Source organism: Triturus cristatus, chromosome 12 (assembly GCF_964204655.1).
Source record: "Triturus cristatus chromosome 12, aTriCri1.1, whole genome shotgun sequence".
Classification (NCBI taxonomy): domain Eukaryota; kingdom Metazoa; phylum Chordata; class Amphibia; order Caudata; family Salamandridae; genus Triturus; species Triturus cristatus.
The window spans coordinates 816,582,933-816,655,021 of NC_140595.1; the positions used below are offsets into that span (position 1 = coordinate 816,582,933).

At 47.5% G+C, this 72,089-nt stretch overlaps 1 protein-coding gene across 3 annotated transcripts; it reads right to left on the reverse strand.

Annotated features, from left to right (window-relative positions):
* Nucleotides 1-3,944: 3,944 nt before the first annotated feature.
* LOC146782967 (cornifelin homolog) lies at nucleotides 3,945-52,800 on the reverse strand. 3 transcript variants are annotated; one of them, XM_085639590.1, is made up of 4 exons: nucleotides 52,517-52,800; nucleotides 23,426-23,544; nucleotides 11,878-12,056; nucleotides 3,945-10,241 (listed from the first exon to the last, which is right to left on the reverse strand). In XM_085639590.1, the coding sequence occupies exons 2-4, from the start codon at nucleotides 23,535-23,537 to the stop codon at nucleotides 10,080-10,082; spliced, it is 453 nt and encodes a 150-aa protein (XP_085495716.1). In that variant the 5' UTR covers nucleotides 23,538-23,544; nucleotides 52,517-52,800; the 3' UTR covers nucleotides 3,945-10,079. The 3 variants fall into 3 exon arrangements, with proteins under 3 accessions (XP_085495716.1, XP_085495717.1, XP_085495718.1); XM_085639591.1 differs by lacking the exon at nucleotides 52,517-52,800 and adding an exon at nucleotides 50,963-51,090; XM_085639592.1 differs by lacking the exon at nucleotides 52,517-52,800 and adding an exon at nucleotides 30,618-30,637.
* Nucleotides 52,801-72,089: the final 19,289 nt, after the last annotated feature.

The window sequence follows — 72,089 nt, forward strand, 5'->3', positions numbered from 1 at the left end:
TCTCGGCGTTCCACCTGTGCCCAGGGTGAGCTCTCTAGGTCATTCCCCAGGAGGCAGTCCACCGGGGCGTCGTCGCGGACAGTTACTTTTAGGGTGCCGGACACTCCTCCCCACTCGAAGGGGATCCTGGCCATCCGGCACATGCTCTCGGTGTTGTCCGCGGTCCGGACAGGGCATAGGACATGCGGCAGGATTTGTTCGGGGGTCACCAGGTGGCAGCGGACAGCGGTCACACTGGCCCCAGTGTCCCAGAGGGCCTCGGCCCGTCGCCCATTGATGGTGACCCACTGTTGGTACTTCTGGGTGTTGCTTGGGATGGCGGCTCGGGGCACCATTTCTCGGGAGCCCTGGCATACAAGCGACATGGCAGCTGGTTCCCACTCGGGGGACCCGTCGTCGTGGTTTTCCTCCTCGTCTTCTCCCTCCCCCAGGGCTGCGGCGGCTATTTGTCGGGGAGGGGGCCCAGCGGTCCCGTTCCGTCGGTTCACGGGGCAGGCCGGGTCACTCGCATAGTGGCCGGTCTGCTGACAGCCGAAGCAGGTCACTGTCGGTCGTGGTCCAGGCCGTGCGATAGGGATCCCCCTTCGGCCCTGGGTCGGGGAAGTGTGGTTGGTGGCTTGACCCCGTGGCGGGCTTCTGGGCGGCCCGGCCGGGAATTCTCGACTGCGGTGGGACCCCCCTCCGCCGCCTCGCTGGCGGGGAGGTCCCGTGGTACTCCGTGTGTAGTCCCCCACGGGGTTCCGGGGGACCCAGGTGTTGACCCATCGGTCCGCTTCGGCGGCGAGCTTCCGGGGCTCGGTCAGTTTACTGTCCAGGAGGTGTTGCCTTAGTTCAACAAAGCAGTTGTTGGCGAGGTGCTCCCGGACAATGAGGTCAAACAGTTCATTATAGGAGGTGACCTTGCTTCCTTTTATCCATCCTTCCAACGCTCGGCTGAAGAAGTCCACGTATTCTACCCAGGTGGTACGGGGGAGCTTCTTGCAGTCCCGGAAGCGTTGCCGGTACATCTCGGCTGATAGTCCGTAGCGTGTGAGTAGGGCTTCTTTCATGTGGTCGTATGAGGTCATCACCGCGTCGGGGAGTTGCAGCAGGGTATCCCGGCCCTCGCTGAGGAACCTCCCCCATAGGCCGGCACCCCAATCATTCCGGGGTACCCGATGGGAGGTCATTGCTACTTCGTACGCTCGGAACCATTGCTGGATGTCGTCATTTTTATAGTACTCCTTGACGACATCCTTGGGGATGTGAACCTTTGGCTCGGTCAGGGGCAGAGCGTCCCGGGCTCCGGGGTTGCCGGTCTCCCCTGTTTTAGCTTTTAGTTCAAGTTCCTTAAGGCTCCTCTCGTGCTCGAGGGTTAGCCGTCTCTCCTCTAGTTCCCGATGCCGTTTCTTTTCCTCGATTTCCTCTTGCAGCCGTAGTTGCTCCAAGGCTATCTTCTTCTCCGCCAGTAGGAGCTCACCGTCCAGCCAGAGTCGGGCGAGGTCCATTTCGTGTGTCCGGACCCTTTCCCGTTCTCGTATTTCTTCGTGGGAAAGGCTGGTTTCTGAGACGGTTCGCTCCCCATCTGTCGGGGTTGGAGTCGGCAGGTTTCCGTCCCGGGCCGAGGTCCCTTCGGCTCGGGGTGGAGTGGTCTCGGGTTCTGCCCAGGCTTTCAGGGCTTTCTGCATTTCCTCCTTGGTGCCCAATCCTGTGGTTGGGATCCCTTTGTCCTTGCAGAATTGTTTGAGTTCTTTGTGGGTGTATTCTTCCAGTTTTTCTCACTGGAAGGTTGCGGCCACGGTTGCTTCTTGGCCGTCCATGGTTCCCTTTTTCTTTTTCCGTCTAGTCAGGTAGTGGGTGCGTTACTTGCCTGTACGATTGCGTCTGGCTCGGATCCCGTCGCTGGCCACCAAATGTTGGAGGGAGGACCACCGGGTAGTCGGAAGGACTAGTCCGGGGCACCGTCCTACCGCCAAGTTATAGCCGAGCGCCGCTGAGAAGCCCCCTCGGGGAGGTCCTTCTCCTAGGATCGTACTAGGCCCAGTAACACCACCACACAGGACTCAATATCAGTTGCGTGACTTGGTTCTTTATCAGCAGTAGTACGTTCAATATTTACAGTGGGATCGAGGGATCCTATAAGAGTCTCAATGTCTGTTAGAGGGATAGGGTAGCGGGACAGTCTGAGTACCAACCAGGTACGGGAGGGCTCTGCGCCAGACCTTGAGTGCTGGTCTCAGAGCGGCTCGGACGTGGGGAGCCGCGACGGCGTCTGCAGGGCTCGGGTGGTAGTTCCGCTTAGGTTGAGCCGCGACACAGTCAGCAGGGCTCCGGTGGTAGGTCCGCTTCGGTCGAGCCGCGACGAGGTCAGCTGGGCTCTGATGGTAATGTTCAACAAGGTCGGGCCGCGACAGCGTCAGCAGGGCCCCAAAGGTTCGTGAAGGTCTTTAAGCACGGTGGAGCCGCGACGTCGTCAGCAGGGCTCAGAGGGTGGGTTCGAGGTGAGTCTTCTTCCGTAGGGTCAGCCGCGATCCGATCAGCAGGGCTCTTGACTCCAGGATACAACTACTGTCCTGTTGTCGGGTCGCCCCAGATATAGGAATGGAGCCCTTTGATGTCCGGACCCTTGCGCCCGGAGGGGGCGGAGAGGCCGAGTAGGGAGCGGCCAGACGCCCAGCAGGAGAGGCGCCAGGCCCCAGAGAGCTGTGGGGCGATCGCACCTAGGTGTGGAAGGACGGTTGGGGGTCCCATCGATACTGCCCTCCGCCGGGAGTGGGAAGGGCTCACGTGGTATCCCCCGGGCCAGGGGTTGGCGTCTTGATGTCGGGCCTCGCTGGGACAGAGGCCGGGTGAAGCGGGGTCACGCAGGTGGTCACGTGGAGTGACGTATAATCCAAAATGGAGGAGCCCCGAGGTGCATGGGACCTCGTGCGGCTTAGCGCGGGGAAACAGGACCACGCCACGAGGCCGGCTCCCACAGTATCTTTCTTGCAGACCGCTCTCACTTGCTCTAATATCCTTTTACGAAGGGCACATGTTGTGCTGCGAACATATTTCAGGCAACGTGTACATTCCAGGATACAGACTACAAATGATGTACTGCGTGTAAGACTCTTCACAATCACAAATGTGTGTCCCTTCCCATCTATACATTACTTGGTATTGGACCTTATCTTACATGCTTTACATTTACCTTAAATCCCTGAGATGTCTTCAATATCCACCTTCCAATGGGACATTTGTCCTCAAACTGACTTTTGATCCGCATATCTTTTAGGGCTGGTGCCTTTCTAAAAGTAACCCGTGGTGATCCCAAAGAACATCTCCAGTATCTGGATCCCCTCCCAGGAGGTGCTCGTTTTTTGAAGTATTTTTTATATTTTATTCTGTTCTTTTTGATGTCATAATTAAATTTATTTTCCTGGCTTTGTTTTGGTGTTTCCTTAAGATTAAGTAAGTCCATTCTCTTTTCAGTTTTTGCTCTTTCCCAGCAGCTTTTGATGATGTTCTCCTTATATCGTTTCGGTCAGAAACGTTGTTTCATGTCTTCGCTCTCTTTTTCCAGTTCTTTTTCGTTGGAACAATTTCTCGTGGAAATGGCTCCAGTGAATGGAAATTGCTCCAACGGATATGAGGTTGTATAAGTTACTTATTTATCATGTAGATCACTCGCGAGTGGGACACTCTTATGTGTGGTAAGTGCGCTTTCATCCGCACACACCCTTTCCACCTTACTACAGGTGTAAGAGTAAATCAGATGACCACAATGCAACGGGAGGAATACTTGGATTTCACCCACTGGAATTCTCTGGCCACATTCCAATCCATTGTTCTTTTGCTCACTGTGCTATCACAGGACAAGACTCACCTGTCAGCTGGGCTCACTCACCCTGGGAGGCTTACAGGCCCGCATCTCACACTGCATTCTCAACATAATAAAGGCTAAACACAGACACCAATGTATGTAAAGTCAATGCGTAATTAAGCACGTTTAATGATGTGTCTACAGCGCAAGCGTCATGTTACATAAGGTTTTAGACAGGCAAACAGGAAGGAATAGTTATTTTACAATATTTTTGCTGCTTGTAAGATAAAATTAAAAAAAAATCAATGTGGTGCTGTCTAAAACCGAATCCCAACTTCATCTTGTGAACAGTGACAAAGCTCACCTGGGCTGGGGGTGGGCGCCGGTGGGGTGGGGACTTGCTTTACCTGCTGCAGAGGAGGCCGGGGTCCATTGTGTGAACAGGGGGGGGGGGGGGCGTATAGCGCAGCTGCCCCCAGAGGGGCACATACTGTGAGTCTCTCAGTCCTGAGAGGCCCCGGGTGCAAACACAGGGCAGTGTCAACACCTAGAGGCCATGTGAGACAAGAGAGTAGCCAGAAAATGTAAATACTCCCCACTTTGATCCATACCTCGAGTGCCCTCGGGTGGGTGAAGCGAGTAAGCCCCACCCACCGTAGATGATGTCACTTCATCCTGCCTTCTGTCCATCTATCTTTCTATCTTGTAAGACTTTCATGCATGCATCCATTCATCCATCTATCAATAATTCCATTCTTTAATCCTCTTTCCATCCATCCATCCTTCCTCCACCAGTCTGTCTATCCACCCTTTCATCATTACCCTTTTCCATCGTTCCACGCACACTCCTAACCATACATTCATTCTTTTTAATCCATCCATCATTTCACCCTTTACTAATCAATTCACCCATCCATCCTTTCACTCTACCATCCAGACTCCCATTCCCTTCATCCATTCACTCATTCATCCATCCTTTCATCATTCCAGTTATTCCTTCTTTCACCCACCCATGCCAAAGTTGTTTTACCTTCCACCCACCCTTCAAACCTTTCACCCACCCTTTCATGATTTTTAAACCTTCTTCTTGTCACAGTTTCTTCCTTCTTTTCATACGTCCTTCCTTTGTCTCTTACTTCCAGCCCTCTCTTTCCTTCCCTCTCCTTTTCTCACCATTTCACCTTCTGGGCCTGCGTTACTATAATGTGTTTCACGTCCCTGGACTCTGTTATGGTTTTCCTTTAATTTATTTTTAAGAGCTGTGGTCTGCAGAGCTGCAGACAGACCAGACCCATAAATAACTATAGGTGTCAACGTTATCCCCACGTCAGCTGCAGAACCTGGGGGTTCCATGACGCCACTGATGTCAGAGGCCAGAATGTGTATGGGTCAGCGCTGAGAGGCCATGGGGATGGACCCCTCTCGATGCAGAGCTGTGCCGAGGATGCGCGTGCCTTCATGTGAGTGGGGCCAGGGCTGCAGGCAGGGGAAGTCTCCCGGTCTGGGCTTTCTGGTCAAAGTCTGCGATGATGCGTACATTGCATACCTATCCCGAATGACATAAAGGGAACAGAGACACCCGTTTTGACCAAAGAGAGCACCAGCATAGCGCCTAAAAGCGTTGCTTGCATCAGGGGTTGAACAGGGTGATTGTCTGGAACCTGTGCACAGGGTTAATTAAGATATGTGATTTATGGCAGTGAAGCCACGAGAGCATTTTGCCATTTGATCTCGCTCGGTTCCCACTAAAAAGCAACTTAATGGTCTCTGCCTTTAATTTAGTGCCCCCTAGTGGTAGCTCTCTAGGGTGGCTAGTGTTACCCTACCTGGCTTCATAGAAGAGCTGGTCCTGAAAGTGGTCTCCCATGCAATGGCTGCATTGATGTACGTAGATGTGCAGGCCATGAGGCAGGGCCAGAGCAGGGATATGGACGATCCTCTGCTGCCACCCTCAGGTAAGATTGATGCTCTGCACGTTGTGAGGTCACTAGATACAGGTCTGTTCTTTCCCACGGCTCCCTCTGAGTCTGTGCAAAGGAGCTTCCGGGAAGTAGTACACTGGAAAGGAGAAAGAGGTCTGCACATGCGCGGGCTGAGGCACTGCTGCACTGTATGCAACCCTTCCTGCCTGAGCTCTATAAGAGAGAAGGGCCATAGAAGGTGATTTAGATTGGGCCAGTAAATTCAAATCCACCAATTGGTGGAGAAAGCGTTGAGGGGCATATTATCAACCACGGCGTTAAAATTATCACCGCTTTAGCGGCAGTAAACCGCCGCTAAAGCGGCGATAATGGGCTTGATAATATGCCGCAGAGAATTCCCATAGAAACCCATGTTCTGGTGTGAACATGGGCTTCTATTGGAATTCTCCACGGCATATTATCAAGCCCATTATCGCCGCTTTAGCGGCAGTTTTCTGCCGCTAAACCGGCGATAATTTTAACGCAGTCCTTGATAATATGCCCCTATAGTGCCCAGTAACCGCCTCTTGCCTCCAGATCTGGTCCAGCAGGTTTGCTTAGCATTGGTCCTCCGATACTTGACATCTAATCTCGGCCTTACCACTTCACCTAAGTAAGGTGGACATTAACACTGTATTCTAAAGATGGGTGGGCTCACAATACAGTGACATTTTCCTAGGAAGGGCAGCCCCCTGGCCTCACCATTAGAATCACTGCCAAACCATTTGTGGTCGATTGGACTAGTTCGAAACGTAGAACCAGGAGAAATGGTTTTTAATCCTGGCCTCTCAATTGTCTAAATTGCAAACTCTTGGGCAATCCCTTTTGGAACGTTTTCTTCTGCTCCCATTGTGGCGAGACTGGCAGTGTTCAGAATCAATGTGAATGTGAAAGCTGCTGGTAAGTCTGCTGTTTAAAAAGAATTGACTAAATAGTACCCGGGTGAGGGGAGAATGGCCCAGTCTCCTGGTATATTTACAATAATGCAATTTGGTGCAAATGTATAGCCTTTGCAGCAAGTAGCAGCTTGCTGCAGTCTTGGCTCCGTTACTTTAACTAACTGTTTGATTCTAGGCAGATCATATTCTGCCGGACTCTGTCCACTCATCTGGAAATATGTCAGCCCTCTCACCCAGGCTGAATGGAAGAGATAAACACCAGGGTGCATGCTCCCGGGGCAAGGCCACAGCGTGGGCATTCATGAACATATTCAGGACTATTTAAAGAAAATGTATTATTATTTCGGATGGGCGACTAATTACTTCAAGGAATAAACACAACCCTCAGGGTGAACCCTCCGAGTCACTAAATTAACCAGAGCCCACCCCCTGTTAGCTGTGGCACAGAGCGGACCGGCTTAATTTAGGACAATGTGTAAAGCATTTATTGAGTACCAACACAAAGGATAACATCAAAATGCAAAACCATAAAAAACCCAAAGTGAATTAGAAAAAATACTGTAAAAGTTAATAAGCAAAATGACACCATAATGAAAAAAAATCAAATAAGAGGAACCGGAGATAAGATGTTTTAAAGTTTAAGTAGAAATAGTGCCTAAAAGCAGCAATGCTAGTCAGTGGTTCTATAGATGGGACCGAGGTGCAATTTGATGCTCTCCGCGAGGAAGCGCGGGTCGGGTACATCAACCATGTTTATCCTAGTTGAAGGTTTTTCCATCTGACTAAGCCATTTAAGTCCTAGTCCACCAAGGCATACACTTCTATAGCCCCCATGCACCCTCCCTCGTGGACCACAAGGCATACATAGGGGTGACATACTAATATTTAAAAGGGAGTCTTTTACTTGTCAAAAAGGATCATTGTAACCCGTCGCACTGCAGCAGCCGTGCTACACAGGATAGGCCCGAGGCCTTGTTTCCTTTGCCCCTGTACTGGATGGCACAATAGGTGCTACAGCCCACTAGAGGCACGCACTTTCCAGGCTCTGGGTGTACCTTGTACACCATGTGCTAGGGAGTTATTGGCCAGTTAAGTCTACCAATTAGGAATAGGCCAATTCAACTTTGTTTAGAGGGGGAGAACAGACACAGAATTACTGGTTAACAGGGGTAAAGTGCACAAAGTTCTATAGCCAGCAAACAAAAATAGGCTACAGCAAAGGCAATAAAATTGGGGTGACCACGCAGAAAATGTGGATTTCCAACAGCAGTTTAGCAGAAATTGGCGAGATCCGCATCTCAAGAAAGTGTTCCAAGCGACATTATGCCGGACCCTGCCTGTGCTGCCCCTTCTTCCTCTTACCCACAAATAGGCCGGAGGAGTGAGAGTGGTTTGTCCTTAGAGAGGGTCAAAAGTGGCAGGAACCAAAGTGGCTTCCCATAGTGCCTCTCTGCAGGCAGCGAGACAGAAGCCACGATTGCAGGCCAAAATTCCGAAATGCGGGACTGTTGGCCACACTACTTCCCCCTGCCTAGCATCCCTATGGGAGAGGGAATCTCGCTGGTGAGAGGCGCTTCTTCCGGGCACTGCCCAAAGGGTTCCATTTGTGCTGCTGCCCCCTGTGCAAAGAAGCCTGCTGAACGCTCTTAGCAGTGCAAATAATTGTTAGAGGAAATTGTTCAAGTTTTCACACTTCAGGGACTGCCATTCATCTGGTTGCTACATCAAGGCATTTTTGGCATCACATGTAGAGCCATGCAGAATTGTATGTAAGCTTGCAAAATCATCAAATGTACGACTTTTGCTTATGTGAAGTTGGCAAAATTCAGAAAATTTTGCACAGTTTTCCTTTGTCAGGGTCTGGCACAAGAAGAAAATATATTGCAAGAGACTGAGTTGAACAAAAAACCTTTGGCTGGAGACATGTTAGAACAGAAAATGTCTTGTAGGAGACTTTTTTCAGTAGAAAATGTTTCGCAGGAGACTACTTTGAGCAAAAAATGTCTCGCCGGTGATTGCTTTGAGCCGAAAATGTCTCGAAGGAGATTGCTTTGAGCAGGAAATGTCTGGCCGGTATTTACTTTATGCCAAAAATGTCTTGCAGGAGACTGCTTTAAGCCGAAAATGTCTCGCAGGAAACGTGTTTGAGCAGAACATATCTTGCAGGAGAGATTTTCTACTAAAATCAACCTCTTGCCGATATCTCTTGTACATTTTGAATGAAAGGTCTGTCCTCACTTTTTATATATTCATATGAAATACTACAAGGTAAATTCCGTGAAATTTGATCTGATTTCGTATAAATTTTGTCTAATTCTCACAAAATTTCATGAAACGATGTGAAAATAAATTTCGCACAGACCTATTAAATGACTTTAGCTCCCTAGGGATTCTCTCTTTGGTGGCTGTGGTGTGTGATTTGTGTTTGGTATTTGTTAAAATGGACTAAGGTAGTAATGGTGCATTCACTTCCACACACGGAGCGGCACACGCAAGCACAGATGTCCACAAAGACCAATTCACAAGAAAGATCGACATGTAGGCAGTCAAATGCACACCCATGTACAAAAGCCCACACACCAAAAGATACACAGATAAGGAGGCACACATGGGCACATCTGAACACGCAAACACTGCAGCACACACACACACTGGTTGCTGGTTGGTACAGCACTTCACGCAACACACGGGGCAGCTCGGTGGTGTTAAATGTCCTCCAAGAGATTGGGTCAGAAAAGGAGAAAGGAAGCGCTGGAGTCAGGAACCGCACAGCATTCGTTGAGGGTAGTCTAGCATAGTGGTTCTTAACCTGTAGTCCGGGGACCTCCGGGGGTCCGCCAAGCCTATTTAGGGGGTCCGCGACTGCTTAGAAAAATAACTATAAGGAACAGATTAATAAAGTGTATATAATCAAAGAACCAAAATGTACCAGTGAAAATGTTAAAACGTTTTGTGAATGTGAAGGAATTTGCAATTGGAGGCTAAAAATTAAATTAGGAACCTAAGATTGATTTGTGGGAGCAGGTCAGGTGCACGAAACAGAATATAGGAAGGATGAGGAGGGGCCGCACTTGAATTTAGAAAAGCGCCAACCTTCATATTAAAATGATATAAAATGTTTCATCATTTACGAACCTGTGTGCTTGAGGAATTCTTGTTTCTGTATTTTTTGTGTATTGTTTTTCAGTTCAAATCAAGGAAAATGCTAAGGCTGGGGTCCCCGGCCTCCAGTAATGACCCAGAGGGGGTCACTGGAATCGGATAATGATTCACTGGTGGTCTCCAGGTTCCAGTAATGATTAAGTCGGGGTCCCCAGAAATCAAAAGGTTAAGAACCACTGTACTAGTATATTGCGACTTGCTTTACAGTAACTGTAGACTGGACATAGGAGTGCGGCGTGGGATGCTGTGCCCTCCAAGTGATCCCGATGACGGCTACATGGGCCCCTGTGACGTCAGCAGTGGTACGGTGGCCATGGTGGTCTGGGCGGTGACCACGTTGTAGGAGCACTTTCTCTTCTTGACCTCGCGGGCCATCTGGCACCAGGCGCAGGAGTAAGAGCAGCAGAACACAGCGCAGTCACTGCAGATGGAGCCCTGTAGGGGGCGATAAAGGAGGAAGAAGTGAGAGACCACCTTCTAAAGCCCCCCTTCCCCAGATGTTTTTTCACCACATTGAGATGAGTGAACCCTCCATACAGCCTGTGTAGAGACAAACGTGGGTGGAACTTTCATGAGAGAGTCTTCAGAACACAAAAACGACAAAACTAAAGAAATGTTTTAATTCATAATTAAAAGTGTTCTAGGCTAGGCCTCAAAATATTTGTAGAAATTTTTCCTAACAACCAAAGCGTTATATTCGCTTTTAAAATAATCTTCTAACATTTTAGTTTGGCAATTCAAGCTTTTTAAATCTGTTTCATCAACTATGATATAATATTTGGATCAATTAGCCCAGTTTCTGCTGAATATAATCTTGCCTCCTTTCGCAAACAATCCCAACCCTTTAAACCCCAATAATTAAGTTGTATGACTTTTATTTAGCCTACAACATTTATTCCACTTTTCAGTTAAGAATGAAACCTTATTTTACATTCCTGAATACATTGTTTCACCATCTCAGAAACAATTCGTTTTGTTTCATTTTTCCAAATAACTACTACGACCTTTTACCTAACAGTTCCGAAGTGCTGTTTACTAGTCAGAATAATATTGGTTTAAACACAATTTCATTCCTTTCCTTTCATTTACTCTAACACTCAAGGGTATGAAACAGAGATACTGTTTTTAATTTGAAGTACTCTTTATCCAATTTTCCTCAGAGAAAAACACATTCAGCATTCTACCTTTTCGATGGCCGGTCCAACTAGAGGAAAATTGCTGATCTGAAAACAGGCGAACTATTTTGACCCCCAAAAATGGAGCTAACCCCCTGCCAAGGTTGAACTCTGCCTGCTCTGGGCCCTTCTAAGGCCCCATGAGTGATTAATTACCGAATTACTTTCAGGTCAATACCCGGGGAAAACAATTGACCTCTGAATTCCTTCAAAGCATGTGTATGGCCAGAGAGCCCTGAATGCTCATTGGACGGACAGCTGATGACGCCACAAGTCCCCGCTTCTTGGTCACTGTCATAAACAAAGCCATAGGCAGTACAGTGAACATGTATGTGTATTCTGTGGGGCGCTGCGGGCATTTTATGACCTGGTGGTGCAGGAAACATAAATAGACATACTAGTACGCAAGACTTTGGTGGAGTTACAGGGACAATTCAGGGCATGGGGTAACGGGGGGCCTATTGCGTGTTGAACTCCAGGGACTTTGATGGGTCCTTGGCACATTCTATACTCATGTTGAAGGAGCTTCCTGACCGGTGCCACGTGGGCATTCAGTGGTCAGTGGCACTACCACAACATTCTCTGAGACGACTGAGCCCCTTGACTGAGTGATGTCATAGGAGATGTCATGATTTAGATGATGCATTGTGACGAGGTCATGACATGAAGTCTTGGTTGCACTTCCAGGTGAACCCGAGGAGACATTGCAAAGGATGGACAGGGCTCTTGTGGGGACCTGTTGTCTGAGTATTTCGTGGAATGATCATGCGCTGGAAGGTCATAAGCATCAGTGCATTGTGTGAGTCCTAGACATAAGGGTGTGTTTTCATACCCCTCCCTGGGTAGAGCAAAGGGACCCCTTGATGTTAGTGGAGTCCAGGGTGCTCTCATCGTACCTTTATTCCGTGTCTCTCCCGCAGGGTCGCACGGATGGCCAAGGACGCCGGCGGGCAGAGCGCCCCGCATCCGATGTACCCCACGCAGCTTGGGTCCAAAAGAGGCAGGCAGGCACACTCCCCCATGTCCATCGCAGTCTGGCACATCAAACAAGGGAAGCACCAAACGGCACAGCAGCCTAAGAGAGATGGAGAAGAGAATGTGACAGTAGGGAAGGAAGGGTGCGCTAGGTTACCCGCTGCTTCATGGAGTGGACAAGGTCGTCCAAGGCCACTGGATCTCTGCCAAGGAAGCCTGGCAGTGCCATACGATGAAGGAAGATCAGATGCACAGAATCATGACTTTATCATCAGTATTATAAATTACAATAGGACAATAAATGCATTCTTCAAAAATAGAACACTTTTTGCTAAGAATGATCTGCATCTGGCATTCTTTATTTTTTTTTTAAATGTAAAGCTAATTGCACCTGCCCTGTCGTGGTGGTGGAACCAACAGGGCTGGGGCAGGGGAGCGCCTGAGACTCTTTCCCCTCACTCTCCATTGCGTTCTTTTGAGCGCCATCATGGGTGGAGGGGCGTGAGGGTGAGCTCAGTGGTCCCTTTGGTCCTGGGTGAGTTGGGGGGCCAGGAAAGGGGACGCATTAATGTGAAACAGCATCCCCCCTCAGGCTGGACCTCTGTGTACCTCCTCTCCGCCTCATCAGTAGCTGCACCTACCTGGCGCTTTGCGATTATAGGGACCTATTCATGTACAGAGATGTATGTAAGTAATAAAAGTTCTGATTGTTCAGTGTTTTGTCAGCGTGCTGTGGTGAAGTTTGTGGGACTGATGTGTACCTTGTACTTGCGTTAGGGTTGTGAGTGCCGGCTGCTTCTGGGCCCTGTGGCCTTCGCCTCTAGATTCTGCCGGCGGCTATCTCTTGGGGTTTGAATCGTTGGGGAGCATGTCTAAGAGGTTGGCAGTCTCCAGGACTAATCACCCACACCTGCACGGTGGTGTTATGCTTATGTTGTGACCAGTATTGCGTTTCCTGCTATTAACTTAGGGGCATATTATCAAGACACGGCGTTAAAATTATCGCCGCTTTAGCGGTTGAAAACTACCGCTAAAGCGGCGATAATGGGCTTGATAATATGCCCTTGAGAATTCCCATAGAAGCCCATGTTCTGGTGTCAACATGGGCTTCTATTGGAATTCTCTGCAGCATATTATCAAGCCCATTATCGCCGCTTTAGCGGCGCTTTTCTGCCGCTAAAGCGGCGATAATTTTATCGCCTGGATTGATAATATGCCCCTTGGAATGTATAATTCCAAAAGTCAATATAGGATTTAGCATTTTGTGTTTTCATCAATCAGTGGAGCAAGCAATTCACAATTTTCATTGATTCTTGATGTTTATAAATACATGCCGCTGCACATTAGACATACCCTTGGTGCTTTTATTTAAGGCCTGCATGGCCCAATGCCTCGTCTGTGAAACCCTCAGGCTTTTTTTAACAAGTAACTAGCATGTTCTTTGTGTTTTCACAACTAGCACTGGTGCAGTGAATCACAACTAAACCCATTTCAAGATGGCTGCCGTGTTATTTGCAATGTGGGCCCCATAATCATTTTCACATCTCGAAAGAGGCAAAGGTTAGTCCGAGCTTGTGAAAAGGAGACAAAGCAAAAAGTCCCAGAATATTTTAAAGAGGACCCATCTAGCATTCCCTCTTAGAGGAGCCTCACCAAACCAGCCTGACCAAACCCTAAATTCCTCATTCCATAGCAGTGCCACTGGCTAGATACTAACTTTATTTATTGTATATAAGGGAAAAGATTCAAGAGTCCTTGCTGCAGTGACGTTTCACCTTTTATTCCTTTGATCCCTTTTAATTAATAGCGCCTTGAAATCAGCAGCTTGGCTCTTTATATTGTTGCATTTATTGCATTGATGCCACGCTGCAAGGCTCAGTTGGTTTACAAACATAGTGCGTTGTTATTACATTTTAACCGTCCCTTGTTATGAAGTGCTTGAATTATGGAATGCCCATGTTAAGAGCTTAGGGCCATATGTATCAAAATCCTCTTTTGCGATTCTCAAATAGTGATTTTTTGCCAATCGCTATTTGAGAATCGCAAAATGCTATGTATGTAGGATTTGCAATAAATGTTGTGAATCTTACATATTCCTTAATTGCGAATCTCAAATTGCGATTCGCAATTAAGGAATACCTCCCCATTCATTCCTATGGGCCTAGCAGCCCATAGGAATGAATGGGAAGACATTCTCAATTTGCGATTAGCAATTAGAGAATCGCAAAATGAGAATGCAATTTCAAGGGTGCAAGGGTGCCAAAAGGACACCCTGTTGCAGCCCTGAAATAAAGCATGGGTGCACATGTGGCGCACATACATGCCCTAAGGGCATGTATGTGCTTCACATTGCACTTTGAAAAATGCTTCTTACATTGCATTTAAGGAATCGTAAAATTTGCGATTCCTTAAATGCAATTGCAAAATAGGGAGTCGCAAATTTAGCGATTCCTTATTTTGCACGCAGATTTGCCTTCATACATACCACTTAGCAAAATTGAGATCGCAAATTTGCTTGATACATATGGCCCTAAATCTATATTTTTTGTTTTCACTTTGTTGCTTGCTGCATGTTCTAAAAGTACCAGATATTGTCATCATAGTCTGTATTTGCACACGGTCCTGCTCAGCGCTCGATATGGACGTACGGTAGTCGCTCTCCCAGAGTGCCTGGTGGTAATGGGATGTGCAGTACTGAACCCCTGCTGAGAAGTGCTGTCGTTCCCCCTTTTAAGTTAAAGAAGTGCAGGTTCTCACTGCCTGCCCATTTTCAATACTGGCCTTGCTGCCTTTTCCACTCACCGTTTTTTGATTCTATCTTTTTGTGTCACTTGAGTCTTGAGCAGGCGCCCCCCGCAACTAGAGGAGGAGGGCCCTTAGTCACGCCACAGGCTGGAAGCTCAGCTGGCACAGGAAGTGGAGACGAGGGGTCGCCGGGTTACCTCGTCAAGAGGCTCTGGACTATTCAAGCCAGCACGCCAGTTAGACCTTCCTCGTTGTCCCATTCATCTCGCCTGCTGCGGACCAGGATCAGCCGTCGCTGTCAATCACCCACCCACCCCAGAGCTGGCGGTATCCCTGGCAGATAATAAAGGGGGATACACAAGAGTTATGATTCTGGGACTGGACTGTCTCCTTGGCGGGGTATGAGTTGTGTGGGCACCGGGCAGGCGGGTGGGGGTTGACCTGCTGGTGGTCTCTGGAAGTTCCTGCCCTACTCCATGATGCCGGGTTTTGGGACTTTTGGGGGATTACATCTGTGTTCAGGTACCTCAGTGGGCTGATGCGCTAAGTGGTGCCCTGTTTTTAAGTTTGTGGTTCTCTTCCGAGGCTGGAGTAGATGGAGATGGGTGGGGCCTTCTGGCACACTGCGCACGGTGGATCTCACGACTGTGTGCTGGACATTCTTGGAATGTGGAATATGATATTTGACTTGTGTATTCATCTTCCATCTTGCTTTTGATATCTACGGAATACATGTTTTATTGATGCACACCTGTTCTTTGACGGACTTCGCTTATAAGCAATTTTAAATGTTGATGTGAATAAAAAGGCTACGCCTTGGAAAACCACAAACTGGTTCTAATCTCTGTTCTTGAGCACCGCAGCGAGAGAATGTGGGGCGAGTTCCACGGCTGTGCGTACTATATTTCATTTTGTTATTGTTTTTGGCCTGTGTTTATCAGTTTCACCGGATCACACATGTAGTGTGACTGGCACTGGTTTTTAAGGGTCATGTCTTCTGTTTCAGTGAGTCACTGCCTTTACTTTGAATCCACAGTTCTAAAAGTGTGATAATCACATGTAGGTGTTCACACTTTAGTTTGTTAGACTGACCTATATTCGTGTTAATGTGAAAGAAGAATGGGGGAGCCTCAGTGTGTGCACAGGGCACGGTTTTGCCACAGAATGACGACTGAAGCCACACATGTGGTTACTTCCTGTGCACCTTACAGAACCATTGTATGTAACACAACCAATGCACCAGAAAAACAAAACAAAAAAAGATCTAGATTAACTACTAATATTCGGTTCCGGACTAGAGTGTGTGCAACGAAAAGTGCTTTATTGCCTGGTCAGAAGCCATAGCAGAAGAGGTGTGGCGCAGCGGCCAGGGTACCTGACTCCGGACTACAGGGTTCACAGTTCGAGCACCGGTGCCGGTGGCAGGTTAGCCCTGCACCATGTGACTCTGGGCAATAGCTCGCTTAATCTTCCCGGGGGCCCTCAGCGCCGGGACACCACTTCGGAGGTAGCTGTGCGCTTTACAAATACTGGTATTTCATTTCATAGCGCTATTTAAATAAACTTATGATTACAATTATAATACATCTCTAAGGGTTTATACAATATTAGCTAGTTTGGTCATTTTATTAATCTATTACTAGGTCACTCTTATTTTAATGATCAGTATTGTTTTTATGTCATTTCATTTATATAGTTGTTCTGGGAAATAGCAGTCAAACGTTCAGAAACTGTACATGTCTGTTAATGCTCAGAGCTTACCAGTGGCCCACATCACTGATGCTGTGAGCTGATGCTGTTGTGCATGTTTATGTGTGCTGACTAGCCCTCAGCAGAAATACTGAGTGCATCCTCGTTCATTCCCACAGCCCTGCTCCCCCAGGGCCACCGAAGGAGGGTGAGGGTCTGCACGGGATCTACCGGGGGCCAGATGGCTCCACCACACTGGCACCCAATGCGGTTCCAGAGTGGCGTTGTGTCATAGGTGGTGACCCAAAGGGGTCACAATATATTTAAATCTGTAGTGAAAGTGGAGGCGTTCACCGGGTACCTATAAAGGGGCATATCTACAACGCGGCGCTAGAAAATTATCGCCGTTTACGGCGATAATTTTATCGCCTAATTAGCAAGGTCACGCTATCGTGTGAAACCTTGCATTAGCGCACAAATTCCTAATGCCCAGCTTTGAATCTCTAATGAGATGCAAAGTGGGCGTTCCAGACCTAACATGACAGGAGAAATGTCGCTAAGCGACATTTCTCCTATCATCAAGCCCCACGCTATGAAGCATAGTGGCAAGAAAAGTAGCGATAACCCCTGTTATCGCTACTTTCCTGCTACAGGACTGACTTAGCCATGATATCCTATGGAAGGTGGATATCATGGCTATGTTTGTGAGTCCCTATCAACAAGCTAACGCCACATTTCGTAAGATTATCGCTGGGTTCCCAGCGATAATCTCACGTTAGGCAGTTAGCACTAGGATTTTTATCGCTTTTGATATAAGCGATGCTAATAGCACGCTATCTCAGCGATAAAAATCCACGCTAGCCGGTGATAATTATCCTAGCGCTAAGTGCGCTTAGCGATAATTATCGCCGGTTGTTGCTGATATGCCCCAAAATTCCCTCCTTCATGTACAGAAGGTACATCGGCTGGATACCTTCTCCAGTTTGGTTGATTGACAGGTGCCTCCAGCATTTCCAAGGTGTTGTTGAGCTCAACGACTTAAAAAAATGTCCCGGTTTAATAGGAAAGTTGCAGAGTCCTACCAGGGCTGCCATACCAACAGAGGTAAAGGTGCTCCCAGCCTTCTCTGCCTACCTTATAGCACATGAGGTGCACGCAGCGAGCGGCGATGTCACGCTGCAGTAGAAGGAATTAATAACCTACTCCAGGAGTACTTAATTCATGGGTAACTATTGGTGTGGCTAATATATGACATTTGGAAATATGCCTTGGATTTAAGTGTATAAACAGTGTTCTGCTGGTGGTGTTCCCCGTGTCACGTTGCTAATAGGAAAGAGTACCCCACACTGGAGTGAGAGGGTTGACTTGTAGCACCCGGATATACACCACATAGTACAATAGTAACCCGCAGATGGCAAGGGACATGCGAAGGGATCAAGTGGAGACATAGAGACCACTGCAACAATATGTGTCATAAGCGATGAGGGCTGGACCAGCACCCCCATACTAGCACCCTCACACTGTGCTCATCGTCCTGGGTGATTGTCCTCAAAAGCAGGAAGAAATTCATTTTTGAGTAGCAGACAAAATTCTGCACATAGATGCTTTGCATCCTCACACAAATCCTCAGGGAAAACAAAGACCCCTGGTAATGCTGCGTACGATAGACATTACAACAAACAAATGAGTGTACGACCAGAAGCAGGCTTGGTGTTGTCGATGTGCCTCCGGATCTTCTGTATTTTTTCACTAAAGAAGACATCTGTGGAAGGTGGGTTGGGGATCAGGTTGATGCAATGCTTGATTGTCTAGAAGAGCTTTCTTCTCATAAAGTTCTAGTGCACCCTTAACATAGTCGGCTTCTTGTCTTACAACAGTCCCATTTAAAAACTGTGGGGTATATTCACAAGAACGCGTGATAACTACCGCATGAGTAGTGTAACGCAACTTTCAATACCCCAGCCCATCGCGGGAAAAGAAACCCGTGACAACGTGGAATTCACAACACGGCGGTACCATGCGATAGTCTGCCATAAACGCGGACAAAGTCCGCGATACAACCACCACGATGGAAATAAAAACACAAACCACAATACCAAAAAACAGGCGATGGGCCAAAGCGCGATGAGGAAATCAGCGATAAGCAGCGCCAGGCCTGCAACACACACCTGGCAGGTGGGAAAAATCACCATAAAAGTAGAAAAAAAAACACAAACACAAACTGACCAACACCGAAGCACCATGGAGGCAGCCGGAGCAGGTGCAGAGGACGAGCCCAACCCCACAAGCACCCCAGACAACCAGCCCGGGACCTCGGGGACAGGGAAGGGCAAGGACAAGAAGACGAGGAAGACGAAGTTCAGTCCGCATGCGAACAGGATCATAGTCACGGAGGTGATGGAACACCATCAACAACTCTTCGTCACCTCCAACGTGTCATTGGGCACCTAAACTGGAATATGGCGGCACATCATCGACAAGGTGAATGCCGTCGGAGAGCACAAGCGGACAAAGGACAAGGTCAAGAGGCGATGGAATAACATCAAGCGGAAGACCAAGGAGAAACTCTCCGCCAACCAGAAGGCAGCAACGCTGACTGGAGGTCGGGGCCCAGTGCCACAGCTGGAGCTGGATGACATGGAGGAGCTGGTGTCCACAGTCATCAGTGTGGAGACTGTGGCCGGAGTCTGTTGACCGGACACTGCTCGACAGGACACAACACAACCGCAACAGGGTGAGTGACCAACAGGTACTGGGAGGACAGGTGGAGATGGCCACGATGGCACACATGAACAATGAAGCACAGCACAGTGCACACCCTCAATGACTCTGGGTCATCGCCCAGACCTACAGACTGTCACAATGTACCATTCCATGCTGTCTTAATGTCAACATGTACCATGCGGCTACATACATGTGGACACATAGTAATACACCATCTCCTCTTCAAATTGCAGAGGCACCATCAAAACCTCCTGCAGAGCAGTCCCAGCCACTCTTCACTGATGACGAGGAGGACAGCACCAGCACCGACATTCCAACCATCCAAGACATCAGCTACATCGCTCCACTCTTCTCATCCATAATGGGCCGATGAGTTGTTGCGCACAGGGTTGGTGGCATCCGAGGCCTGGCGAACGGCAGGAGCCTAACGCCATGTGACGCTGACTGGGGTTGAACAGGGTTAGTGGGACCCGAGGCCTTGCGGCCGTAATGGGCCTGCCACCACGTGGCGCTGACTGGGGTTGCACAGGGTTAGTGGCATTGGAGGCCCTGCGGATGGCACAGGCACCCCGCCATGAGTCAGTGGCACCTTAAGCTGCTGAGCGGGTGTGAAGCCTGCGATGATGCCCCGTCCCGGCGGTCCAGCCAGGTCAGGTAATGTGTGCCCTGCTGGACCTCAGTGTGGGCCAGAGCCAGCGGGCTGCGCGGGCGATGCGGGCAGCGCAGGTCTACCGCCACGTGGCGTCGCCTCCTGAATCACAGAGTTAGTGGCACCCATAGGGCTGAGTGGGTGTGCAGCCTGTGATGGTGTCGGGTGCACTGGTATGTCACATGCCATGGAGTAATCAGGACCCAACACCACACGTGAGGCCTGGTGGCTTGCGGAGCGTGGCTGCATGGTTTGGAGGGTGTCATGTCCGTGGGCCCCAAGCTTGTGGCTTGCAGTGGCATGTGGTGGGACCTCCCGTCTACGCGCCAGTGGTGGAAGGTGAGCATTGAGGCCTGGGTGTGCATGGGCGGCCAAGCTCCGATGGGCGGTGGGAGGGACTGGTGTGCCTCTGCATGGGTGTGCATGGGCGGGCAGGCGAAGTTGTCTTGTGCAATTGTGTGTACTGTGCCAATCGTGTATCTGGACTCTGTTTCAGATGACGGCTCTGTCTCAGATGTGTGACTTGGGGTACTGCTATGCATGTGGCAAGTGGTTGGAGACACACCGGTGGCAGCAGGTGAGCAGTGTGCCCTGGGTGCGCAGGGGCAGCGCTCCCTCTCTTCTTCTCTCTCTCACCTTCTCTCTTTCTCACTCTCTCTCCCTCTCTTCTCCTCTCTCTCTCCTTCTCTCTCCCTCACTCTCTCTCCCTCTCTCTCTCTTCCTCTCTCTCTCCTTCGCTCTGTCTGTCCTTTGATGTGCACAGGACACACCTTCTCATCACGTTTTTTGTCTTGCAGGCTGGGACCTGCGGACTGTACAGAGGGGAGCGGCCCTTCATCATCATTTCATTTCTGTGTTATTTTTAATAAAGTTAAATTTGTTGCTTTGGAAGTGAATGTGTGCTGCTCATTTCTGTGTCGACACATGCATGTCACCAGTTGTGATTGTGCGACTGCAGGCTGATTATTTTGTACATATTTGGGTGTAGCTGATGTGGCATGTCTTTGGTTGGGGGGGTGCAAGGGAGGGGTGGTCCTGGGGATGGTGTCGGTGGGTGTTGTGGCCCTCTTGGGTGTCTGGGCCGCATGATGTGTGACTTCATGGCATCTGTTGCCCTTCCGGTGTGGCCCTGGGCTGGTCTCCCATTTGTGGTGCAGGCTGTGGTCCGGCTTAACACCAGGTCAGAGCAGGTGTAGATTTCCTGGTGCTAACGCGCCTTATCACCTGTTTTGTGTTCTTGTCGCCGATCTGGCTGTTCGTTGTGAATGTTGAGGAGTGGTGTTGTCTCGGCTTGTGGTACGGGAACGTCTACTCCGCATCTCATCAGCGATAGTTGTGGTGATCCTCTGTGGCAATGTTTTTTGCGGCTGCAATTGCAGGGAAACTGGTGATATTGGCTGTTAGAACCAGTTTGTGAATGGGGTGGTAAATTCATCACAACTTTGGCTGCGATAAAGTGCCGTTAATTCGGCGATAGCTCCTTGTGAATATGGCCCTGTATTTCTTGTTGTTGCAATATATACTGAGCAGATAATTTGATGTACATATTTATATGTTGTGCATGTGTTACCTGTACCTGAAAAAGAATGGGCACTTTCATTTGGTGATTGATTTCATACTATAAAGACGCAACCATTTTTTCCCTAATGTATCAAAGCTAAATTAAAATTATACTTTAGCAAACAGAGTGTATGAGGACATTCAATAAGGAAAACTATATTTCTGAAAAAATTAAAAATATTATTTGACTGGATATGGAATTATCAGTTAAATGTGCTATGATTGACATGGGGCCTTCTTTACATCCTGTTAGGTGATCCTCTGGTCAACCAGAGGGTGGAACTCATGAGCAAGGCCACCCTGGCAGGGGACAATCCCCGTATTTAGAGGCCCCGCCTCGCTGGTTGGGATTTCTATTCTGTGAAAGGGGTTACAGCCACAGTGTCCGTTTTTCACTTAAGGCAAACTCGCAAAGCGGGAGTTTGCTTTCTCTGAACAAAAAGTGAATGTCCTCAACACGCATTGAATGTTTTTTCCTGCATTTGGGACCCATTTAAAATTTTCCTTGCACGTTCTGTCGTGTATCGCCTGGCAGCCATGGACAGGGAAAATGATTGACCATAGTCCCGCCCTCATTTGGGTGGGACAACCGCCACCATGATCCCAAGGTCCTGTGGGGGATCGACCACTGGGTTGCGGATTTCCATTGGTGGAGCAACGGAGGCTCCATCGACAGCGACCCAGCTGCCCACTGACTCTAAATAGAGCAGCTACCTCTCTAATCACTTCTGATTGTATCCTTGCCAGTGACCCTGTACAGCGCTCTGCAGCCTTTTGGCTAGGCTTGCCCTATACGTTTGCCGCATACAAACATACATAAGTACATGCAGCAGAATTGTGGGTTTGGCGGGTAGGATGACTACCGGTTTACAGGTATGCACCCCATATAGGGACACCAGAATGTTGATAAGACACAATATTGAGGATAACATTTCATTTCAACAGGTAAGCAAGTCTAGATTTTCTATACCTAACTCCACATATATGTGCCGACACAGTATATATATCTTGAAGGTGGGTAGATGCACAGTTACCAATAGTAAATCTATATTTCCATATACACACTTACCTTTCGATATTTTGTCCCTCTATATTCTTGTACCACAGTATTCAGGGGTTGGGGGGTTGCGGGGCGATGATCAGTGGTACACTCCGGTTCACAGCATTGCTACTGTTGCACCTGCACCAAGTCCTAAGTGAGGCCCTCGATAATACATGGCATTAAAATACTTGCTTTATTACCTGTATGAGTGATAACATTATAGATGCAGGGATGTATTTATAACAACTGCAACATACAAACGAAGAATTAATAAATAAAGCTCTTCTAAACATATAATAGAAGTATTTGTTTCGACCTTTTTGGTATTAGTTTAGTTTTAGTTCAGGCTTTGAATATCTTTAGTGTAAATGGAGAGCGTGAACATTGCTTATAGCACATTATAGCCACAACCATAAACCTCGTCCAAGAGGATAGTGCGGTAGAACGATCATCATATGATATTATTTGAAGATTTGCATTATCGATGTACCACAGTCGCAGGTCAATCGTTTTAGTGTGCTTATTGTACACTTGTGCTCGTGTTGTCTAGTAATAGTGTTAGTGCAGTTTATATCTATCTTGCTGGCTGAACTATCATTTTGTATTTGTCGACTAGCTCTAGTTTAGAGCTAAATGGTTTTGATTGTAAATCAACCACTAGGTCCTTGAGTGAACCTACTAGTACGATGCCAGTGACGTCTATCGCAACATTGTGTGAGAACATGAGTCGGCTTGGTCAGCTCATCATTAAGATGGGCAAGTAAGTTCTCTCCTTGTGAACATCATTGATTCATTCCATCTATCTGATTATTAAACGTGAGGAGGTGCCCAGCTGGCCGTGGTGGTAACGCCTGTCCACCCACGGTCCACTTACTGTTCATTGGTGATATCACTTGCAGGCACGTGGAGTATGTCTGAAGTGCCCTTGTCGGCTACTAGAATTTGTCTATGGCGGTCACTACTTAGGACATCACATTTTTTGCGTGCCCCGATACTGTGGTCCCTGCCTGACCACGTCCAAGACCCACACTTCTGTCTGGTCCATGCCACAGATACCTACATATCCCGCAGTCATCGCAGCAGTCGTAGATCCCGCTACTCCAGTCGCCTGAGTCGATGGTGGTCACCGTCTTGGTGGTGACCATTTGAGGTTGCATCGTCACGGCGGCCATGGTGATCCTGCAAAAGAGGGAGCAAGAAGAGAGGGTTGGGTATCAGCTGCTTTCTGCTCCACTCAAACCCCATGACATTGCATTGTGTTCACCAAAGGAATTATTTCTTACTTTCATTTAATCTATCATGTCCTTGATTGTAACATCGCTGCATTCTGAGCATAGTTGTTTCCAGCAACGACTTCAAAGATCACGCAGCATAAGAAAACAAACATTACAATTTAAGACAAGTAAATAGGTAAACTCGGTTTCAAAGATGGCGGCTAACAAGATGTTAATGTGTTAAGAGAGTTTGGAAACAGAGATTATACTCCACGGGTGCAGAAGAGGCAAACGTTAAAAGCAGGAGTTTGGAGGGCATGCCCACCCCTCCATCCAGCTTAATTGGAATGACTCAGTCCGAGCTAAAGGTGGCAGAAACTGCGCCGGCTCAGGATTTGAAAGTTGGGCATGTGAGCGGCTCAATGGTGGAGGAGTCTGAGTTTGCTATCTTTGCCTTCTCATGAACCTCTCAGCTTCTCTTTTACAAATACTTGGTAGGAACCGAATATCCGAACTGCAGACTAGAAGCTGAATGCAAGGCAAGTAATATGGTCAGACGGTCAACAAACAAGTGAACATCTGGAGAAAGATACTTACAGATGGCACAATGAGGTGCCCATGTGGCTGCCTGGCACAGCTCCATGGATACCTGGCTATCACAGGCTTTAGCTCAGAATGCCACTGCTTGCTTTATAAAAGAGAACACCCTGCAGGGTATAGCGCCTACATCAGGCAGCCTCCTGTACTACATTCCTACTGGCTTGGGGTAGGCAGTGGATGACTCCCAGAAGTGAACACTGAGAGCTCCATTTGTTGGGGATAGCCACAACTATTGTCAAAACCAATCGTTAGCGGCGCATGAGGAAAACTGCCCCTGTTCTCATTGTCTATATTAATAGGTGTTATCTTAAAACACGATCGTCTACTGTTTGAATAGCAGGGTGCGTCACTGGTGGGTGCATTGAGCTTCTTCTGTGACTATGTCCACTCCCAGTGCCCCAAAGTCCTACACCCATCAAATGAGGTCTGCCAGAGGAAGTGGCAAGACTGTACTAGTCAAGACAGCCACAGGGAGGTGTCTGGAAGAAGTCACAAGAGACAAATACAGCGGAGGAGGAGCTAAACGTGCAAAACAAAAATAACAAGCATTGACAAAGCCAATAGGTTGAACCTTTGCAAAGCAAGTGCCAAGCTACTGACTTTGCCAATGCTTGTTTGGAAAGCATTGTTAAAAAAATTAAATGAAAAAAGGATTTCACATTACTGGAGAAAAGCAAACAAAATACATTAAGGCATTTTGAAAATGAACATTAAATTCAATATTTACAGTCTTTATATTTTCTCAAGCAGGACGATATGAACAGAATAAATTTTTTTTTTAAAGGAAAACACGAGCCCAGGCCTAATTTACTTTCCAAGGGACTCAGACCAAAAAATGAGTGGTCCAGCCATTTGGTACTCTGTACCCCTGTCACCACAGACGACCCCTCAAAGACCATGAGCATCGTACACTCGGGAGCACCCATCGACCTCTTCCTGCTGCACATCATCCACAGGGCCAACTCCGCCATTGCACTAGAACTACGATGGACAATCAACTGCACCCACGAAACAGGCCTATTCCCTGATGACCGGAAATGTGCAGAAGTCAAACTCCTCCTCAAGAAGCCCCCGCAGACCCGATGGAACTCAAGAACTACAGGCCCATCTCCCTCCTCCACTTCGCCGCCAAAGTCACCCAGATGATTGTCAAAATCCAGCTAATGAACTTCAAAGAATCCAAAGACATCCTCGACACTTCTCAATCCGGCTTCTGCAGCAACCACGGCACTGAGACCGCCCTTCTAGCTGCCGTGGATGACATCTGCACACTCCTCGACCAAGGCCACACTGCAGCCCTCATTCTACTAGACCTCTCAGCAGCCTTCGACACAGTCTCCCATCACACACTAGCCGCCAGACTCCTCGACGTCGGCATACAGGGAACTGCCCTGGACTGGATCCGCTCCTTCCTCGCTGGCCACACTCAAAGAATCAGACACCCGCCCTTCCTCTCTGAACCCACAGAGATCAGATGCAGAGTACCCCAAGGATCCTCCCGCAGCCCCACACTCTTCAACATATACATGGCCCCCCTCGCAACCATCGTCAGAAAACATGGACTCAGCATAGTATCCCACGCCAATGACACCCATCTCATCCTCTCCCTCACCAAGGAATCCGACATCACCAGGCACAACTTCCAGGAAGGAATCAAGGACATTGCAACCTGGATCAGCAGCAGCTACCTGAAGCTCAACTCGTAGAAAACGGAAGTCTTCACCCTCAGATCCACCCCCACTGTGTGGGATGACACCTGGTGGCACCCGGCCTTGGAAACCCTCCCACCCCCACGGACCATGCCCGCAACCTCAGCTTCATACTTGACTCCTCACTCACCATGAACCTACAGATCAACCCAGTATCATCCACATGCTTCAACACCCTCCGCAAGACCTTCTAATGGATCCCCCCGAATCCAGGAAGACCATTACCAATGCACTCGTTACGAGTAGGCTAGACTACGGGAATGCCTTCTACATTGCAATCAACAAATCTCTACTCCTCAAACTCCAGACCGTCCAGAACGCCGAGCCAGACTTGTCCTCAGCATCCCATGACAAGACCACATCACCCAACAAGTACAAGACCTCCAATGGCTCCCTGTCGAAAAAAGAGTGACCTTCAACCTAATCACACACACCTACAAAGCCCTTCACAACACCGGACCCCAATACCGCAACAAAATAATCTCCTTCTACGCCCCCAAGAGAAACCTCCACTCTGTTGACCTAGCCTTGGCCGAAATCCCCCGCATCCACAGAGCCAGAACTGGAGACAGATCCTTCTCCTACATCACCGCCAAGACCTGGAACGTACTCCCCCTCAGCATCAGACTAAGCCCCACACTGCAACCGTTTAAGAAGAGCCTCAAGACCTGGCTTTTTGGATGACTGGAGCTGCCCGAGCCCCCCACCGCCCAGCACCTTGAGACCCTCACGGATGAGTAGTGCGCTCTACAAATCCCTGATTGATTGATTGATTGATTGATTAAGGTAGGAGATATTAATGTTCCTCCGCCAAAGCCCCTTGATCTGGGAACCAGATCCTGTTGTCCTAAATAAGAGGCTGCAGAAATAATTTTGCAACAAACCACTTCAATATTTATGAAGCTTTGGGGTGACAGTGAAATTGGTGAAAGAGAAATTTCAGACAGCAAAGAAAAAGGAGAGCTTTCCACAGAGAGCGCATCCATCTGTCCATCCAATGTGCACATTGGAGGCACTCTGAGGTGCATGAAACATAATCCATAAATGTGATTCACAACTCGACACTAGGCATCAGCTTGATCCCTGGCATGCCACAGCAGGTTATACAGCAAGCCCCATCCCTTTATAGGTGTCACTTTGCCCTGGTTGTTGGACCAATTTCGAGACCTAAATGAGAAGTTTGATCATGGATCAGGCATTAGGTCTGGCCTGTAGTGGTATGTTGGCCATGTTGTATACTCCCATTACTCATCCTTATGCAGTGGGGCTGCGACTCCTCCTGCCCGTATCTCCGATCTGAGATAGTATATGGGCCATGCTCTATACTCCATTACCTATCCTTATGCAGTGGAGCTGCAAATCCTCCCGCTCTAAGGGACAGTACTGTGACAGTTTATGGGCTATGCTCCTATTACTCATCCTTATGCAGTGGGGCTGCGACTCTTTCTGACCCTAGCCCAGATCTGCGATAGTATATGGGCCATGCCCTATAGTCCCATTACCTATCCTTATGCCGTGGAGCTGCGACTCCTCCCTCCCATAGAGACAGGACTGTGACAGTATATGGGCTATGCTCCTATTAATCATCCTTATGCAGTGGGGCTGCGACTCCACCTGCCCCTAGCTCAGATCTGCGAAAGTATATGGGCCATGCCCTATACACCTATTACTCATCCTTATGCAGTGGGGCTGCAACTCCTCCTACCCCTAGCTCAGATCTGTGATAGTATCTGGGTCATGCTCTATACTCTAATTACCTATCCTTATGCAGTGGGGCTCCGAATCCTCCCGCTCTAAGGGACAGTACTGTGACAGTTTATGGGCTATGCTCCTATTAATCATCCTTATACAGTGGGACTGCGACTCCTCCTGCCCCTAGCTCAGATCTGTGATAGTATATGGGCCATGCCCTATACTCCCATTACCTATCCTTATGCAGTGGGACTGCGACCCCTCCCACCCATAGAGACAGGACTGTGACAGTATATGGGCTATGCTCCTATTAATCATTCTTATGCAGTGGGGCTGCGAATCCTCCTGCCCCTAGCTCAGATCTGTGATAGTATCTGGGTCATGCTCTATATTCTAATTACCTATCCTTATGCAGTGGGACTGTGACTCCTCCCACTCATTGAGACAGGACTGTGACAGTATATGGGCTATGCTCCTATTAATCATCCTTATGCAGTGGGGCTGCGACTCCTCCTGCCCCTAGCTTAGATCTGTGATAGTATCTGGGTCATGCTCTATACTCTAATTACCTATCCTTATGCAGTGGGACTGCGACACCTCCCACCCATAGAGACAGAACTGTGACAGTATATGGGCTATGCTTTATGCTTCTATTATTCATCCTTATACAGTGAGTTTGTGACTCACATCGACCATTGCGCAGGCCTGCGACAACATGTGGACAATGCTCTATGTTTCTATTATTTTTCCTCACGCAGTGGGACTGTGACTCCTCCCGCCCATAGCACAGGCCTGGGATAGCATATGGCACTGTACCTGATTTCCACTTCTGCTCACAGGATGGCACAGTGATATATTTATTTATTTACAAACCTTCCAACCTCCAAAAAAACACTCGCCTTGTGAGATGAGGGAACCAGGAGGGTGCAGGAGCAGAGGCTGGGGCGGGACTTTCAGCCCATTACCTCCCCTGCCATTCAAGGGCTTCTCAGGGGGCGTGGCCATTGGGAGGGGAAAATCACTGTCCTTGAGCTGCTCTAACACCCCTAAATAAACAAACTAAGGCTTCTAAGACTGCTGCTACCGAGGTCCTGGGGAGGTTGCAAAACCCTGATGGACATCAGCTGTGCTCTTCCTCCACACAATCTGAGTTGGAAACGCTCTCTGCAGCGGTTTCCAGCCAGCTTTCTCTGTCACCGTGCAATATTGGCTGCTTACCAGGTGACTGTGTGAATGTAGCCGATGTTGTGCAACACTCGGTGGCACTGTGTGAGCTGGCATGTCTGTAATTATAATGTTTTGTAAACTGCAGATTGTCATCTTACGATAACTTCAGAGTCCTAGAATACACATAAAAAATATATATATATTCCGAAGAGTAACAGAGAAAGAGCGATAATTTATATATATATACGGGACAATGATTAGCATGAGGCATTCAGGTAGATTGGTGCTCCCTTCCGGTATTCTCCAATGGTGACCCCTGGAGTAAGATAATCTGAAGAGCTGTGCCAGCCACTGAGAAGATATGCCAGCCACTGAGGAGCTGTGCCAGCCACTGAGGAGCTGTGCCAGCCACTGAGGAGCTGTACCAGCCACTGAGGAGCTGTGCCAGCCACTGAGGTGCTGTGCCAGCCAATGAGGAGCTGTGCCAGCCACTAAGGAGCTGTACCAGCCACTGAGGATCTGTGCCAGCCACTGAGGTGCTGTGCCAGCCACTGAGGAGCTGTATCAGCCACTGAGGAGCTGTTCCAGCCACTGAGGCGCTGGGCCAGCCACCGAGAAGCTCTGCCAGCCACTGAGGAGCTCTGCCAGCCACTGAGAAGCTCGGCCAGCCACTGAGGAGCTGGGAGAGCCACTGAGGAGCTGTGACAACTACTGAGGAGCTGGGCCAGCCAGTGAGGAGCTGTGTCAGCCACTGAGGAGCTCAGCCAGCCACTGAAGAGCTGTGACAACCACTGAGGAGCTGGGCCAGCCAGTGAGGAGCTGTGCCAGCCACTAGGAAGCTGTGCCAGCCACTGAGGAGCTCTGCCAGCCACTGAGGAGTGGTGCCAGCCACTGAGGAGCTCGCCCAGCCACTAAGTAACTGGGCCACCCACTGAGGAGCTGGGCCAGCCACTGAGAAGCTGTGTCAACCACTGAGGAGCTTGGCCAGCCGGTGAGGATCTTGGCCAGCCACTGAGAAGCTGTGCCAGCCACTGAGGAACTGTGTCAGCCACTGAGGGGCTGTGCCAGCTACTGAGTAGCTCAGCCAGCCACTGAGGAGCTAGGCCACCCACCGAGGAGCTGGGCCAGCTACTAAGAAGCTGTGCCAGCCACTGAGGAGCTGTGCCAGCCACTGAGGAGCTGGGCCAGCTACTGAGGAGCTGGGCCACCCACTGAGGAGCTGGGCCAGCTACTGAGAAGCTGTGCCAGCCACTGAGGAGGTGGGCCAGCTACTGAGGAGCTGGGCCACCCACTGAGGAGCTGGGCCAGCTACTGAGAAGCTGTGCCAGCCACTGAGGAGCTAGGCCACCCACCGAGGAGCTGGGCCAGCTACTAAGAAGCTGTGCCAGCCACTGAGGAGCTGTGCCAGCCACTGAGGAGCTGGGCCAGCTACTGAGGAGCTGGGCCACCCACTGAGGAGCTGGGCCAGCTACTGAGAAGCTGTGCCAGCCACTGAGGAGCTGGGCCAGCTACTGAGGAGCTGGGCCACCCACTGAGGAGCTGGGCCAGCTACTGAGAAGCTGTGCCAGCCACTGAGGAGCTCGGCCGGCTACTGAGGAGCTGGGCCACCCACTGAGGAGCTGGGCCAGCCACTGAGAAGCTGGGCCAGTCACTTCTGGTACATCCCGGATAGGGGCCGTGATGATCTGTTGTGTTGAAGTCACCTTATACAGGTGAGTACGCCACAGGCCCTATGAAGCAACACATGAATCAAGCCATGGAAAATCTGCCATGTAAAGGAAGAAACGTTATACAAATATATGACTTTCATGGGCATGAGCGGCCTTTCAGTAAACTTCAAGCAAACCCCTGCTCAGTTTTGATGCTCTACCTGGTCAGCTGTGGTCAGCAGCTTCTGACTTCTCAAAAACTAATCTGGGCAGCATCAGGATGCCAACTTCACATGCGATGGACACCTGGACAGTCAACAAGAAAGGAAAGCAGCCTGGGATTTCAAAGCCGTACTGTCTGATGTAGTCACAACGGTATGGCGAAAATACATGTTGCCCACCTCAATGGACTGCTGCACATTGACCATACATTAGACGTGCTTGAATACAAAAGCTAGAGTTGGCCTAACGGCTAGGGCGGTCCACCTCGAATCTGGGGAACCGGCTTCGAGGCTCAGCAATGACGCTGAACATCCTGTGATTCTGGGCAAATCAGTTAATCTCCCCGCGCCTAACAAAAATGAATGTGTGTCCTAATGTAACATAACTGGTGCTACGTAAAGCGCTCTGATACCCGATTCGGGTCTAGTTTGCGCTCTATAAAACAAAAAAACCCACACCAACAAAAAATAGAGAGGCAACTAGAAATACTTGTCAAAAAAGTGCATTCAAACAGTAAACATTGAACACTGCATAGATGTGGGTCTTGGTGGTTGATTTGGTCATTGTGTATCTCCAAAAGGACGCAGCCAACGCGTTTCACCTTACAAAAGGCTTCATCAGGGCAAGAGATCCAGGCCGCTGAGAAGTTCAAGGTCAAAGGTGCTGTAGTCTTTCTCTAATAGGTCCTGAAGACAGAGCTGTTTTAGCCGATGTCATTCAACTGCAGCGTTTCGCCCATACGGATTCTTCCACGACCCCGTGGTTTACAAGCGCAAATCACTTCAGACCGACTGGCTACATTCCCAACAAGCATTTACAATGCAATGGTCTCGGCATTGTCAAAGTTAGAGCTATTGGCATTGCTCATGACATTTTTTTTGTTTATGTTTTTGTTTTTAAAACATTTAAAGAAACGGCATTGTTATTTACAATGTCAATAGCTTAATCTCTCTCAAATGCGAGACCATTTGCACCCACACACAGAGCCACACACACAAAGCCACCCACACACACACAGCCACCCACACAGAGCCACCTACACAGAGCTATTCACATAGAGCAACCCACACACAAATAGAGCCACCCACACAGAGCCACCTACACACACACAGAGAACTGTAGTTACAAGCAAATAACGTTTTCATTTTTTTAGCCAGTGGATTAATTCCTGAGAAATTATACTGCCCATAGTCATGACTCCCTGCCCTTGCGACGGTGCATCAACACAAAGCACGCAGCACTTTATTTTAATCTGAAGTTTTTAGGAGGGTCTGAGGAGACATTAATTAAAAACTATTTTCCTAGCACAAAATATCAGGGCATATAAAATTGCCATACATTTTATATTTACACTTGGGAATCCTTTGATATGTTTCAATATTGCACTTTATATATGGGGTGCCACATATTTTAGGAAAAGCATTCGACTGTAGTGAACTGATAGTTTTTTAACTCTACATTCTATTACAGTCGTTTTGATGTTTGATATTTATTAACGATATGTTTTTATGTACTTGTATGGCCATTGTATTGTGTCGAATAAACATTTTGAATCAATGCGTTGGCTGGAAGGGTTAGAAAGAGAGAATGAGGAGAAAACCTCGCAAACATGTCCAATTCCAAGTCTGGGACCCAGTGTCAGCTAGGAGGCTGGCGCTGCAGAAGCCACGTTCAATGGAGCACAACAACTGTTAGTCATTTTTATAAATCACACACATAGCACTCTCAGGCTTTCTGAATTCCTGTTTTAAGGCTCCTTGGGATAAATACAATTGACGTGTTAATATTAATAAGAACAATTACTGCCAATAATACCAACAACAGAACAAGCCCAATTATAGCTATGGCAATAACAAGTGACCTTCCAGTTGAACAACTATTTCCCTGCAAAGTCCAAGTGCTGATTGTCTCTCATATTGTTTCTCGGGTGGTTGACCTCGGAAGGATTACGTTCTGATGAAACCTGATGTTCTTTCTATGCCGCGAGCGCGGAAGCCCCCCCTTAGCCGTCTTGCTGGCTAATGCTTACAAAAACGGTGCGGTTTTCAGTAAGGGGCTGGTGGTGTCTGTAATAACCGTGCTAATGGAGTAGAAGCACGTGACGTCTAGGTCGGCCGCAGACATATGGTTGGAGCAGTCACGCTATGCACAAGTGGACAACGGCAACCAGAGAAGTGGAGAAAAGGAGCCTGACGCCGTGCAGCTCCGCAGCACAGCGCAGAGAGAGATCATTGGGCCATAGGCCTTGTGACTCAGAGCACTCGCAGAATGGAGGCGGCCCCTGGAGGGATATGGCGTTGGGCGCCTCGGAGCTGCGCTGCCCGGGGCCCTGCCGGCAGACAGACGAAGGGGCAGGAACAGCAGAAAGCGGTAACCCGGGGTTCAGCGCCAGACCGACGGGAGGAAATGGTTACGTTGTGAGCTGGCTGCGGAGGCCCGGAGGGGTATCCTGACCGGCTGCTGCCAGGTAAGGCATTGCAGGCGGCAACTGGCAGCATTGGGAATCTGTGATCCTGCGGCCGGGGCGGCCCGAGCTGGAAGCGGGCGACGGAGGGATACGCACTCTGGACTCCTACGATGCCATATGTGGGCAGCGCACAGTAGGCCCTGAAGCTCGGGAGAGGTGGGGGAAGGAAACAGGTCTCGCATAGAGTGGGTGACCCGTCAGCGGCATTTTCAGATTCGGGGGCGTGTTTTCTTTCTCTCCTCTTGCCATTGGCTGGAATGTTTACATTCAAGAGGAGAGAAAAAAAGTAAAAAACACGCCCTCGATCCGAAAAAGACGGGGCTTAAACGGACAGACGCCCCTCTCCTCCAATGGCTGGCCTCCGTTTAGGAAGCCAGCCAATGGAGAAGAGGGGCGAGTTCAAGCCCCGTACTGAAATCATTAAATCTCGCGAGCGAGACTGCGCAAGCGCAGCCTTCGCTAGCCGAGACCTAAAAACGAAACAGAGGTTGGTGGTGCCTGCCACGGCCCACGTAGGATGACAAAGAGTTCCAGAAATAAGAATCCTGTAACTGATTTTCTGTGATTCTTCTTGCAAATGCTGGTCCTAAGAATACATCCTTTTATGTATCAAGAGAAGTGATTTGTGCTTGTAAGCCATGGGATCGGACAGAATCTGTATGGGCGAAGAGCTGCAAGCACATCCTCGGGGCCCCGTTCAGGCCATGGTCAATGCATACCCATAAGATATGCGAGGCTCAAGGGGCCCTGCTCACATTCTGCAAGGGGGCTCATCATTTTGCATTTTACCAGTGGACCTCAGAGTGCAGCTCCTGAGAGTTCACGCTTGTGAAGGGTGCACAATACATGGCTCCAGCTGGACCCTACTCACTGGCACACTGTAACTGACTGCAAGACAACTGGCCAATTGGACTCGAACTCACACATGCACCCAGCTAAACAGCGCCTAGACGTGAGATCCGGCCAGGAGCGGGAACTGAGGGGCACGGTGAGAATATACTTTTTAAATTTAGAAAAAAAAACAGTTCCCCAACTTTTTATGAAAAGACAACCTTCAGCTGAAGTGTAAGGCAGGGAGTCTTGTGTGCTGTGAGGCCGAGGGAGAGGCAGACAGCTAAACAAGCATTCCTGCCAGGGTGCCTGCTTACTTGAAAGACATGTAAATGCGCACAACTGGTCAACCAGCAAATGTAAAGGGTGGCTGGGAGCCAGTATTGGCATTAATTGATGGAATCCCGTGAAGCTTGCTGATGACAGAATAAGGGGCATATTATCAAGCACAGCGTTAAAATTATCGCCGCTTTAGCAGAAGAAAACTGCGGCTAATGCGGCGATAATGGGCTTGATAATATGCCCTGGAGAACTCCCATAGAAGCCCATGTTCTGGTGTCAACATGGGCTTCTATGGGAATTCACAAGGGCATATTATCAATTCCATTATCGCCGCTTTAGCGGCAGTTTTCTGCCGCTAAAGTGGCGATAATTTTAACGTAGTGCTTGATAATATGCCCCTTATTCTTTTTGAGGTATATTACAAGGAAGTTACCAGCAGAGCTGTGAACTGTCTAGCTTACACTCGTCACTTACTGCACAAACGCCCTCCCTTACAATCCAAACCTGACCCACCCTGCTACTCGCGCCTTCCAGCCTATTCACTCACTTGCTACTCTAAAAATCAGTCTTTATTCTTGCGTCCATTGTCTCTTTAGAGTTTCTCTCACATACTCTTTCTCCATTTCTCTCTTCTCTGGTTTTTCGCCTCTCTCTGGTCTTTAAATGTCTCCAGGTCCAGCCCCTTCATTCCTGCTCTATGTTCCTTCTCTCTCTACAATATGCGGGCACTGTAGGCTTCCCCGCCCCCCATCCACCTCCACCTGATTTTAATATCTTGCACTTCTTGCCCTAATCTCCGTAACGTCCTCCCTCTCTCTGTACACTCCTCTTCCTCACTGCACATGTTTAGGGTTCTTCTAAAGTCAGACCTTCTCCCTGACACCTTTTGGCCCCCTTTCTGGCATCTCATTGGCCCCGCGTGTGCCCATGTTATGCCCTGATGGTGTGCACCATTATACAAGGCATGTTATTGTTCTCTAGACCCCTTAGTCATAAACCATCTATAAATAAAGTAAAATGAAATGCATACTCACTGACTGGATGTGGGTCTCACTCCTCGAAGCGCGTTCTCATCCCCTGGGTGTGTCACACCTCTTGGAGTAGAGTGCACTGACTCTTTGTAAGCTGCAGGTCGTGCAGCTCATCCCCCTCAGCTGGAGCCAGTCTGGCATCTTGCATCACAGTCTCCCTCTTTTGGCGTGAGTGTCACGCCTCAGCAAAGAGGCTCCTTCCATGGGTCCGAGTTTCAATTCTGGCAGCAGAGTCTCACTCATTGTTAGCAAGTGTGGCTGTATTTGTACCCTAGTCACACGTATGTGATGCAAGTCACACAACTTGGTGCACTATTACTTCTGTTTGGAGTTGAGTTCCACACCGAGGGGCACGGACTCACTCAGTGGGATGGAGTCCCCAGCCGTGGGGCACAGTCTCACTCATGGAGCAAGAATCCCACACCTCTAGTGAACACTCTCACTTGGTGGGTGGGAGTCCAACATTTTGGTGGAAAGCACAGCAACCATTACCATCACCAGTACTATCATCATTAGCATTCAAATTACCACCACCATTGTGACTACCATCTCCACCACCATTACCGCCACCAACACCATTAACACCACCAGCATGTCACCATAATGACTATCGTCGCCATTGGCACCTCCAAAATAGCCACAAACATTACTACTACCAACATCACCATTACCACCACCACCACCATTATCACCACCAACACCATTACAACCACCAGCATGCCACCATAAGGACTACCGCCACCATTAACGCCACCAAAATAACCTCAAACTGTACCACTACTAACATCACCATTACCACCACCAGCATGCCACCATAATGACTACCGCCGCCATTAGCACCACCAAAATAACCTCAAACCGTACCACCACCACTACCAACATCACCATTACCACCACCAGCATGCCACCATAATGACTAACACCACCATTGGCACTGCCAAAATAACCTCAAACCGTACCACCACCACTACCAACATCACCATTACCACCACCAGCATGCCACCAAAATGACTACCACCACCATTGGCACCACCAAAATAACCACAAACCTTGCCCCCACTACTACCAACTACACCGTTACCACCACGAACACTATTACCACCACCAGCATGTCACCATAATTACTACCGCTGCCATTAGCACCACCAAAATTACCACAAACATTACCACCACTACTACTAACATCACCATTACCACCACCAACACCATTACCACCATGGGCATGCCACCAGAATGACTACCATCACCATTGGCATCACCACAATTACCACACGCCTTACCAACACAACTGACAATATCCCCATTATCACCACCATTAACAACACTGCTGGTACCATCAACACCACCTAAACCATCACCACTGCCAAATTTGAGTATGGTTGATCTCTGAACTTTTGGGTGGGTGGAGGGAGGGAGTTTTATATCTGCCAAGAGACACTCCCTGGGCCCTTTCTGCTCCTTTCTTAGCTTGATGTAAGAGTAAAAGCCCCTGCGGTACCACCCAGGAATGGTAGTAAATAACAGAGTCTGGTTTTCTGTACCAAGTTAAATTGATTATTGTGCGCTGAGAAGACAACTACAGCTTTTACGGTGTCTTGTTTTGCAGGTAAAAGGTTAAGTTACAGATGCAATACTTTACAAAGGTATGTTTTGTGGCATTTCTTTAGAGTATTTTTCCTTTACAGGTCTGGTTCCTCTGTCCCCATACTTTTCTCTCACTCCCTTTATATTAGCTGGTTTGGCTTCATCTCTTGACCTTTGACTTGGTGGTCACCCGGTCCCTTCATTAGCTCCTCTCACCCTCTTTAATTTTTAAATTCCTATACTTAACCTCTCATCCTGGGGTGTCCTTCCCAGGGGGGCCATATGAAGGATGGGGAGATTAAGGGCGTCTTTAAGGGGCTTATGCCCTGTTTGCACCTTCTGGGGCTGGTAAGGCATAGGGCCGGAATCGCTGCTCCATTACCCTACCAAAGTCCTCGCTATTCCCTCCTTGACTCACCCTCATCACCTTAAATCTCACCATGACCAACTCCTTCCACAGTATACTGTGTACCACCTCATGCCCTAGCTCCACCACTGTGGTCCCTGTGGTTCTAGTTTGGAACCGCCTCCTTCACTTCTGGATGGACCTGCAGTCCCACTACCGTGGTATCTGTTGTGATCCCCTTGATTCACTGATACTGAGTGGGCCCCATAGACCCTCTGCTGTGGTGTCTCTATTTTCCTCTAGTTGTACCTTCTTCGCTTCTGGGTGGATCAGATGGACCCACTATTGGTGGATCAGATAGACCTAATATTGCATGGTCCATAATCACTGCCGCTGCTACTGCTGCCTGAGGGATGGGCAGCGGAGCTGGGACTACAAACTCCAGGCTCCCTTGTGGCCTCTGACGCCACCACCGACGCTGGCATTTCGCACCACGAGGCGCGCATAAAGTCGCCACCGGGCTCCCGCAGTGCGGGAAGTCCGTAATCACTGCCGCTGCTACTGCTGCACTGCCTGAAGGAGGGGCAGCGTAGCTGGGGACTACAAGCTCCAGGCTCCCTTGTGGCCTCTGACGCCACCACCGACATTTCGCACCAGAAGGCACGCATAAAATCCCCACCGGGCTCCCGCAGCGCGGGAAGCCCGTAATCACTGCTGCTGCTACTGCTGCACTGCCTGAGGGAGGGGGAGCGGAGCTGGGACTACAAGCTCCAGGCTCACCGACGTCGACATTTCGCGCCAGGAGGCGTGCATAAAATCACCACCGGTCTCCCGCAGCGCGGGACCCGCGGGCGTGCCCAGGCCAAGCCCGGGCCAAGGGCGGGCCCGTCAGTGACCGACTGAGACCAGACCGGGCCATCCCTCTTTTGTTGAGAAGTCATCATGGGTAAGCGAAAAGTCCCATGTTCCGCAGATACCATCAAATCCAAGGCAAGGATACCACGCAATTGTGCCTCCATTATCTCCTATTTATCTACAGCTGTGGGAGCTATAACCAGGGGCATAACACAGGCCCCCGCATCCCCCACAGTGCGGAGGGGCCCCCTCAGAACTGTACTCACACCGGAGAGCTCTGGATAAATCCAGAGCGGGGGCCCCTCTGCGTACCGTGCAGGGGGGCCCTTCAACTTTCGTTACGCCACTGGCTATAACCACAGAGATTCATAATGTGGAGGCACAGTTGGGTTTGGGGTTGGGAACTGATGAACTGGATGTAAACGCCATTGATAATGTCCCATGTTCAGACCCTGATCTTAGCCTTATTTCAGAAGCGGTAGTAAGTAACATTATTAGGGACAATGAAATCCCATCTACCTCATGCCCCAAGGTACAAATGGAGGGCAAGGGGAGTCCGGAACGGATAAGAACTGCGGTTGCAGCTGTTGGTAAAAAAAGGAGGAAAAAATGTCTAAAAGCAGGCCCTGCTATAAAGGTTTTTTCAACACGGAAGGGGTGCGATGACCACCAGACCACAGTGGAGTTACCATCTTCTAACCTTAATACAGCAAGTGTGGACTCTGTTCTACTACAGTGGTTCCCAAACTTTTGACTCCTGAGGACCCCCATTGAGTCTCCACTGGAAGCCGGGGACCCCCAAGCAATTTGTAGGATTTACATTTCAAACATTAAAACAGTAATTCGAAAAAAATGAACAAACGTGTGCACACAAAACAAATACTCAAATTACTAAGGATTTTAGGGGCATATTTACAAGTCCCTATCGCCATGGGAACGTCACTTTTTGCGATGTTCCTGTGGCAATAGGGGCTTTACCTTATTTACAAGGCACAGTTAAGCCACTTATTGTGGCTTAACGCTGCCTTGTAAATAAGGACCCCTTTCACGCAATGCTTGGCGTGAAAAAGGTGGGCAGTGGTAGTTGCAGTGGGCGTTTCACCCCATTACCCATTGATTTTGACACTGTCCTCTATTTACAAGGTCAGTTAAATAGGAGACAGCACCAGAATTAAGACCATGAAAAACCTGGTCTTAACTTGGCGAAATGAGGAGAAATGCCTTATTTCTCCTCGTTTTTTCTTTTTCCAATGGAAAAAGCAAAATACCTTTGATTGTTTATGTTCAGGATGGTGATCCTTCCTGAACATAAACAATCTTTAATACAAATTATGTTTTGTAACTTTCATGTGTGCTGCATTTGGCAGCACACAAAGAAGTGACAAAAAGGCATTACAAAATTTTTCATGTGCAGGAAGTGGGAACATAGCAGCATCAGGATAACGATAGACTGGGAATAAAAATATGTTGCTAACTTTTACCATGCAAGCAGCTCTTTGACAGTTTATAGGACACTGTGCTAGATTACGATTGTCCCTTATGAATTGCACAGTGACAAAAGAATCTCTGTGACAAAATCAGTAGACCACTGACCTATGCACAATTAATACTGTTTTTTAAAATGCATTGTACACGTTCTTTGCTTTAGGCATATTAACCCTCTGTGTCACATTAGATAAGTCAAAGCTGCCACTAGACAAAACTCTCATCAATCTCTCCAGCAGGTACATTAATCACTGGCATTTTCTTGACACTTTTATAGTTGCTCTAAAACTGCTAATTTTACAAGGAACTTTGCAGTGCTTTTAAAACTGCTGCCTGCGGACCCCCTGGGAATGTGCCACGGACCCCTGGGGGTCCTCGGACCCCAGTTTGGGAAACACTGTTCTACTACATATTGACACTCTTGTTGGTTCGCTCAAGGAGGACCAATTTAATTATGTTAAATCTGGATTAGACTGCGTGATGGAAAGGTTAACCAGAATAGAGTCCAAATTGGGTGATTCCAGGGATGACGTTACTGGGGGTAGGAGTCAGGATAAAAATGATACTGGTAATATACCAAATAGACCAAACATGGCTGATACCGGCATAAGTCTACAAACCACCCGTAAGATGACCTCCGAAGAGAGAAGGCCACCGATCATAACATTTTGGGGGCCTACAAAAACGAATGAGGCTTCTAATGGACTTAGGGGTGGTACTGGTGTGGGGGCTGCAACTGCACCCCAGTGGAGGAACAAAACACCATGTCTGACAGGGCTCAACAAAATAGCCGTAGGAGCGCCTGTTAAGCAAGGAAGGCTGCACTTGCCACCAGAGGCTACCCCCCGGTAGCGGTCCTAATAGGGGGTGCCCCCTCTCAAAATAAACAGTATTGAGACAACTGAGGATTGAGGAACTCATTCGTAAAGTTAAGTTCTGGTGTAACAAATTCTCTGAGGAGGGATCCAGAGCATCTACACACATTATAATGGTCAGGCGGGTGGGATGGGTGGGAAGCCGCCCTAAATCAGATGATGGTGACTGTATAGTCATCAATTTTGATCGGATAAATGTAGCAGGCTGGCTCTTCCGGGAGAGCTCTAACTGTGGTCTGGGAGGGATCACTGCCCTGCCCCTGGGTTTCTTTTATCCTCCGGCAATGGGTGACCGGGGCAGAGATTATAAGGGACCGCAGAGATATACAGCAGGAGAAGGGTCGCTTAGGCCCACTGTCAGAACTATGTATAATATTGGCCAATCCCTTCGTGTAAATACCATGAAACCATTCCAATGTCACTCAAGCCCCACTGCTGCAGTAGATGACAGAGTTAAAGGGAGTAGGTTTGAAACTACAAATAGATTTGCCCCACTGAGTCAGCTGGATAGTAATGATTGACTAGACTCTTGTTCTTCTAAGGACGGGCACATCAGAGATAGAGATACTCACATGAACTGAATTATCAAACCCACACGGGGGAGGAGGTTAACATTGGGCCGCAAGCCAAGATATTAAGCTGGAATATAGCAGGACTTACAAATAAGACAGATGATGATAGGTGGAAAGATTTTTTAAATGACTTTGATATGATTGAGCTACAAGAGACTTGGAAAACTGAGAATAATTTCTGGATGGATGGTTACACAACCTATTTTGAGCCAGCGAAACCATCAGTAGCTGGTAGGGCAAAGGGAGGCCTAATAACCCTGATTTGCCTAAAGGTTGTAGGCAATCACCGTAAGTTGGACTCGGGTTCACCGAATTGTCTAGTTGTGCAGATTCGGCCCACTAATGCACCTAAACGTCTTATTGTTCATTTTTATAATTCATTTGACAGAACTGTTGCAAATGAACACCTGGCCAGTCTGAATCATTTCCTTGAGTTGTATAACGGGAAACAAACTACCTCTTATTCGGTTATTGTTTTTGGTGATTTTAATGTACATCGATGCCAATCGAACTGTCATGTTACTGACTGCTTAGGCCCTGGTAATCATTTAGAGATACACTTCGAACACTAACAGCAAGGTGTTTTTTAGAGATCACCCTAGCGGAATTTGGCTTACTATATCCTAACACCTCGCATGATAGCAATGACATTCTAACATTTAAAGGTAGGGGAATGCACTCTACTATTGATTATATTTTCATTAGTGCAGCCCTGACCCCCCAGGTGATAGGATATACCACTACGTGTCACACTTTAGTGACCACAATCCTATACATATCACATTGGTGGGGGGTATTAAGAACAATTTAAAATCAAGTAGATGTGATCTCACCCCAACTTAAAACCTAAAGACCAAGCCCGTAGACTGAAGTGGTGTATGGTAGTGCCGGGGGATTTTCAAGTGAACCTGCTGAACACTGTTAGAAGGGCGATCGATCTCTGTTTAGACGATAATATAAGGCACAAGGAGATCCTTATAGCGTATTCTAAAATCTGCAGTCAGGTGGCCTCTGATCTTAAACGCCCATATAAGGAATTCCAGAATAAAGGGGAGAGGTGGTTTTACCATATTTGTACAGCTGCCCACCAAAAGTTGTTGGTGGCTTTAAAACACAAACCACAAGATAAAAGTGCAATAGTAGCCCTAAGGAAAGCATACAAACGGGCCATAAATACACACAAAGGACAGATTAAAAATAAGGCATGGAATGATCTTTTGTACATTGATGTCATCAAAAATAGTGTCAAGTTTTGGGAAATCGTTAACAAGCCATTTTTTCAGGAAACCACTGGTAGCTCTCTAGAATGTAATATACCGGAGCAGGAATGGTTTAATCATTTTAAAATTGAATATGGTGATCAGGAGAATCAAAGACCCTCAGGTACCGCATTTGAGGTAGAGGCATACATTATGGTTTTTACAGAATTAGAAGTAGCAGAGGCCATAAATCAAATGACAAGTAATGAAGCCCATGGACCAGACGGTGTCCCAGCCGATCTTTTTAAATCCAATGTGACACTATGGTCAAAACTTCTGGCTCATGTTTTTAATATGGCATGTAAATTAGGCAGATCATGGTCTGAGTCAGTCATTGTCCCGGTTTTTAAAAAGGGTAATAGAGGGGATCCCAGCTGCTACAGACCAATTTCACTTATAGATTCCGCGGTACAGGTGCTTGAAAGAGTGGTACTCAGCAAACTTAACGGTCTGGTTCAACAAAACTAATACACTATCTAACCTGCAATACGGCTTTAGGAAAGGAAGGGGTACCACTGACCAATGCTTGAATCTGCACCTATTAATTGGGAAGTATACCATCGCCAAGAAGGGGACATTGTATCTGGCGCTCATGGATCTTTCCTCGGCCTTTGACCGAGTGAATAGACCCAAGTTATGGGCTATACTAATCAAACGAGGTGTGGACAGAAACATTGTTTATTTCCTTGCCGATTTGCATAGAGATTTGACAACCACAGTGAGGTACGACCAAAGGGGGAATTGCACCCAGGGAACACACATCGTTAATGGTGTCAGGCAGGGATGTATCTTGGCCCCCCTACTTTTCACCCTTTATATCAACAACTTGGATTTGGTTTTAGGGGAAGCCAGTAAAGACATCCCGCGTGTGGGGGAATGGCTGATCCCAGCCCTCCTATACGCAGATGATGCCGCCCTATTAGCAAGAATTGCGGTTGGTTTACATTGTCTTTTAATTTCTTTTGCCGTAATCATGAGATCTCTGGATCTAAGTGTAAACTTTTCAAAATCACACTCAATGATAATCGGCTCTAGGCCTAAAAGGGTTAAAACTCTCCACTGGGAGGGTAACATGATTACTAGGGTCACTATATTCCCTTACCTAGGCATTATCATTGATGATAGAGGTACATGGGACCCGCAAATGAACGCAAAAAGAAATTTATCGGCCAGATCTACATCTGCGGTTCTAGGCTTTGCACGCAGGCTAGGGGCTAAACCAATACAAGCACTATTAAATGTATATCGAGCAAAATGCATTTCAATCGCAAACTATGGCTCGGATATATGGGGTTTTAGAGAAGCAAAGGAAATTCAAATAATTGAAAACAAATTCTTAAGAAATTTGCTTCGGAGCCACAGTCAACACCATCAAACATAATTCATCAAGATACTGGGATAGGCTTTGTGGCTGATCTAATTGAAATGGCACCTTTACTAAAATTGATAGCAACTTGGGTAAACCCCGAACTTGAAATGAATCGTGAAATCTTGAGAGATTGTTTAGCTTTAGACCGAGCTAGCAGCATTCCCTGGTTGAGTCACGTGAAAAGGCTGACAGAGCAATTGGGACGACCTGAATTATTGAATTCTCCAGAAAAATTACTGAAGAGATACATGCAGTGGGTCAAGAAATCTTATTTATATATGGCACTTATGGAAAGAGAGATGAGAGAGTTGGCAAAACCAACGGTACGTGCCCATCAATTGTTAAAAACGTCTCGTGCAATTGAACCCAACTTAAATGTGGTAACCAATTCTAACTATCGCTTCCTTCTAGTAAGATTTAGGCTGAAACAGTTACACTTTCTACTTGCAGAACCACCGGGATGGAGAAGGGTGGCGGACCAGGGCGTCTGTACATGTGCTAATTTCTCCTCCCAGGACACATTGCACTTCGTTTTATTCTGTGAGCCCTTTTTGCATAGTCGGAAACGTTTGATTCTCCTAATTTTAAAGGGCAAAGGATTTTTACAGGCGAAACCAGCACTAATATATTTACAGATGTTGTTTAATGTCTGGGAAATGTTTAACATAGCGAGTTTCCTCACAGCAGCAGTCAGAATAAGGAGGAAAAAAGAGAGAGTGATTCCCATGATCTAGTTCATAACAATTAATTTTTAATAATCAGGTTTTAAAGCTGTATACTGTTTGTCCACCTTGTGTATCTAACCAGTGCAATATCATTGTTAACTAATGTCATATTAATGTTTTTAACTCTTTTTATTGTGTAGAATGCTTTTATGGTTTTAAATAACCGAATAAAGTAATTTTGACTGACTGCACGGTCCATAAAGATTCACTACTGAGTGGACCTTTCGGCCCAGTACTGGGTGGATCCTAAAGACCCACAATGGGTACATTCCACAGACCCACAACTGAGTGGACTTCACACACCCACTACTGGGTGGACCCCACACGTCCAGTACTGGGTGGAGCCCACAGACCCACTATAAGTGGATTACATACACCTACTCTTGTATGAAGCACATATAGCTACCACTGGGTGGACCCACAGACCCTCTACTGTAATGTCTGGTTTGTAACTTCTCGCTCTGGGGGCCCCATAGACCTTCTGTGGTGCACCTGATTACCCTTCGGGTGCACCGCGGCCAATCTTTTATGGACCAAGCCCAGCACCTCACTTCTCCCTACCCACCTTCCAGAAGATGTAAGCTCCATGAGTTCATAATGGCAGGTAGGTGCAAACCTCTCTGCTACATGCCATACTTCAGGCAGCTACAATTTCAGTTTGAGGCACACCCATGAGCCTCTGACCCCATATTAAAACACTTCTTACATAGTAACCAATAAAAGAAACACAACCAGCCATACATAACAAGTAGAGAAGCTTCTTACTTGGCCGCCCGGAAAAGAAATTTGAAACAAACTGTTAACCATCCAAGAATAAAGGGAAACTGGGGTGTCCTTTAGGTATTTTTTATCTTTTAGACCCCATTAGGAATAATATTCAAAGAGCTCCCTGGAAGATGGTTGGGCCCGTCCTGGTTTATAGGGTCCAGGATGAGACCCGGTGATGAAGCATGACACAAATAGGGGGTGTGAGGGTCCCTAAACAACCCTTGTGGTTAGCATTCCCTTCTGGAAAAACAGAATCAAAGTCAAGACGGCGGTAGTAGACTTTTGGTGGTAAAACAGGGCTTTAGCTATGACATTCATGAACAGAGGAAAGTAGGTGATCACTGATAAGAGCTGCAACCCATTGGAGGTCTTCTTTTCCTGGCACAGAAAGGAGTGCACACCCACTGATGCCAAGCACAAGCCATCTGCCCTAACAACACCAAGGTGGTACAAGCGATCTGCCCTAACAACACCAAGGTGGTGTATGCATTCTGCCCTAACGACACCAAGGTAAATGTAAATGTAAATGTCAAGGTACTTATAGAGCGCACTGTCACCAGACGGCCACCTTGCGGTGTCGCCTTTGTGGTTTCCTGGCGCTAATACTCATACCGCTGTGGAACCCCTCCTGGCTTTCCCTGTGAAGTGTCCACTCCTGGGCACCCCCAGGGTGAAGCCAGGCATCCTTAGCGCTGTTGGGGCCGGTGTGGAGGCTATGCAAGCTATTGCCCAGAGTTGCAGCGTGGGGCCCGTGATTAGAATAGGCACCGAGGCGAGAATAGACAGGTCTGAGGAAATTGAGCCCGAGCCCCGCCGAGGCGGGAATCGAACCCTGGTCCCTGGCCAGAACTCTGCTTCAGGGTCTGCCGCTCTAACCATTGAGCCACACTCCTCCAGTACAAGTGTTCTGCCCTAACGACACCAAGGTGGTACAAGCGTTCTGCCCTAGTGACACCAAGGTGGTACAAGCGATCTGCCCTAACGACATCAAGGTGGTACAAGCGTTCTGCCCTAGTGACACCAAGGTGGTACAAGCGATCTGCCCTAGTGACACCAAGGTGGTGCATGCATTCTGCCCTAATGACACCAAGGTGGTACAAGCGATCTGCCCTAGTGACACCAAGGTGGTGCATGCATTCTGCCCTAATGACACCAAGGTGGTACAAGCGATCTGCCCTAGTGACACCAAGGTGGTACAAGCATTCTGCCCTAATGACACCAAGGTGGTACAAGCGATCTGCCCTAGTGACACCAAGGTGGTGCATGCATTCTGCCCTAATGACACCAAGGTGGTACAAGCGATCTGCCCTAGTGACACCAAGGTGGTGCATGCATTTTGCCCTAATGACACCAAGGTGGTACAAGCGATCTGCCCTAGTGACACCAAGGTGGTACAAGCGTTCTGCCCTAGTGACACCAAGGTGGTACAAGCGATCTGCCCTAGTGACACCAAGGTGGTACAAGCGTTCTGCCCTAGTGACACCAAGGTGGTACAAGCTATCTGCCCTAACGACATCATAGTGGCACAAGCGTTCTGCCCTAGTGACACCAAGGTGGTACAAGCGATCTGCCCTAGTGACACCAAGGTGGTGCATGCATTTTGCCCTAATGACACCAAGGTGGTACAAGCGATCTGCTCTAGTGACACCAAGGTGGTACAAGCTGTTGGAGGACACCTTCAGAGGAAGTGGGCTCTTATGTGATTGGTGCATTCTCGCTCATTCCCCTAGTAGATGGGGATTGCGGTAACCTATTTGTGTGACCTATTTGTGACTTGTTTGGTAGGATGGCTCTTCTAAACTCACCACTAAATGTTCTGTCAAGTTTACTGAAACTGAAGGAAAATGTGATCTATTTTCGTGCAGCAGCTCAGCTTGAATTAACCTCAAGATATTTCCTGAAGCTTTAACGTGGGATGGGACCTGTCAAGTGGCGGCTGGATGAACCTAGGGTGATACAAAAAAGAAATACACTTACCTTCCTGCACGCCACGACATCTTCCTACTTCAATCATCTCTCTTCAAGGCAGGCTCCAACGCGGGACCCAGCCATCTCCCCTCATCATTTCCAGGGCTGCTCTCACCAGTATGAGGTAAGCAACAGGATTTGAGGGAGCTGCCTCTCTCAGGGGCATATTTACAAGCCCCTATTGCCACCACAACGTCACTTTCAGTGACGTTGTGATGGCGATAGGGGCCTCGCCTTATTTACAAGGCAGTGTTAAGTTACTTAACGTGGTTTAATGCTGCCTTGTAATTAAGGCCCCCTTTCATGCTGTATTTAGCGTGAAAGGGGAGGGCAATGGTGTTGTGTTGGGGGTTCCACTGCAACACCTATTGAGTTTGACCCTGCCCCCTATTTACAAGGGCAGCATAAATAGGAGGCAGCGCATACATTAAGACCAGCGAGAATATGGTCTTAAACAGGCAAAATGAGGAGAAATGCTCTATTTCTCTTTGTTTTTGCTGTTTCCATGTGTGCTGCCTTGTGCAACACACATAGAAACAGCAAATTGCCTATGATTGTTTATGTGCAGGAAGGTTCGCCTTCCTGCACATAAACAATCATTTAACAAAAATTCAGGTTTGCAACTTCTATGCGTGCTGCATTTAGCTGCACACATAGAAGTTACAAAACAGCATTTAAAGATTGTGTATGTGCTCGAAGGGGGACCTTCCTGCACATAAACAATCTTCCCCCCAACGCAGACACCGTTTCACCATAGTGCAAGGGTGCCTGCGTTGGCGCTAGGCAGCTGAACAGAGCGTCAGTGCAAGGGGAAACGCAGGGCTGTGCCACATTCTTGTGAATACGGCACATCCCTGCGCTTTCAGAATGGAGCAGCGTGGTGTTAGCAATGTTTGCTTAACGCTACGCTTCTCCATTCTGTTGTAAATATGCCTCTCAGTGCTCTCAAAGCCCTGGAGGCCTGCGCTTTCTCTAACCCAGCTGTCCAAGACAGCTAGGAGAGAGGTTTAAAATGTGCATGTCTGGCTGACCGTTGCAAGGCAGCCGGCCCAAGGGACATGCGCATTTTAAACTTAAGCCCACAGCTCCCTGCTGCCACTCGGCAGCACTGGCCCCGCCCCGTCCTGACACTCATTTTGCGACGGGTTGGTTGCTGAAAAATAAAATGGTAATAAATCAAGATTATTACCATTTTCTTTTTCAGCTCTGGCCTGGGGCTTTTCTTTGTGGGGTGACGCTCCTCCGCTCAAAGGAGGAGCCAACCCTGGACCCGTCTTATTTCTGCTGAAAACTTTGTTTTTCATCACATCTCTGCTTCTGTGCAGCAAACGGGCCTGTCTTGGTTACAGGGGCCTAAAACTGCCTCTAAACTGGAAGATTGATCTGGGGGTCTCAACTCTTGGATATTGCGGCTGTTTAAATGCAGCATCCCAGTGTTTCCCTTTATCGAAGCATCCGCCCTAACGACACCAAGGTGGTATGAGCAATCTGCCCTAACAACACTGACATGGCACCAAGGTGGTACAAGTGATCTGCCCTAACGACACCAAGGTGGTACATGCAATCTGCCCTAACGACACTGAAATGGCACCAAGGTGGTACAAGTGATCTACCCTAATGACACCAAGGTGGTACGAGCAATCTGCCCTAATGACACCAAGCTGGGCACGTCTACCGATGTCAAGTACAAGCGATCTGCCCTAATGACGCCATGATGGTGCGCGCGATCTGCACTAATGGCACCAGGCTGGACTCGCATACCAACGCCAGGTACCAGAAATTAGCACTAATGACACCATGGTGGGCACACCTACTAAAGCCAAGGTCAAGACATCTGACCTACCAACAAGAAGGTGGGCACACCAACCGATGCCAGGTATTAGTGATCTACACTAACACCCAGCCTTCCCTCGCCCCCTGGCCAGAGAGCCGGGAACCCCAGCTAGAATCATCGAAAGAGCTCTCTATGGGCACAGCCACCACTGCCACTCAAGTCCTGCCCGCTCACAGTATCAGGGGATCCTGGCAATCCGAACGGCCCTACTTCCCCAGACACAATACGCCTTGGGGCAGAGAGCTCTGCCTGTTCCAGCCTCCAGAGCTCTGCCCCCACAGAACCGCAGGATCCCTGGTACATCTACCAGTGCCAACTTCAAGTTCCTACCCTCGTGGGGGTCAATGAGCCCTGGCACAGACAGCCTGGCACTTTTAGCTATATGAATAATCCCCGGGCTCTGCCCTCACAGAGCCATGGGACCCTTGGAACAGACAAATGGGTGCATCTACCAGGGTCAGCTCCAGGCTCTGCCCTCACGGGGTCATGAACCCTGGCACTGACCGCCTGGCACTTAGGGCTCTGCAATCACAGAACCATGGGACCCTTGGAACAGACAGATCGGTACAGCTACCAGTGCCAACTCCAGGCTCTGCACTCACGAGGTCATGAACCCTGGCATGGACCGCCTGGCACTTAGGGCTCTGCCCTCACAGAACTATGGGACCCTTGGAAAAGACAGATCGGTACCGCTACCAGTGCGAACTCCAAGTTCCTACCCTTGCGGGGGTCAATGAGACCTGGCATAGACAGCCTGGCACTTCTGGCTACATGAATAATCCCTGGGCTCTGCCCTTACAGAACCATGGGGACCCTTGAACCGACACACGGGTACATCTACTAGTGCCAACTCCAAGTTCCTACCCTTGCGGGGATCAATGAGACCTGGCATAGACAGCCTGGCACTTCTGGCTTCATGAATAATCCCTGGAGTCTGCCCTCACAGAGCCATGGGACCCTTGGAACAGACAAATGGGTGCATCTACCAGGGTCAGCTCCAGGCTCTGCCCTCACGGGGTCATGAACCCTGGCATGGACCGTCTGGCACTTAGGGCTCTGCCCTCACAGAACTGTGGGACCCTTGGAACAGACAAATCGGTACAGCTACCAGTGCCAACTCCAGGCTCTGCACTCACGAGGTCATGAACCCTGGCATGGACCGTCTGGCACTTAGGGCTCTGCCCTCACAGATCTATGGGACCCTTGGAAAAGACAGATCGGTGCAGCTACCAGTGCGAACTCCAAGTTCCTACCCTTGCGGGGGTCAATGAGACCTGGCATAGACAGCCTGGCACTTCCTGCTACATGAATAATCCCTGGGGTCTGCCCTCACAGAACCATGCAGACCCTTGAACAGACACCCGGGTACATCTACCAGTGCCAACTCAAAGTTCCTACCCTTGCGGGGGTCAATGAGACCTGGCATAGACAGCCTGGCACTTCTGGCTACAGGAATAATCCCTGGGCCCTGCCCTCACAGAACCATGGGACCCTTGGAACAGACAGATCGGTACAGCTACCTGTGCCAACTCCAGGCTCTGCACTCATGAGGTCATGAACCCTGGCACGGACCGCCTGGCACTTAGTTCTCTGCCCTCACAGAACCATGGGACCCTTGGAACAGACAGATCGGTACAGCTACCAGTGCGAACTCCAAGTTCCTACTCTTGCGGTGGTCAATGAGCCCTGGCATGGAGAGCCTGGCATTTCTGGCTACATGAATAATCCCCTGGCTCTGCCCTCACAGAACCATGGGGACCCTTTAACAGACAGCTAGGTACAGTTACCAGTGCCAACTCCAGTCTTCTGTCCTCCCAGGATCAAGGAGCCCTGGCACAGACTGCCTGCCTATGCCAAACGCAGGTCAGAATCCCTGGCACATACAGTGGTACAGCGAACATCACCAGCGTCACAGAAGCTGTTTTCACAAGACTGGAGCAGTGGCATCGCCTGTCATCACCAACCACAAAGACTCATCCCTACAAACACCTGCACACACTACGGACAGTAGCCCCGCCCACTGCTGGAGGTGCCAGCCAGGCCATGGCAACACCCCTGTCTGGATATCTGTCCGAGAAGTGGGGGGCTCTCACCTGGTGACGTGGAGACGAGGGGTCCTTGTGAGTGCTGAACTGGAGCCTGACGGTGCAGTCTGGAAGATGTGCCCGCCTGCCCCTGCCACCAGCCCTACAAGGGCACCCACGTCACGCAGTCTGCTCCACCCTGCTGGGGAACGAGTAGGGTTCACTTCCAGAAATCATGGGGTGGAGAGCACGTGCTTCCTCTGCAAAATCAGCAGAGCGTGAAGGTGAACATCTCTGGGGTGGTAACCGAAAGCCTGGGGGCGAGGGGTATCCGCTCCTATAATCACATGCATGTCCCTGGGGGCATGAGGGATGTGTCAGAGAGACCCTTCAGGGCTCACACTGCGGGTGTCTCTGCTCAGAAGCGGTACTACCTGGATGTCTCTGCTCACAGACAGCAGCAGATTGGACAAAGTTTCACGTCACACCTCAAAGTGAGTCTAAAACAGTGTGGTCTTCAAACTTTTTGATGCCGAGACCCTCCCCCAATCAAAATTCTTTAGGCATAAGGACCCCCTCCCAACAAAAAATTTCTAGAACCTGGTAGTCCCTAGAATTGACGACCATAAATGTTCTCCCGAGAAACAGTCAATCTGTGGTTGCACCTCATTAGTACCAGTTTAACGCCCAAATATAGCAATAACCAACAACAAGCATTTGCAATGCATTCGGTCTTCTTGCTATTGTAAATGATAATCCTTACGTATGTTGATTGGGTTCTGGTGGAGTGGATGTATGTTGTCTGTAGTGGTATTTTGTGGTTTTTGTTGTGATTGTTAGTTGTGGAATTGTGTGGGGTGTGCAGTATTTTTGTGTTTTGGAATTATGTGGTATGGTTAATAGATGGCTGTAAGTGTTGTATCGAATATATTGTAAGTATTTTGGATGAGGATCGGTAGCTTGTGCGAATGAGAGAAAGTATTTATAAATACAATCATTTTAAAGATATACATAGATTCATAACACACATTTGTAGATGTTTAAAGCTCCTTCTGCCCCACAAGCAAACTGTTCCTTATACAGTAACCTGAGATCTGCTCTTAGCCATGTAGATACATGCATCACCAGGACATTCATGAACGCCCTGCACCAGCCAGTCTCACTGCATACGTTTTTAAGTCATATGATACAATATCAGTTCAAGGGTGGTTCTGGGGTGATGTGGGAATGTTCAATGGTGGGTGGGGTTCACAGGGCAGGGGTCATGAGCAAAGGGAAGTCTTTGGGTAAACAGACCAATAAGTAACCTTTCCAGAGCAGAAACGAATATAACTCAGTAATTTGGCCCTATGACAAAAGGCCTCCTTCAAATCGTTTACAATGTCATACTAACCTCAGAACTATGCTATACAAATATCATAAGACAACCGTAGCATCTCTGCTTCTCCTGTCCCAACAGCGTATCAAATCACTTTTGTACAACAATCTAATGCCATTTATGTGCTAAGATTGAGGCTTCAACATTTCGCAAGTCAGTTTCAAATAAGTTTCATGAAACAATTTGTTTGCATGCCCATGTTGACACATTTAATTTTAAATCTCTACAGAAAGTCTTTCTCTCACCTTGCTTTGATGAGGGAGCGGGTTGGGTACCAGAAGCAAGGCTCAGTCTCTCTGCCTACTACCGTCTGCGCTTGGGGGAAGCGGGCTTGCCAGTTCTATTGCGTGCACAGGCTGGGGTCTGCCCACTACGACCATGTGTGAGCGTGGGGCAGGGAGCACCGAGCCTCATCAGAGCCCACGGTGCGAGCGTCTCTCCTCCCCGAGCTCCACAGCACATGAGTGGCATATCCAGAAAATACCGCTTCTGCAAGTGGCATCGCTGGGTGGGGCCTGTGCCCATGTGTACGTGTCCTGTGGTGCAAAGGGAGAGGAAGGACAGATCCATAAGCGCTGAAAGAAAGAGAAGTGCTATTTCCCTTTTCTTGTAAAAAAGTTGAGGCGAAACCTTTGCTCAGACAGCTTTATTGTGGGTTAAAATGACAAAAATAGTTAAATGATATTGCCACACAATGCGCTGTATTCCACCGCATATTTCATTGCTGCATACTCCAGTCATCCCCGCCACATCATTTGGAATTCCATTTACACATAATGCCAGTGTTCCTGTTACATAGTGCTTAGGCACCATGCCAGAGGGTTGCCACCTTCCTACATGTTCTCAACACACAATGTTTAAAATAATTGTCATTTATACGGTATCAACATTGTGTCATACACAGATAACACCCAACTCGTCCTCTCCCTATCCAACGAACTCAACACCACCAGACACAATTTTCAAGAAGGCATGGAATCCGTCGCCAAATGGATGAAAAACAGCTGCCTTCAACTAAACACCAACAACACAGAAGTACTGATCATGGGCCCACACCCTGATGCCTGGAACGACACCTGGTGGCCCCCCGCCCTCGGAAATCCGTCCACCCCCACGGACCACGCACGCAACCTAGGAATCATCCTGGACTCTGAACTCAAAATAGACCGCCAGATCAATGCCATCTCGTCCTCCTACTTACACACCCTCCGCCTCCTACGCAAGACCTTCAAATGGATCCCCCTCGAACACAGAAAGACCGTCACTCATGCCCTGGTCACCAGCAGACTCGACTACGGCAACGCACTCTACGCCGGAATAAACAAAAACCCAACACACAAGCTACAGAACATCCACAACGCCGCCGCAAGCCTGGTCCTCAACCTGTCAAGACACTGCCACATCTGCCAGCAGATGCGCACACTCCACTGGCTCCCCATCAAAGCTAGAGTCACCTTCAAGATGCTCACCCACGCTCACAAGGTCCTCCACGACACAGGACCAGCATACCTGAAAAGCCGACTCAAATTCCACGTACCCCAAAGCACCCTGCGATCAGCCCAGCTCTCCTACGCCGTGGTCCCCCTCACCAGAAAGACCAGATTAGGCGGCTGCTCCTTCTCCTTCCTCGTGGCCAGAGCCTGGAATGCCCTCCTTCTCCACCTCAGACAGACAACATCTCTCCCCATCTTCACAAGAAACCTCAAAACCTGGCTCTTCGACAGACCCCCTCCTTGATGGACTGGAACCTGCAAAGCCAACCTCCCCCAGCGCCTTGAGACCCTCATGGGTGAGTAGTAGCACTTAACAAACACGTGATTGATTGATTTCTAGAGTGCCAGCAATCACCTTCCAGACTCTCGAGACGCTGGTTTCCGGTTGTGAACTTTACCCTTGCAAATCATAGGTAACAGGTGAGCTAGTTGAACTGAAGCAAAACAAGACTACAATTCCCAGACTTCAGTGGGCCATCAAAATCTGTGTCCTGGAAACATGGTGCCCTGATACTTTGGAGACTGGTGACACGCCTGCTGGCTAGAGAACAACGGATGTTGGGGCACCTGTGGCAGCTTTAGGGCAGTGCGACTGGTGCCAGTGCACCTTGCGTCAAGGTAGGAGGGACCGCACTCTGAAACATCCCAGGTCAAAAGCACCTACTGCAGAGCTCCCCATGTAGTCAGCAACCTCCAAAAAACTAAAATGACAAAATAACACTAATAAAGAACGCATCTGTCGGAGAGATCAGAGCTCCATCTAGTCCTAATAGTTAAAGCGCAGTGTCCAGAGAGCGGGCATATATTGTAGTTAAAGTTAAAGTGCGGTGTCCGAGCACGCTATAGTATATATCTTTAGTAAAAACGGTGACGCACAATGTTAATTAAATACAGAAACCAAACATCTAGAACATGTGGGTGCATTATCTGCGTCGGGTATACCGTACATGTTTCTTAAACTCCAAAATAAAGGAACATTGCCAAAACAACAAGCATTTGCAATGCAATAGGTCTCCAATTTACGCGAAACCTATTGCATTGCAAATGGTTGGCAACTTGGCATAACGGACTACGGGAGGGAGGGCGGGGGGAAGAAGGCATGGACATTGGTAGGGATGTAGGGAGGGTGGGGGAAGAAGGCACGGATAACAGGAGTGCGGGCGGGCAGGGGGTGGGGAGGAGAGGAGAAGGCAGGGATAACAGGAGGGAGGGCGGGGGAGAAGGCACGGACATCAGTACCACTGGCATTTCACTCACTGGCCACCCCTGCTGCAGCATTATCCAGGCTGTTTCAAAAGTGAAAGGGGGCGTAGCCGCTAAATATAAGCGAAGCACATCGTCCGCCTAATGAAGAAACTTAATAAAGGAAATAGTACACGCCCCATGTAACAACAAAGTAAAGGGACCAGTTGCCATGGGAGGATATAAATGACTATATGGATGTTCTAAGAGGGACTAAAAAGCCTCATAATGAATCAGAAGACAGCATTTACAAAGGACAAACACACAAGCCAATGAAAAATAAGGGCGGGCAAGTGGGCAAAGCTTCTCTCCTTACTGAACTACCACAGCTCACGGTGAACCTAAAAAGGTGACCAGTACAGCTTTACAAAGGGCCTTCTACAGAGCGGCAACACCTGTTGCTGCTGTTTAGTAACTTTTTAACCTTTTGAGTAAATATATTTTTTTTGTGTGAAAACCAGCAGATACTGCGGCAGATGATGGATTATGTGACAAATGAGGCATATCTATAATTATGCAAAAATTGCTGCGGCCGCACAATCACATAATTCCAGTGGCCCTTGGTATAATAGCTGTAATGCATGGGCTGCAGCTTTATTGCACGGCATTAGAGGAAAACCATACTATATGTCATGGGATGCTGACGGCTTGGCATTTACAGCTGCATGGAACTGAAGGTAGCTGAACATCAGTCATCATAATTAAAACATATGTACCTTTTTCAGGTCTTTCACCGTCAGGTAGCTACATATAAAATAACTGGCAGTTTCAGTGAATACTAAATACATTTTTAAAAGTTGTTACTCAGTGGGAAATGCACTATTATAAATGATGAAACCTATGTTAGTTAATGCACTGCAAACGTCTGTGTGAAACCAGAGAGCCACAGAATTAAATCGTGGTTGGTGCAGTGGAAAATAGTGACTTGTGTCTTTTTTTCAGTGCTAAGGGGTCACATCCTGTGACAGAAAGCACTGTGAATATGTGAGTCTTTATTTTATACTTGTATTACACACAGTATAAGAAACACCACTACAAAATGCACAAAATGTTTTACGATAAAATGATGCCAAAATATACGGGATGCTTCCAAAATATAGGGGTTTATTTATAAGCCCCTTGCGTGGCCAGTGCGTCAGTTTTGATGACGCTTTGGTTGTGCAGAGAGCAGACCTATATCTACGGAGCCCCGCAAAGTCACTTTGCATCGCTTTACATGACCTCCTAGATACGGTGAAAGGCAAAGCAGCGCAAGTTGGTGCGTTGCCTTACACTGCGTCAGGAGAGCATTCCATGGGCGTTGCGGTGCGTTTTCCCATGGGTTTTGACACATTCCTAGATTTACAATGGTTTGTAAACTTGAGGATGCGTCAAAACTGTACGCTGCCCCAAGGGATGCGTAACGAGGAGAAATATCTTTCTTTCTCCTCAATTGTTTCCTCTTTCTCTGTGTGCTACACATGGGCCTCCGTGGGTTGTTTTTGCACAGGAAGGCGTCACTTCTTGCACAAAAGCAATCATGCCAACAATACAGACACCATTGCACCAGGGTGCAAGGGTGCCTGCACTGGCACTAGGCACCAAATTCTGCTCCGGCAGAAAGGACAGGAGTGCACCGTATATGATAAATACAGTCTATTCCTGCCCTTTTGAATTAGCATAAAGCAGCGCAGAAAAAATACTTACGGAGCTGCCCTACACCATTTCATTGTAAATGAGACCCATACATTTTAGTACTATCCAGACCCTATGTAACGCAATTTTTATACATAACTGTCCCTGCAACACATTCTCAGGGATGGTACGTGCTTTGTAAATACAATGACAATTAAAAGCAAGCGCTTAACAGCTCAGTAAACTCTGTGCACAGCCCCTCAGAAAGCTTCAAGTGATTTGATCAATCAACTGCAACAGCGGTCTCCTGTCCTGGGAAATCGAAGACAGACAGACAGCTAGATACACCTTTCGACCAGTGTGCTTGTGGTAAATATTTCTCCTTTACCGGGACTGAATTTGATACAGGAACATAATAAAATAGCTCAGTAAAATGAGAGGCAGAATCCGTGATATTAGAGTTTCGGAATGGGCTTTATTCCAATAATCGATTATAATCGGATGCTTCAAGTTCCATCACCCCGGAGGTTCAGGAAGTGAAGTACACACATTATTGACATGAAATGGCTTTTATAATACATACATTACAATGAAGTGAATGCAATAGGCGTAACAATTGATAAGGAAAATGACGAATTGTCTACGTAACCGAAAATGGGTGTAATAAAGAGTAAAAAGGAACATAATTGGTGGTGATGTCACCTATAGGTGGATCTATAAGATAATACTTGGCATAGATGCGCGCGCAGCAGCATGACGTGTGATTGACGTGTAACTAGGGGGTGAAGGGGACTTGACATTTAGCTCTACATGTGGAGACAAGAAGTCTGAGGGGTCAAGTCAACCTAATCCCAAATCATATCTAACATCCTATGTTTAAAGAACTATGTTATCCATAAAGAAGGACTCTCGAACAGAATCTATTCTATACTGACTGTGCGTGCGTGTACAAGCGTCTAAGTGTCTACACTAAATGCGAGGGCAGGAATCTTCCATAGTAACAGGACTATGAATTACTTGCATTAAGACAGAGAAGCCGGGCCCTTTGCTTGGTAACTGGAAGAATGTTTACTTAAACTACTGGGCAGGAATGCATCGGCTGAGGGGGAAGCAGATAATTCGAAGGTGAAATACAGTTCTTGGCAGAGAATAGGCTGATGTCAGGCTTCGTGAGCCGCGCAGAGAATGAGACAAAGTTCATGGTCACAGATGCAGGCTCAGACTGGAGCTTTCAGAGGCAGAAGGCAAGAAGAGTTTGATGACAGAATCAGGGCCTACTTGCCTGGACTGTAAAATGGCATAAGTGAACCATATAAAGCCGGTGGCCTTTTGTACTTAGGAATGGAATATCCAGCCTATTCATGGCGGATCTGACAGAGGACATGTTGACGGTGGACGCACATGTATTTGCGTCTTCATAACTGGAACTGGAGGGAACATACATGTACTTGTGACATGCACATAGAACCGTTGGGGTCCAAGATAGGGGACATAACTGACCAGAAAAATCCATATTTCCACATTCCCTCCTTGTCCCCTACTTGCCCTTCAAGAGATATCAATCTTCATTAATCCATTGATCTGTTCATATAGCATCATTTGTTCTTCTTTCTTCTTCCGGGATCTTGAATGAAATCTTGGTGGTGGAATACACGATGTGGCACACAGACCACAGATCGCTGGTCCACATTGTAGACATAGACAGCAACTGAATAGTAGGAGAAGGCCAATACCTAGGAAGGATAAAACTCTCCATCCCCAGGCTGATATCACATTCCAAAACCAACTGGACCAAGTCCAAGTGCCTGGGTTCTGGTGTATCTGGCTTACAATCTTATGAAGGCGAGTGATAGCTTTATATACAGATGGCGAATTTTCTGGTATGAATACGCAGCAGCTTGATCCGATGACCCTACAAGCTCCGCCCCTATCAGCCAGGATGACGTCAAGGACAAGACGATTTTGAAGCACAACAATCCGCATAGCAGACTGCTCTTCTGTTAAATTGCCTAAGGCGGAAATAGTTTCATTCACTACTGCTTCAAGGGTTCTAGTTAATCTACGTATCAGCTTACTATTGGTAACTGTACCTATATAGGGAAAGATGCCTTTATTGAAATCTACATACTTGTCCCATGCCGTCTCAGTATAATCGACAATTGGGAGATCTCTCCGCTCTCTATTGTGTACTAAATGAATATTTCTATAATAATCAGGAGGAGCTAGGAAAACAGGTGGCAAAAGGAATGCTATGTAGCAGGTACCATCCCAATCTAGAGGTAGACGCATATATGCAGTCTGACCACATATAAAGTAGGAGTGGCGATAAGCTCTGAATGAAGATTTGCCTTGATCACTGAATTCTACTGTAGTAGTGCATTGACTATGGCCCATATGTATGGAACCAACCTTTCTTACACACAATTCACCTTTTGCTGGGAATACTGACATGGTGGGTAAGACTAGCTCAACTTCGGATACGACATTTAGAATCATGAGATTAGGTGTAAAATTACCTAATCCATACACTTCATTTTCTAGATCAGTTCCTGTTCTTTTGGGGCGACCCTCCTTGTCAGGATAGCAGACCTTGAGTAAAACTAGGTTCAGGTTTCCCCATACCCACTGATCTTGGTAAACTGCTGTGTCTGAGTTTATGGAATTGATTAAACTAAACCATGCTCCACAGGAGCCATTACGTGTAAATGGATGTGGAAAGAAAGGCAAGACTCCTTCATAATTCTGATAGGGAGGGAGTCGGCCACACACCCAACAATTAGTTGCATTACTAGTCTGATGGGAATGATGTAGCATACTAATGAAAGTGTTATTGCGCAGCGCAAGTCTATAGGACAATTCATGCGGGGGTAAGTCACTAAAAGAATGTTCTGCAATAACATTGTGAACATTTCTGGCAATAGGGTAATATATGTGCAACAACATACTTGTAATAATTATTAAAAGACTTAAGGAAAACAAAATTAATAATGTCCCTATACAATGGCTACGCAGTGATTTACAATACGCCTGTCGTTTCATCATTTTTCGCGACTGTTCATGATTCAGGTCTAGAGGATACATGTCAGAGACAGATTCAACCGCTTCACCTAGGAGAGGACTTAAACAATCAAACCGTCTGACGTCCTAGGCCTTAACTTAACTTTGTAAAGTTCGCTTTCAGTTTTTTCCACCAAAGGAAATTTTGAATCAGTCTGTGAGGGAGTGCAGGGCACAATGTCTATATCCGAGGATTGTCCATGAAATTTTTTGATATGGCTTGAATGAATCCAGCCCTTGCGGCCCTCGATCTTCACGGCTGTTCTTGTGGTCAGCAGAACCAACTTGGGTGTCTTCCACCTGGGCTCCAGCTGAGTCTTTCGGTCGAAATTTTTCACAAACACAATATCACCCGGAACTACGTCATGGGGTTTCACCTCAGTATTGTCGGGAAATGCTGCAGCAACCTGTGAACGACAAGATTGTAGTGCAGACATCAAGGAAGCCAAGTAATCTGTCAGCATATTACAGTCAATATCAGTTATTTTTCGTGGTATAGGCGTCCCCCACATATTTGGTGGTCTACCGAAGATCACCTCATACGGGGATAGCCCTGTTCTAGAGTGTGCTACCATTCTCATGTAAAAGAGTGCAACTGGTAATGCTACTATCCAGTCGACCCCTTTCTCTCTGCATATTTTGGACAGTCTGATTTTCAGTATCTGATTATGTCTTTCTACGAGACCTGCTGCCTCGGGGTGTCGGACACAGTGGAATTTCCACTGATATCCTAGCAGAAGTGAAACATGTTTCATTAATTCGGATGAGAACGGCTGGCCGTTATCTGAGTGAACAACACGTGGTAAACCGTAGCGTGGGAAGAATTCTCGAACTAACTGTTTGGCAGTAGTCGGGGCAGTGTAATCTGAAACCGGGTACGCCTCTGTCCAACGGGACAGAGCACAGACAACTACGAGAACATATTTGAATCCTCGACATCGTTCCATCTGGATATAATCCATCTGTAGGACTTCAAAAGGGTGATCAGGAGGATGAAATCCACCCTGTTCTACGGGAACACTTTTTCCTGGGTTGAACTGGCAACAGATCATACAGGTACGGACCTTTTGTTTGGCTGCTGCTCGTAAATGTTTATTGAACCAAATGTGTTGAATGCTGTCTAGCATAGCTTTTTCTCCTAGATGTGCTGGACTATGTATAGTGTTAATAATGACTTGGACCATTGAATCAGGAAGGAACCATACAGACTTTTCTTTCATCATCCATCCTTGGTCCGTTTGAATCCCTCCTAATTCAGTCCATTTCTTTATTTCGTCTGGTGTAGCATGTGTCTGTATGTCAATTACGTCAAGAGTAGGATCTTTAACTGTCATACAATGTGTCGGCATCGGGACTATTGTCTTTGTCATGTCGGATGTTTGGGTTTGAGCAGTCTGTTTAGCCGTTCTGTCGGCTAGATCATTGCCTTGGGAAATGATATCAGTAACTTTCGTATGAGCTTTACATTTCATAATTGATATTGCAGTAGGTAGATGTATTGCATCTAATAAGGCATGAATGAGGGGTCCGTGCTGAATGTGGGCACCGTGGGAAGTTAAATAACCTCTCTCTCGCCACAGCACGCCGAAGTCATGTACAACTCCGAATGCATAACGTGAATCAGTGTATATGTTGACTTTTTTATTCGTGGCTTGAATACAGGCTTGTGTCAGAGCGATGAGCTCTGCGGCTTGAGCTGACAAAGTATTTATACGATTAGTTTCAATGACTTCAGTATCTGTTGTGACTGCATAAGCGGCCACTAATTCTCCTGTACTTGTTCTCATACATGAACCATCTACATACAACGTCAGGTCTGGATCGGACAATGGAACATCGGTCAAGTCTTGTCTGGGTTTTGTCGTTACAGTAATAACTTCAATACAGTCATGGGCTAGTGGGTCTGTTCCGGTTACTGGCAAAAGTGTGGCAGGATTCAATGTGTTACAGCGTCTTATTTCTATATGTGGCTGAAACAATGTAAGTTCGTACCCTGTAAGTCTCGCTATAGTCAAGTGTTGTGTTTGTGTTCTATTTACAAGAACCTCTACTGCGTGTGGTACTTGAACTGTCAATGGATGTCCTAACACTATGGCATCGCTTTGTCTGATTGCTAAAGCTGTCGCTGCCACTGATTTTAGGCATGCAGGCAAAGCCTGAGCTACTGGATCTAATGTACTAGAAAAATAAGCACATGGTTTGTGTGCTCCTGCTTGATCCTGAGTGAGTACTGACAAGGCAGTACCTTCGCGTTCTGTAACAAAGAGTGTAAACTGTTTTCTGTAACATGGTGTTGCTAAAACAGGTGCTTGACATAAAGTTTTCTTTAGGCTTTCAAAAGCTTGTGTATGTTCTTGAGTCCAAGGGAGAACAGTCGATGTGGCTGCCTCCTGTGTGGTTAACTGGATGAGTGGTTTTGCTAGAAATGCATACTGAGGGATCCACTGTCTACAGTATGAAGTGAGGCCTATGAAAGCCCGCACCTCCTTTTGTGTCTTGGGTATTGGCATGTTAGCTATTAACTGAATGCGGTCTGGTGTAAGCTGCCTTCCCTCCTTGGACAGCGAGTGTCCAAGATAAACAACTCGCTGGACACAGAATTGCAGCTTAGAAGGGGACACCTTGTGCCCCTTTTCGGCTAGAAATTGTAAAACTGTCAGTGATGCTTTTTCACATTCCGGTTCGCTTCTTGCGGTGATCAGCAGATCATCGACGTATTGAAGCAGCGCAGTGTTAACTGGCATGTGGATACTGTCAAGTTCTCGTTTCAGTGCTTGGCTATAGATGCTGGGGCTTTCTGTAAATCCTTGAGGTGCGCGTGAGAATTTAAAGCTACGTCCATTTAAACTAAATCCGAATAAATATTGGCTTTCCGGATCTATTGGGACGCTGAAAAAGGCATTCTTGAGATCGATTACAGTGAAGAATGTCGCTTCGGAATCAATAGCTGTCAGTAATGACGAGATATCTGGGACCACAGGGAATTGTGGCACAATGCATTTGTTTAACTCGCGCAGATCAATAACCAATCGATATACTGGCGGGGCCTTCGGATCTGTTCGTTTAAGAATCGGTATTATCGGTGAATTACATATATTGGAGTCTGTTTCCACAACTACTCCTTGGGCAATGAGCTCGTCAATGATTTGTAGTAAAGCCACTACAGCATCTGGCGGTAATTTGTATTGTCGCATTCGTGGTAGCACCACTCCTGCCTTTAATGTGACTCGATATGGTGTAATATTCATGCATCCAACATCAGTAGGGCCTTGTGCCCATAGACGTGTGGGTAAAGTCTGTAATCGGGGATCCATGTCTCTAGACACATAATGACCTTTAAAATCACGTAAAAACAATCTTACTCCTTCCGGAGAACAACATATTATAGCTCCTAGAGCTTTTAACGTTTTTATTCCTAACAGGTTTTCTGGACATGATTTAGTAAGCAATAAATCTGTAGTTCGGGTCAAAGGTCCTATCGTAAGTGGCAGAGGTTGTGACACTTCATTAACAATAGGTTTTCCTGAAAAACCAAGGGAAATATTCTGTGAGCCTGAGAGGGGTGCCCCTGGAACTTCACTACGTTTTATGGTCGTTCGACTTGCCCCTGTATCGAGTAAAAATTTTCTATCTTGACCTAATAGTTCACTGTGTACATAAGGTCCTTCTTGATCTACTGGTATCTCGATAAGGGGTAAGTCAACTTCCCTCTCTAGGCTAGTTCATGCGTAACGCTGATACTCAGGGTATTCATACTGTGCGGTCTGATACATTTGTCGTGTTGTTGTTTGTGTGGCAGCAACAGGCAACGGTGGTGCAGCTGGCACAAACTGTATTGGCTGTTGTGCGGCTGGCATGGCCTGGGCATGCTGCAAAGCTCCTTGTTCATTCTGATCTTGTCTGAGTGGCCGTGATCTTTCTTGTGTTTTACCTATGCTGATATTATGTTTTAAAACTGGGCAATCGTGTACATAATGACCTGGCTTTTTGCAATAATTGCATGTCCCTTTTACAGGTCCTGCTGAATCGGAATGTGTCATACCCTTTTTATGCCCTTCAGCTGGAACTGTCTGGGAAACTAACATTTTCATTTTCGTGTCTTTCATGCGTCTGTGTTCATGTTCTTGTTCCTCTCTAATTCTATTGTGATGGTACTGTAACATTTGTAACATTTGTGATGGAGTGTTACCTTGCCAGGTACTCTCGAATTTTAATACTCTATTCTTTACTGGGGGCAGAGCATTTTCTACTAATTTTGTTACAAACAGATGTGGGTATGATTCGCTACTTGCTTTTATGCCACTATTTATACCAAAACATTTTTCAAATCGGGCATAGTAATCACTAGTGTCTTCATCTTGCTTCTGCTTACAGGCTGAAATTGTACCCCAATCTTCCTTTTTCGTAGTTAATAAACGCGGCAGTACCTGTACTAGTAATCCTGGTAATGCCTTAGTTTTGTCCCCAAGCCCTGCTCCTGCAGTTCGGGCCTTTTCTTCAGCTTCTAACACTGACCATTCTATCTTTTGGTCTCCTACCTCCCACTCTTTTTCCTTGAGTTTTTCATAAATGCCAGCAGGCATCAATACCTTTAATATTGTCATAATGTCGGGGTAGGTATACTCTCCCATGAGTAACATGTCTTTAATTTCTCGGTGAAAACCCGCTGGGTCTTTGTCATGACTGGGTACCACTTTCTTCATTTGTAACAATTCTATTTTCGATATGGGCGTATATACAAATACGCGTTTAAACTGATTGTCCTCGCCCTTTATTGGGTGCACCTCTCGTAAAGGATTCTGTCTATCCATGTGATACGTAGTTCTTTCCTTGACGGGCAATGAAACATGTTCTGAACATACAAAAAGAATATACTGCTTTCTTGATTCTAGAATTTCTTTAATTAATTCAGTACCTGGACCTCTCCATTTATTCATAAGTAATTCAGTCAGTATGTCAGGCAAGGGACCAGGGTCCGAATGCTGACTCCGATATAGTATAATGAGTTGTTGAATCATATAAATCCCAGCTAACCTTTGTTCATCTGGGGTAAGATTAAAAAATGTGCGTACTACTGTATCATCACTATATTTTCCGGGACTGTCCACCCAATGGACAGCTGCCCTGGCTAAATCTTGTTCATCCATAGAATCGAGGAAATGATAACCCCTTCGTTCTCGGAGTAGTTTGTCGGCGGTTTGGAACGAATGCTCGTTAGACCTTATATTAATTATAGGTATTTGAAAATTCCTGTTATTATCTGGACATATCGGATGTATTGAGTCAGTATGATATCTAGTCTGATTCCTATTACAAGATCTTCCTCTACCTACATAGGCTATGGTGTCCGACTGTCCTGTGGGCAGTCCTGACCCTTCTTCCTCGCTTTGTTCGAACTCGTCTACCTCTAATCGCTCTTCGTGTAGGCGTTCTATTTCTTTACGGATCTTTCGGCACATGGCTATTATACAATTTTGTTTATCATGTCTCCCTTCTGATATATTCTGGCTCCATCTTGTAAGAATTTTCATTGCTTCCGGGTCTACCCCCGGTCGGTCTTGATTTCTGATCACACAGTTTATGAGGAAACGTAACAGTTCCCCCTGTATCTCTACTTTCTGGTATTCCATAGCTCTGTAAATACATTCTGGATCTCGCCCTGTTTGGACAAAATGATATATATTATCTAGATGCGCAGTCATTCCTGGTAACTTCGCTAAATACACTGCGGCTCGTCTGATACGCAATGAGGCCAGGGTCATTTCGTCCTCTATACCGGGCACCGGGTCATATCTACAATCTACGAGAAGCTCTTTAAGTGCACGGGCACTTACGAATTTGGGTGTACGTGAATGCGCTGACTCTTGAAAAGTAAGTTTATTGATTCTGGGTGGCGTAGAAAAAATGTTGCTAGCACCTCCCGCAGCCCCATCTGGGGTGTCGGGCGTGAAAGGATTCGTCGAACGTGACACAGCGACTACAGGTGTGGACACAGCCATAGAAGTAGCTGTAGGAGCGGATACAGAAACAGATGTGCTTGCCGGAACTTGTGACTCGATTTGTTGCTGTAGGGATACGGGCACTGGATCTTGGCGTTGAACCTCCCTGGTATGCGGTCTATGTGGGGCGGAATTAGCATACTCGGGAGCTGCGTCATCTAAATATGAGGAAAGAAAAACATCTTCTGCGGTTCTAGGATGCCCCTTAGGATGTACCTTTATTGGGAACAATGGGGGTGGCAAGTCTTTCGGTATTTCTGGAGTAGCCTTAGGTAATCCTTCGGCCAGAAGGGGATACATACCATTCATAAGGGCATTTCTTTGTCGGTCTACTTGTTCTGATTTCACTCGGATACCTTCCTCAATTAATAGATTTCCTTGAACTTTATTTGAACTTTCTTTATTCCTTTCTTCCTGTCTACGTGCTTTTTCTGTGCGTCTATGAGATTCTTTACGCCATAACTCAACGGCGTCTTTCTGTGACTGTCTGACTTTCCTTTTCCATAACTCTTCTTCTACTTTCATGATGCACTCTGCATCCCAGGTTCCCGCTGTGGGCCACCTCTGACTTTCTGGTAATCCCTTGGTGTAGTCTACCCATAAATCAAGAAATAATATAGCGTCTAAGCCATGTTTGTGATACATAAAGTGCCCTGGAGTGTCCCTAGGAGGAATAGGAACGGCTTCTTCGAGAACCCCTTTTCTGGTAGTGATCTGTCTTAATTTCGAAAAGAGCGGCATATTGAGAACTGACCTTATACTCGATTTTGACCAACTGACCTGATACTTGAATTTGAACAGACTTAATACAATAAACACGATAATGAACAGTCATTCATACCACAATATACAGAACGTATTTAAACATATTAAACATTAAACATTAAACCTTTAACTGAAACAACAATGATGATCGTCTGCATAACTAATCACCAAGCTTAATTCTCGACAATAACTAGACAATAACTAGACACTTCGGAATACTTCGGAATACTTGATATACTGCTAAACAGTACAGATACACTGCTAAAACAGTGCAGACCGGATTTGTGTACCCAAACCCGTCTTGACCGGCACAACCTATGTGCACGTCAGAAATGCCTCCCCGGCAATGGTACTCACCGGGTAGCTTCGGAAACGGAAGGCCTCAGTAACTTGAACTTGAACCGGACTGGACTCGACTCGACTCGTCGGACACTGGGCTTGACTTCGGACTGGTGGGTCTCTGTGTACCTCGGATCTTGCTCTCTCAGCTAGGCTCTGGTCGGGATACTTCGCACTTCTCACCGCCTCGTCTGGGTGTTGATCGCAGCCTCAGTCGCCCCCGCTTGACCGGAGGGAGATACAGGAAATCCTGCTGGTACGCGTTATTGTCCGTCCAGCTGTGGCAGGAGACCGGGCCTGCAACGCACCGCCGGCGCGTGAGATGAGAAAGTGTCCCTGTTCGGGCGCCATCATGTGGTAAATATTTCTCCTTTACCGGGACTGAATTTGATACAGGAACATAATAAAATAGCTCAGTAAAATGAGAGGCAGAATCCGTGATATTAGAGTTTCGGAATGGGCTTTATTCCAATAATCGATTATAATCGGATGCTTCAAGTTCCATCACCCCGGAGGTTCAGGAAGTGAAGTACACACATTATTGACATGAAATGGCTTTTATAATACATACATTACAATGAAGTGAATGCAATAGGCGTAACAATTGATAAGGAAAATGACGAATTGTCTACGTAACCGAAAATGGGTGTAATAAAGAGTAAAAAGGAACATAATTGGTGGTGATGTCACCTATAGGTGGATCTATAAGATAATACTTGGCATAGATGCGCGCGCAGCAGCATGACGTGTGATTGACGTGTAACTAGGGGGTGAAGGGGACTTGACATTTAGCTCTACATGTGGAGACAAGAAGTCTGAGGGGTCAAGTCAACCTAATCCCAAATCATATCTAACATCCTATGTTTAAAGAACTATGTTATCCATAAAGAAGGACTCTCGAACAGAATCTATTCTATACTGACTGTGCGTGCGTGTACAAGCGTCTAAGTGTCTACACTAAATGCGAGGGCAGGAATCTTCCATAGTAACAGGACTATGAATTACTTGCATTAAGACAGAGAAGCCGGGCCCTTTGCTTGGTAACTGGAAGAATGTTTACTTAAACTACTGGGCAGGAATGCATCGGCTGAGGGGGAAGCAGATAATTCGAAGGTGAAATACAGTTCTTGGCAGAGAATAGGCTGATGTCAGGCTTCGTGAGCCGCGCAGAGAATGAGACAAAGTTCATGGTCACAGATGCAGGCTCAGACTGGAGCTTTCAGAGGCAGAAGGCAAGAAGAGTTTGATGACAGAATCAGGGCCTACTTGCCTGGACTGTAAAATGGCATAAGTGAACCATATAAAGCCGGTGGCCTTTTGTACTTAGGAATGGAATATCCAGCCTATTCATGGCGGATCTGACAGAGGACATGTTGACGGTGGACGCACATGTATTTGCGTCTTCATAACTGGAACTGGAGGGAACATACATGTACTTGTGACATGCACATAGAACCGTTGGGGTCCAAGATAGGGGACATAACTGACCAGAAAAATCCATATTTCCACAACGAGTTAATCTGCAAATCCTTTACATTTTCAGCTTAACTCGTTGCGCACATTGGCTTCGATTTCCCAGCACAGGAGAGTCCCTGAATAACACTCCAGGGAAAGCATTTTGATTACCGGAATCAACCGACTGGGACGTTTTCTTTCAGCAAATGAAGTGCGTGACCGCCTTCTCATGCCTCCACGGCCCCCCTGGGGGCGCACCCCACAGATTGAAGACCTCTGGCCTAAAATGTAACACGCATTGGCAATGCCAATAGGTCTCTCTTTTGGGACCTCTTGGCTTTACCGATGGTTTTAGCCATGCTATGCTGCACAGCATCATAAATGCTGTGAAGCATAGCTTTTAAGTAAGGGAAAAAAGCCATATGCGGTCAGCTGCATTATTTAGTAGGCGAGCACACCACGTATGCACACACTTACAAAATTACGCAAACACTTTTATTTTGGTTTGCCAATCGAGTTGGATTGGTAAACAAAAAAAAAGTAGAGTGAGTGGGAGAGAGCACTACAGGGGAGGGGTAGCAACCTGGTGGAGGGCAAAACATAGGGTGTGTAGGAGAGTAGGATCTGCTTCTTATGGTTACCCCGACTTTTTTCTGATGTATCACTGTTTTCGACTTGACTTGACTTGACTTGACTGACTGGGATCCTGCTATCCAGGACCCCAGTCTAGCTGCTTTCTCCTCTAAATTGATTGCATGTACTTTAGCTACACTCCAGATTGGATTCTAGGGTACCCTTATCAGTCCCTAGTATATGGTATACTATGTACCCAAGGCATAGGTACCCCAGAGGCCTCCCAGGGGCTGCAGCATGTATTATGCCACCACTGAGAGACCATTCAAACTGACACCACAGGTCTGCTACTGCAGCCTGTGTAAGGTGGTGCATGCACCCCTTACTTAGATATAGGTTCACTACATCTATTCTAAATCACTGCACATATAAACCTATCAGTCACCCCTATGGCAGGCCTTATCAATCCTGAAGGCAGGGTGCTGTGTTTTATGTGAGAGGGTGCCCCTGCATGAGCAGAGCCCCTCTGCAGCCTTCGGAAACTATTTTCCGGGGTTGTTTGTGATGCAGCCAACTATATATATTTAAGTGCATTATAACCTTGCGGTAAATGCTAACTTTAAAACGTCTGCTTAGAAACATGTTGTGTTTGTTGTTAAACACCTTCGAATCATACCTCCACACCAATAACTGGTGTGGGAGGTATGATTCCTCCCTTGTACAACCACTACTGTGGGTCACCGGGCTACATGGTACCAGCTTTCTTGACCTGGGCATCACAAAATGGATGCTGCCAGCCACAGACATGAGTCTGCCCTACTGCTGCTGAGGCAAGCTCGAGCAGGGAAGGCTTGACAATAGGTTTCCTGTCACAGGGAGGTGTGACCACCTCCCAGAGAGGATTTAGTGTAATGGGGCTGGGTGGGTGCACTCTGAGAGTGTTTGAAGTCTGCACTGGGGGCACATTTGGTGTCCCTGTGCATAGTCCAGTTCAAACCGGTTGCAGGAGCCATTTGCTCCTGCTCTGGCGCAAAACTGGACAAAAGACATGGGTGTAGCCACCCCTCTGTCCTGACCCTCCCATAGGTAGGTCTCCAGAGTTTGTCCCACCCCTTCCATGGGTATAAAGTAGGAACCCTGACTACAGGACTTTAGATTTTACCTGGACTAAACTCTGCTACAGAAACCAAGTACTTTGTCGATCTACGCTTCGCTGGATGACTGAAGAATCTCCCTTGGAGTAAAGGAGTTACTCCCCTGCAGCAGCAGGTACCTCAACGCATCTGATCGGTTTGCATCTCCCAAGCTCCTGAGGACTCTGAAGATTTCTGCAGCACAGGAGGTGGGTTCCCAAGGTCTCTGAGGTCGATCTGTTCTCTCAGCAAGTCTGAGACCAGTATCCCTCGTGGGGACCGTGCAACCCGAACCCCTGTGCACCGTGTACTTTTGCAGCAGCATATGCTTTTTGGCAATCCCTGAGGCTGTGCTTTGGGCTACTTGTAGTCCTGACCCGAGCAGTATTTCCACTGAAGATTTCCAGACTACACTCCATGAGTGTACCGTGGGCTGGTATTTCGTGATTCAGCTTGAGGTCCTTTCGCGATCCCTGGTCCGTTGGCCTGTGGGTCCCTGTGAAGGTAACTTTGACTTTCCTTGTGCTTTTCTTATTGCTCCAGATGTGCCCTGACTCTCCACTACTTGGTGAGTCCCCAGGACCTTGCTGGTCCTCACCGTAGCTTGTTTCCTCTGCCCACATGGGTTGCAGTTGCCAACGCATTGTGGTGTTCGATCTGGACACTGACCCCCCAGCACTCGACATCCTTCGTGGGAAACTCACCTCCGGACTTTGGTCATCATCAACATCTCCTGGTTCCCGTGGCTGCAGAGTCAAGCATCCTTTCTTCTCACCTGAAGCACCCGACATCGGTGGGCATTCATCTACTGAGCCCCTGGTCACCCTGAAGTGACCCAGACTTTGTCCCCTCTCCTTTCAGGTTCTTCTCACCTCGGATCCAGGCTTGGATTCCACCGGACACTTTTCATCTTCCCAGCAGCAGCACTTTCTCGCATCACGCCATTGAAAACGACGAAGGTTTCCAACACCACTTGACCCCTATGCACCCGGCTCCTCTGGGATAGGTAACACTGGTATCTCAGTACTCTCAAGGGTAGTGGCCTTAGAACCTTCTATTTTCCAAGGGGTTTGCTTAAAGTCCTCTCCTAAGTGTCCTTAAACTCTGAAATTCCAACCGCGACTTTCCCATAGGATTGTACGGAGTTCGTGCCTGTGTTCTCACACTGCACCCGTCCTCCGTGGGTCCCCTGTGTCACTACTTTGGGTGGTTCCCTGGGGTCCCAGAGATTCTACGTGCTCTAGGCACTGTGTCTAGTTAAGTCGTGGTTGTTATACCACTTTCTTAGTATATGGTTCTGTCTCCCCCTGGAGCACGATGTGTATTGTGCTATTTACTGTCGTTCTAGTGATTTAATATTGTGTGCTTTGTGCTCTAATCTCATAAAGAGGTTAGTAGTGAGTGTTTGGTAATACATACATATATTTGATATATCTCTTGTGTGGTTCGCCTCTCATTTGGTCATTCAGGAGGTTCTCATCTGGTAAAACAAGCTGCTTTACATTCCTTCGAGACTTAGCCTGAAGGCTGCTCTCCACAGCTATCACTAGGATAGCTTTCTATAAAGTTTGTTGTTAACCTGATCATCAATAAGGGTTGTTTGGACTGGTACAAGGTGCCCACTTTAATTAGTGGTCAGCATATACCAGGCCAACTTCTCACATTGGTGTGCAGCGGTTGGGATTCAAGCTTGCTATTGTTTTACCAGATAAATCTCATTGAGTGATTAACTGAAAACTACTAAAGGTATTAGGTACATATAAATCAAGACTAGAATAAGTGAGTTATTCTGAACTTGGAGTTGGGTAGTCAAGGGTCTAGCACACCCTTTCTCCAACTCAAGAGAGTTTAGTTCCCACTAGGTTAGGTAGGTGACTATGTTATGTTATGTTATGTTATGTTATTTATTCTTTTATATAGCGCACGGCTACTCAAAAAGAGTGTCCCGGCGCTTTAGGAGAAGGAGGGCTGCAACATAATAACATAACAACGTTAAAAGAAGAGAAAAAGACCAAATGCCAGACAAATATCTATATCAAATACAACTAGTATGTCTTCTAGGCTAGAAGCCAGTGGCTCTCTGCCAACTAAGTATGACCATCTCTTATTTCAGGAATTGAGAAATGTGTGTACATCTAGAAAACTGAG

Excerpts from the sequence above, each read along its gene's own strand:
- LOC146782967 (XM_085639590.1), bottom strand. The coding sequence starts at position 23,537 with ATGGCCGCCGTGACGATGCAACCTCAAATGGTCACCACCAAGACGGTG. Across the intron at positions 12,057-23,425 it reads CTGCGATGACTGCGGGATAT|GCTGCTGTGCCGTTTGGTGC; the intron begins GTAGGTATCTGT and ends CATCTCTCTTAG. Across the intron at positions 10,242-11,877 it reads GGGAGAGACACGGAATAAAG|GGCTCCATCTGCAGTGACTG; the intron begins GTACGATGAGAG and ends CGCCCCCTACAG.